General features: G+C 45.5%; 1 protein-coding gene across 2 annotated transcripts; it reads right to left on the bottom strand.

Moving 5' to 3' along the window:
* Positions 1-46,353: 46,353 nt before the first annotated feature.
* Positions 46,354-69,897, bottom strand: DHRS7B (dehydrogenase/reductase 7B). 2 transcript variants are annotated; one of them, XM_040441054.1, is made up of 7 exons: positions 63,395-63,460; positions 57,768-57,949; positions 56,886-57,001; positions 54,685-54,895; positions 52,773-52,865; positions 51,778-51,930; positions 46,354-46,796 (listed from the first exon to the last, which is right to left on the bottom strand). In XM_040441054.1, the coding sequence occupies exons 2-7, from the start codon at positions 57,916-57,918 to the stop codon at positions 46,591-46,593; spliced, it is 930 nt and encodes a 309-aa protein (XP_040296988.1). In that variant the 5' UTR covers positions 57,919-57,949; positions 63,395-63,460; the 3' UTR covers positions 46,354-46,590. The 2 variants fall into 2 exon arrangements, with proteins under 2 accessions (XP_040296988.1, XP_040296987.1); XM_040441053.1 differs by lacking the exon at positions 63,395-63,460 and adding an exon at positions 69,737-69,897 and having other exon boundaries at positions 46,355-46,796.
* Positions 69,898-72,089: the final 2,192 nt, after the last annotated feature.

The raw sequence follows: 72,089 nt of genomic DNA, 5'->3' as shown, positions 1-72,089 counted from the left end.
CGAGTACCGGCCAAACCATTGCCTCCTGCAGCACCTCCGCGGCCGTTATTGCCGCGGCTACTGACGTCTGCAGATCAAGACCTCATACTACAACTGGCTCGTCGCAAGCAGGAGCTTCGCTTTGAGAATGCAAACATCATGCTCTTCCCGAATTTCTCAGCAGAACTTCAGAAACGCACAGCGACATTCACAGTTGTGAAGAGACATCTCCGGGACTAAAACTTCCCATACTCAATGGCCTACCCAGCCAGGCTACGGGTAGTGGACAGAGAGTCCATCAGATTTTTCAACACTCCTGCGGAAGCTGCGGCCTGGCTGGAGGACAAACCGCGTCCAGCGAGATCCCCGAGATAAACACTCGTCATAAATCCTGGATCCCGTCAATTGTCAAGGTTTTCCCCATTGATCTCAGGGATTTTTGAAGATATGCTCTGACATGTGAATGTGTCACGGGTGAAGTTGCAGATAGCTGGAACTTATAAATAAACGACTGCTTAGCTTGATCCCAAACTAAGGAGCATATAGGTGAGCCCTTTAAAACCCTAAGACCTCTCCCTGACTGCTATGCACATACAAGTGTCTCAATGGTAGACGATTGCATGCCCACGTACTTAAGACTGTGTGACACCTGAAAACCCTATAATAGTGAGGGGACATGACCACCGGCTCCCTGCAATTAATACGGACGGAGTCAGGGTCACCTAGAATCAAGCCAGCAAGGAAACACAATAAAGGAAAAGACTAATCTGAGCAAACAGCAGCAGAAGCCTCCAGCAGAGAACACTTCATCCAGGAACTAGTATAAACCGCAAAGTGAGGCAGTATGGGAGGGAATATAAAGGAAGACGATTAGTCTAAATAAGTGACACCTGGCAGAAGGAAAGGAGATGACAAAGTGAAACCAAAACAAAGAACGTTATACAAGAGGTAGAGAATAACGTCTGTCAGACCTTCTCACAGAACTGGCGGTGACAGTACCCCTCCCTCTACGGGTGGACTCCGGACACTCAGAGCCCACCTTCTCAGGATGAGACCTATGGAAAGCCCTGATGAGACGAGTGGCCTTAATGTCTGCCACTGGGACCCACATCCTCTCTTCAGGACCATAACCCTCCCAATGAACGAGGTACTGAAGAGAAGCGCGGATAATGCAAGAATCCACAATCCTAGAGACCTGAAATTCAAGATTACCATCAACAAAAATCTGAGGAGGAGGAAAAGAGGAGGGTACAGTGGGTTGGACATAAGGTTTTAATAGGGACCTGTGAAAAACATTATGGATCTTCCAAGTCTGAGGAAGATCAAGACGGAAGGCAACGGGATTGATAACGGACAAGATCTTGTAAGGCCCAATAAACTTAGGACCCAACTTCCAGAGGGGAACCTTCAGTTTGGTATTCTTTGTAGACAACCACACCAGATCACCCACATTCAGGTCCAGACCAGGCACACGTCTCTTATCCGCCACAAGCTTATATCTCTCACTCATCCTCTTCAGATTACCCTGAATCTTTTGCCAAATAAATGACAAAGACGAGGAAAATCTCTCCTCATCAGGTAAACCAGAAGACCCCTCTCCAGAGAATGTCCCAAACTGCAGATGAAACCCATATGCACCAAAAAATTGTGACTTATCAGAGGACTCCTGGAGACGGTTATTTAAAGCAAACTCAACAAGGGACAAAAAAGAATACCAATCTTCCGGATTCTCCGCCACAAAACAGCGCAGATATGTCTCCAGATTCTGATTGACGCGTTCGGTCTGACCATTCGACTGCGGGTGAAAAGCAGAAGAGAACGACAACCGAACTCCCAAGCAAGAACAGAAGGCCTTCCAGAATCTGGAAACAAATTGCGTGCCCCTATCAGAAACGATGTCTGAAGGAATGCCATGCAATTTAACAATGTGATCAACAAACGCTTGCGCCAGCGTCTTAGCATTGGGTAACCCAGGAAAGGGAATAAAATGCACCATTTTGCTAAAACCACCAGAATCACAGTCTTCCCCGAGGAACAAGGCAGGTCCGTAATGAAGTCCATGGACAGATGCGTCCAAGGATGGGAAGGAATGGGTAACGGGAGGAGAGAACCCGATGGCCGTGAATGAGGGACCTTGGCACGAGTGCAGGTCTAGCAGGCTGCCACAAAACCCTCAACCGTCTTACGAAGAGTCGGACACCAGAATCTCTGAGCAATGAGATCCACTGTGGCTCTACTCCCCGGGTGCCCAGCAAGGACAGTATCATGGTGCTCTTTAAAAACCTTGTGTCGTAAAGCGAGAGGCACAAACAACCTCCCAGGAGGACAAAGATCAGGAGCCTCTGCCTGGGCTGCCTGAACCTCTGCCTCCAAATCAGGATAAAGAGCCGAGACGACCACCCCATCAGCCAAAATGGGACCTGGGTCTTCATAGTTCCCTCCTCCCGGAAAACAACATGACAGGGCATCCGGCTTCACATTTTTAATCCCAGGGCGGAACGTAACAAAATTAAACCTAGAAAAGAACAAAGACCATCTGGCCTGTCTCGGGTTCAGACGCTTGGCCGATTCCAAGTAGGCCAGATTCTTATGTTCGGTAAACACGGTAATAGGGTGTCTGGCTCCCTCTAACCAATGGCGCCATTCCTCAAAAGCTAATTTGATGGCCAACATCTCCCTATCTCCCACATCGTAATTTCTCTCTGCAGAGGAGAGTTTCCTTGAGAAAAAGGCACACGGTCGCCATTTGGCAGGAGAGGGACCCTCAGATAAGACCACACCCACCTCAGAAGCATCCACCTCAACAATAAAAGGTAGAGAGACATCAGGTTGTACCAAAATGGGAGCGGAAGCAAAACACTCTTTAATACTAGAAAAGGCTTTAAGCGCATCTACCGACCACAAGGAAAAATCTACCCCCTTTTTAGTCATATCAGTGAGTGGCTTAACAACAGAGGAATAATTCAAAATGAACTTTCTGTAATAATTGGCAAAACCCAAAAACCGCATCAGCGCCTTCTGATTCTCAGGAAGCTCCCAATCAAGCACAGCGCGGACCTTCTCAGGGTCCATCCGAAAACCAGAAGCGGAGAGAAGAAAACCAAGAAATTGAATCTCCGGAACCGCAAACACACATTTTTCCAGTTTAGCGTACAATTTATTCTCCCACAGAATCAGCAAGACCTGACATAGGTGGTCCCGATGAGTCTTGAAATCAGGAGAAAAAAATCAACATGTCATCTAGATACACCAGTACAAAAATTTCCCCATTAAATGATAAAAAATGCTGTTCACAAAATGTTGGAAGACGGCCGGAGCATTCATCAAACCAAAGGGCATAACCAAATTCTCGAAATGACCCTCAGGGGTATTGAAGGCCATCTTCCATTCGTCCCCTTCCCTGACCCTGACTAGGTTGTAGAAAAAACTTTAGCCCCAACAGGTCCGGGATCAGAGGAAGCGGATATGGGTCACGAATCGTGATACGGTTAAGCTCCCTGAAATCCAGACAAGGTCTTAAAGAAGCATCTTTTTTTTTAACAAAAAAAACCCAGCGGCAACAGGTGACTTCGAGGGTCGGATGTGTCCATTTCTCAGGCTCTCAGAGATATAAGTACGCAAAGCGACTCTTTCAGGTTGGAGGAGAGATTGTATAATCGTGATTTTGGCAGCTTGGCGCCTGGGATAAGATTAATAGGGCAGTCGTACTCCCGGTGAGGGGGCAACTCCTGGACACCACTCTCGGAAAACACATCAGAAAATTCAGAGAGAAAAGATGGCACAGTCTTGGTAGAAACCTCCTGAAAGAGACGCCGTGAGGCAATTCTCTCTGCAAAACTCACTCCAACCATTTATTTGCCTTGCTTGCCAATCAATCAATGGTGGGGCTATGTTTAGTGAGCCAGGGTAGCCCGAACACTAGAGGAGTAGGTAATCCGCTTAAGACGAAACATGACATATCCTCAACATGAGCGTCACCCACAGTCAAACGGATATTGTGAACTATGTCCTTTCACGATCTTTGAGAAAGTGGAGCGGAATCGATAGCAAAAACAGGTATATCCTTTTCCAAAGTGCACACCTGGAAACCATGCGTTGTTGCAAATTGATTATCAATGAGATTGACAGCTGCTCCACTATCGACAAAAATCTCACAATGTTCTTGCTGTCTAGCGCCACCCTGGTAGGTAGGAGAAAACGGGAACTACAAGCAAACGGCAAACCTTCAATTTCCGCATCAACCTTGCCAATAGTAGCAAATGGAAAGTTTTTAGAGGGTTTCTTTTTTTTTTTTTATTACCCTCAGAAAACTCCATGAACCTCCTAGAGCGGCAAACATTAGCTAAATGATTTATACCCCCACAACTGAAACAAACCCTCCTCTGAGAGCTGAATCCTCTACTATCAGAGGCAAGCAAACCCAGCTACATGGCCTCCTCCTCAGAGGGGATTGAGACAGACTGAGACCCCTGTGCACTGAATGAGACAGCCCCACTGTCCTTGGGCTGAATATGACAGGAAAGAGTAGTCTCCTCTCTCTTTCTAAGACGCCTGTCAATACGAACAGCTAGAGACATGGCAGACTCTAAGGACGCTGGTCTCTCATGAAAAGCAAATGCAACTTTCAATCTTTCCGAAAGACCATGGCAAAATTGACTTCGAAGTGCAGCATCATTCCAACCAGTATCAGCTGCCCATCTCCAAAATTCAGAACAATATATCTCTGGGGACTGTTTACCCTGGCATAAAAGACACAGTTTAGATTCAGCCAGAGCAATACGATCCGGGTCATCATATATCTGCCCCAGGGCTACAAAAAATTCATCCACCGATCGGAGGGGCCGTGCCCCCACCGGCAGCGAAAGGGCCCAAGACTGAGCGTTATCCCTGAGCAGCGAGATGATGATCCCCACCCTCTGCTCCTCATCACCAGAGGAATGGGGAAGTAGGCGAAAATGGAGTTTGCAAGCCTCTCTAAAGCGAACAAAATTCTCACTACCCCCGGAGAACGTATCCGGAAGCGAGATCTTAGGCTCGGAACAAACTCCATGAATGCCAGCAGAACTGTTCACCTGAAACTGAGACAGTTTTATGGAGATCTGCTACCTCCAGCGAAAGACCTTGCATGCGGTCAATCAAGGCTGAAATCGGGTCCATGCTTAAGACGGTTTTGGCGGTTTATAATGTCACGGGTGAAGATGCAGAGAGCTGGAACTTATAAACGACTGACTGGCTTGATCCCAAACTAAGGAGCATATAGGTGAGCCCTTTAAAACGCTAAGAGCTCTCCCTGACTGCTATGCACATGCAAGGGTCTCAATGGTAGACGATTGCATGCCCACATACTTAAGACTGTGTGACACCTGAAAACCCTATAATAGTGAGGGGACACGACCACCGACTCCCTGAACTTAATACGGACGGAGTCAGGGTCACCTAGAATCAAGCCAGCAAGGAAACACAATAAAGGAAAACACTTATCTGAGCAAACAGCAGCAGCAGCCTCCAGCAGAGAACACTTCATCCAGGAACTAGTATAAACTGCAAAGTGAGGCAGTATGGGAGGGAATATAAAGGAAGACGATTAGTCTAAATAAGTGACACCTGGCAGAAGGAAAGGAGATGAGAAAGTGAAACCAAAACAAAGAACGTTATACAAGAGGTAGAGAAGAATGTCTGTCAGACCTTCTCACAGAACTGGCAGTGACAGAATGCTTTATTCATCTTATATTTTGGTGCTTCTCATGTTTTGCCCTCCTAATATCCGATATTTAATGTTCACTGCATAGCACCTGCTTTTCAGTATTGCGTTGTTGCACAATGTTGTTGATCTATACTGGCTGCTGTAAAGCAGCACTTATACCAAGCTTATTCTGTGATATGCCGCAGATAAATCGCTATGGGAGGGCAGAGATTTGATCGTTGGTATAGTGAGGGGGGTTCTCCCCCTTAGATAGGTGTGCTCACATAATACGAAGTTGGGGTACAAGTTCTTTAAGTACTTCCTAAGTCCGTTTTAGTGCGAAGGGTTAAGTCAACCAATAGCACACCCCGTTTACTGCTGTGCCACACTGGATCTATCACCTTGTATCCTGCTGCATATACAGTCGGGTCCATAAATATTGGGATATCGACACGATTCTAACACTTTTGGCTCTATACACCATCGCAATGGATTTGAAATGAAATGAACAAGATGTGCTTTAACTGCAGGCTGACAGCTTTAATTTGAGGGTATTTACATCCAAATCAGGTGAACGGTGTAGGAATTACAACAGTTTGCATATGTGCCTCCCACTTGTTAAGGGACCAAAAGTAATGGGACAATTGGCTTCTCAGCTGTTCCATGGCCAGGTGTGTGTTATTCCCTCATTATCCCAATTACAATGAGCAGATAAAATGTCCAGTATTCATTTCAAGTGTGCTATTTGCATTTGGAATCTGTTGCTGTCAACTCTCAAGATGAGAGCCAAAGAGCTGTCACTATCAGTGAAGCAAACCATCATTAGGCTGAAAAAAACAAAAGAAACCCATCAGAGACATAGCAAAAACATTAGGCTTGGCCAAAACAACTGTTTGGAACATTCTTAAAAAGAAGGAACGCGCCGGTGAGCTCAGCAACACCAAAAGACCCGGAAGACCGCGGAAAACAACTGTGGTGGATGACCGAAGAATTCTTTCCCTGGTGAAGAAAACACCCTTCACAACAGTTGGCCAGATCAAGAACACTCTCCAGGAGGTAGGTGTATGTGTGTCAAAGTCAACAATCAAGAGAAGACTTTACCAGAGTTAATACACAAGATGTAAACCATTGGTGAGCCTCAAAAACAGGAAGGCCAGATTAAGGTTTACCAAACGACATCTAAAAAAGCCTTCACAGTTCTGGAACAACAACCTATGGACAGATGAGACCAAGATCAACTTGTACCAGAGTGATGGGAAGAGAAGAGTATGGAGAAGTACAGGAACTGCTCATGATCCTAAGCATACCACCTCATCAGTGAAGCATGGTGGTGGTAGTGTCATGTCGTGGGTATGTATGGCTGTCAATGGAACTAGTTCTCTTGTATTTATTGATGATGTGACTGCCGACAAAAGCAGCAGGATGAATTCTGAAGTGTTTCGGGCAATATTATCTGCTCATATTCAGCCAAATGCTTCAGAACTCATTGGACAGCGCTTCTGTCACGAGGGTGTCAAGAGCCAGGTCTGACTCCGTTATACCCGGGGTCAGGAAGTCGCAGCGGGTGGCTGCACGCTCTATGTCTAAAGATCGCACTGCTTCTTAATGATAGCTTTCTGTGTTTGCCTTGCAATCCTTTTTGTCTCACTCAGGGATCCGTATCTTCTTCTCCTCAGCTGTTTCTTGTCCGTCACTCCCAACCTCCTTATATTCTCCCTCCCACTTCTCTGGTTGCCAGATATACAGTCGTGGCCAAAAGTTTTGAGAATTACATAAATATTGGAAATTGGAAAAGTTGCTGCTTAAGTTTTTATAATAGCAATTTGCATATACTCCAGAATGTTATGAAGAGTGATCAGATGAATTGCACAGTCCTTCTTTGCCATGAAAATTTACTTAATCCCAAAAAAAACTTTCCACTGCATTTCATTGCTGTCATTAAAGGACCTGCTGAGATCATTTCAGTAATCGTCTTGTTAACTCAGGTGAGAATGTTGACGAGCACAAGGCTGGAGATCATTATGTCAGGCTGATTGGGTTAAAATGGCAGACTTGACATGTTAAAAGGAGGGTGATGCTTGAAATCATTGTTCTTCCATTGTTAACCATGGTGACCTGCAAAGAAACGCGTGCAGCCATCATTGCGTTGCATAAAAATGGCTTCACAGGCAAGGATATTGTGGCTACTAAGATTGCACCTCAATCAACAATTTATAGGATCATCAAGAACTTCAAGGAAAGAGGTTCAATTCTTGTTAAGAAGGCTTCAGGGCGTCCAAGAAAGTCCAGCAAGCGCCAGGATCGTCTCCTAAAGAGGATTCAGCTGCGGGATCGGAGGGTCACCAGTGCAGAGCTTGCTCAGGAATAGCAGCAGGCAGGTGTGAGCGCATCTGCACGCACAGTGAGGCGAAGACTTTTGGAAGATGGCCTGGTGTCAAGAAGGGCAGCAAAGAAGCCACTTCTCTCCAAAAAAACATCAGGGACAGATTGATCTTCTGCAGAAAGTATGGTGAATGGACTGCTGAGGACTGGGGCAAAGTCATATTCTCCGATGAAGCCTCTTTCCGATTGTTTGGGGCATCTGGAAAAAGGCTTGTCCGGAGAAGAAAAGGTGAGCGCTACCATCAGTCCTGTGTCATGCCAACAGTAAAGCATCCTGAAACCATTCATGTGTGGGGTTGCTTCTCATCCAAGGGAGTGGGTTCACTAACAATTTTGCCCAAAAACACAGCCATGAATAAAGAATGGTACCAAAACACCCTCCAACAGCAACTTCTTCCAACAATCCAACAACAGTTTGGTGAAGAACAATGCATTTTCCAGCACGATGGAGCACCGTGCCATAAGGCAAAAGTGATAACCAAGTGGCTCGGGGACCAAAACGTTGACATTTTGGGTCCATGGCCTGGAAACTCCCCAGATCTTAATCCCATTGAGAACTTTTGGTCAATCCTCAAGAGGCGGGTGGACAAACAAAAACCCACTAATTCTGACAAACTCCAAGAAGTGATTATGAAAGAATGGGTTGCTATCAGTCAGGAATTGGCCCAGAAGTTGATTGAGAGCATACCCAGTCGAATTGCAGAGGTCCTGAAAAAGAAGGGCCAACACTGCAAATACTGACTCTTTGCATAAATGTCATGTAATTGTCGATAAAAGCCTTTGAAACGTATGAAGTGCGTGTAATTATATTTCACTACATCACAGAAACAACTGAAACAAAGATCTAAAAGCAGTTTAGCAGCAAACTTTGTGAAAACTAATATTTGTGTCATTCTCAAAACTTTTGGCCACGACTGTAGAGCTTCCTGCCTGGACTTCTATACTGACCCACTGGAGCTGTGTAGCTGTGATTCCTGGTTGTTGTTCCAGAGCGTTACCCTCCGGATCCCTGTTGGGCTTTTGTTGTCCGCTGTTGTTGCCCACCTGGGATTATATGTTTTGTCTGTATTGTCTGTCCTCTCCTTGGTGTTTCCCTTTAGTGTTAGTGGTGCGGACTAGTGTTCCCACCGCCCTATTCACTACCTATGGCTCATCTAAGGGAAAGCCAGGGATTAGGCACGCGATCGGCGTACGGGTGAGAAACCCGTCTAGGGACGTCAGGGCAGTCAGGTGCCAGCCTCAAGGTGAGTTAGGGGTCACCACCTTTCCCTCTGCCTTGGACAGGGCCTTCCCTTTTCCCTCCCTTTGCGTCACGTATGTGATCGGCGCGCTGGTCGTGATAGCTCACAGTGCAGATGGACAATGACCCAAAGCATACTGCAAAAGCAACCAAAGAGTTTTTTAAGGGAAAGAAGTGGAATGTTATGCAATGGCAAAGTCAATCACCTGACCTGAATCCGATTGAGCATGCATTTCACTTGTTGAAGACAAAACTGAAGGAAAAATGCCCCAAGAACAAGCAGGAACTGAAGACAGTTGGAGTAGAGGCCTGGCCGAGCATCACCAGGGATGAAACCCAGCGTCTGGTGATGTCTATGCGTTCTAGACTTCAGGCTGTAATTGACTGCAAAGGATTTGCAACCAAGTATTAAAAAGTGAAAGTTTGATTTATGATTATTATTCTGTCCCATTACTTTTGGTCCCTTAACAAATGGGAGGCACATATGCAAACTGTTGTAATTCCTACATCGTTCACCTGATTTGGATGTAAATACCCTGAAATTAAATCTCACAATCTGCAGTTAAAGCACAACTTGTTTGTTTCATTTCAAATTCATTGTGCTGGTGTATAGAGCCAAATTTTTTTGAATTGTGTCGATGTCCCAATATTTATGGACCTGACTGTATGTAATGGTCCGGATACCTGGTGCTAGATCTGTCTTTCAGATGACTCTTAATGAACCAATGTTAAATGTTTGGATTTTCATAGTTTTTAACTACCATTGCATACTTACCTATGTACTATCATATCATGTGAGATATTTGAAGATGTATAACTGGAGGTGGGCGCATGTATTAGAGAGTAAGGAGCGGCATGTCTATTCTAAGATGTTACAATGGCAGATATACGGTTAATGTCTTGGAATGTTAGGGGCCTTGGGAGTGTCAGGAAGCATACCATGGTGTTTTCAGTGATCGGTCAGTTTAACCCTCATATCTTGTGTCTACAGGAGACCCACCTACTTCCTCACAAGACCAGGAGGTTGTGTAAGCCCTGGGTCCAATGGTCTCGCCATTCATGTTACTCTAATCTGGCTAGGGGAGTCTCCCTAATGGTGCATATATCCCTAAGATGGAAGGTGGAGAAACTACAGATAGACAATTCGGGAAGGTACATTTTTGTGGCAGCATATATTAATTGCATATTATATGTTATATTGGGGATTTATATCCCTCCTCCCTCCAAGTAATACATCAAGCAATATGTTTTGCCGCTTCATTTCCCTCAGCAAGGATTATTTGTATGGGAGACCTTAACATGACCCTACATCCTTTGCTAGACAGATTCCATGGTGATGAGCGGCCACGGGGGAGTGCCCAATCAGATTAGTCACTGTCCAAACTGATGACGGAGGTGGGGTGGGAGGACTTATGGCGCCTTAAGCACCCTGATGAACGGGCCTACTCATGCCAGTCAGCTAGTCATAACTCCCTATCACGCATTGACTATGTATTTGGTGACTCCACTAAGTGCTCTCTCCCTTATCAAGTGATGTATGGAGCTAGAGGTGTGTCGGACCATAACCCTATCCTATTGTCCTTGCTGACTAGTGTTAGGGGTCTGGGGCGTTCCATGAGAGTACACCCTTTCTGGCTCACACTGTTCCCGCCTTCGGATCGTATCCCGGACCAGCTGTCTGTGTTCTTGTCCAACCATGCCTCTTATAATGATAAGTCACTAGTGTGGGAGATGCTGAAGTCGTACTTAAGAGGGTGCTTGAGATCTTCTATTTACTTTATAAAACGTAACTCAGCTAAGCAGGAAAAGGACTTGGCTGAGGAATGTGCTGTATGTCGCGGACCCGACGTCTCAGAATAGGTACAATAGGCTACAAATAGGCAGACGGTACCTTACTTTGTTACATGAAAAAGCACATCGCAAAATGTTTTTTACCAAGCAATCTTATTTTGAACTCGGCAACCAGTCTAGCAAGTTGTTGGCACATATTGTTCACCAGAATCAGGCTTCTCCTGCTATTTTACATATTCGAGATGAGGGGGGTATTGTGGTAACTGAACCGGAGGCCATAGCTCACCGTTTCCGGGAGTTTTATCAATACCTATATGAGGCCCGAGTAGACTATACTACAGAGACAGTTAATACCTACTTGCAAGAATTAGAATATCCCAAACTCTCTCATGAGATGGCTCAATCTTTGAAGGGTCCTATATCGGATCAGGAAATATTAGAGGCCATTAAGTCTTTGGCGAATGGGAAATCCCCTGGCCCAGATGGGCTGCCCCTAGAAGTGTACTCTAGGTACATTAACCAATTAACTCCTCCTCTACTACAAATGTATCATGACTCCTTCTCGAAAGGTATCCTGCCGCCTTCACTGTATGAAGCTACCATTGTGATACTCCTTAAACCAGGCAAGGATCCAGTTGATTGTCGATCATACAGGCCCATATCGCTATTAAATTTTGACTATAAAATCTTGGCCAAGATTTTAGCACAGTGATTGAACAGGGTTATTCTAAGCCTTATTCATCCGGATCAGTCTGGATTCTTGCCTGGTAGGTCCACAACGGATAATATCCGTAGAGTACAGGTAGTAACTCAAATGGGGGAGTCGATGGGCCTTGGCGTCTCTGGACACTGCCAAGGCCTTTGACTCGGTGGAATGGCCATACCTACTAGCCGCCCTTGAATGCATGGGATAGGACCCACATTTATTAGGTGGATATTAATATTGTATAAATGGCCTTCAGCTGGTATTCTGGTGAATGGTATGTGTTCTGCGAACTTTGATCTGGGCCGTGGGACTAGGCAAGAGTGCCAGTTGTCGCCACTGCTATTCGCCTTAGCGATCGAGCCTTTAGCCATTCGCATTAGGTCCGATGCTCAATTTAAGGGGATACCTATAGGTGATCAGGAGGACAGAGTGGGACTATACATGGATGACATGGTACTTTTTATGTCAGATGTGGAATCCACGTTGCCTCAAGCTACTGCTCTCATTGAGACATTTAGTAAATTTTTCGGTTTAAGGATAAATTGGTCTAAATCTGTTCTATTTCCGCTGTACTCCTTACCCTCATCCTCTCTCAACACCGAGCTACCTATAGTCTCTGAATTTAAGTACCTAGGGATCCATATCACTAAAGATGCGACCTCTTTTCATAGCCTCAACATACAGACTCTCCTGAACTATAGTGCAGACAAATTTAGGGTATGGGGTGGTCTCCCATTATCCGTGCCGGGACGAATAAACCTGATCAAGTTAATTATACTGCCCAAGTGGTTATACGTGTTGGAGCATGCACCCTTTATTGTTCCCAAAAAAATATTCCAACGCTATAAGTCTCTAATGTCTCTATTTATTTGGGGCAATAATAGCCTAGAGGGAACTGAGGTATGTCCCTCCCTGACTTACATTTATATTATCTAGCGGGACAGTTAAGACAGCTTAGATCATGGGTCTCCCCTGGTGGCGGTCTGGATAGGGCAGAAAGACAGCTTGCTGCGTTTTTGAACCTCTCCTCTTTGTGGCCAGTGCTGGAACAACCACGACTCTTCCACCGAGCACTGCTGCCCATACATAAATTAGCTATTGAGGTTTGGGATACTAGTAAACGGTTACATTCTTATGTAGGAATGGCCTCCAGTATACCCTTAAGGGAAAACCCTATGTTCCCCTCTCTCCAAGCTGGGATGGATAGGCATTTTTGGAAGGATCATGGGATTACCGTTCTGGGTGACCTATTTACTAATAATGTGTTTAATACATTTGAACAACTGAAAGACCACCATGACCTACCTAGAACCACATTTTATAAATACCTCCAACTGCGACATACTATGAACGCACACTTTAGAGGTACTCCAATAGCAATCTCCGATTACCCACTGATTGGTGTTATGCACTCCCAAGGGATTTATCTCTGCTCTTTACACTCACTTACTGAGCACCAAGATGTACAAGGCCCTCCCTCTTAATACTCTCCAAATGGAAAACTAATACCTGGCATTACCGATGAGGAAATTAGTGACGTATTGAAGTCTCTTGTACTGGTTTCCCCGTCCATTAACAATAAATTTATACAGCTATGTATTATCCACCAAAGCTATCTCTCCCCCGTCCAGTTACAAAAGATGGGTAGACTGTCACACTCCAGGTGTCATAGGTGCGACTCAGAAGGGGCAGCTTTATGGCATCTTATTTGGGAGTGTCCATTCATAGAAACCTTCTGGTCTGACATTACAAGCTTTCTCTCTGTACTTATACACCTCCCGGTACCACTAACTCCACAAATATGCCTGTTTGGTATAGTTGATGAAGAGGTATATCCCCACCATGTTAGAGTTTTCTTGAGAGAGGCACTGTTTCTCGCACGGAAAGCAATTGTGATCCGTTGGATGGGTGAGAGACGCCCTTCTCTCAATCAATGGAAAGTACTAGTGAATAATGTTGTATCCTACGAGAATATTGTATTCAAAAACCGAGGTTGCCCCCAGAAATTTGGTAAAGTATGGGGAATCTGGTGCTCGTCTATGCAAACTATGTACTCAGCTCCTAGATTTTCTGATAATCTCAACGCAGTGCTAGAATAATATGGATATGTGCCCACCACTCACATGTGTTATGTCAAATATGATTGATTTGTACATGTTTTACAAACGTGAATTGTCATCTCACCTTTATTGATAATGGTATGTATATGGTACTGTTTATTTTCATGAATGTTTTATCAACCTCCATGTATACTGATGTTCTCAGAACTTTTCAGATAATTCGTTCAATAAAACGAGTTAAAAAAAAACAAAAAAAAAAAAACAGTTTGAAGGTTTTCTAAGAGATGCTACCTTGGAGTACCTCAATGAAAATAAGCAAATAACGCCATATCAGCATGGCTTCATGAGGGATCGGTCATGTCAAACTAATTTAATCAGTTTTGATGAGGAGGTAAGTTCTAGACTTGACCGTGGCGAATCAATGGATGTCGTATATCTGGACTTCTCCAAAGCATTTGACACTATACCACATAAAAGGTTAGTATATGAAATGAGAATGCTCGGACTGGGAGAAAATGTCTGTAATGTGGGTAAGTAACTGTCTCAGTGATAGAAAACAGAGGGTGGGTATTGATGGTACTCACTTAGATTGGGTCACTGTCACTATTGGGGTACCACAAGGGTCAGTATTGGGCCCTATTCTCTTCAATATATTTATTAATGATCTTGTAGAAGGCACAGTAAAATATAAATTTTTGCAGATGACACTAAACTGTGTAAAGTAATTAACACGAAAGAGGACAGCATACTGCAACAGAGGGATCTGTATATATTGGAGGCTTGGGCAGAAAAGTGGCAGATGAGGTTTAACACTGACAAATGTAAGGTTATGCACATGGGAAAGAATAATGCAAGTCACCAGTACATACGGTTGAAAGAAAAAGGAAAAAGTCTGGTACCGTATTAGCCAGTAGAAAACTAGTTTAGTGCTCTCATTAACCACCTCCGGACCGCCTAACGCAGATTCGCGTTCCGGAGGTGGCAGCGCTGCGCAGAGTCACGCATTTACGCGTCATCTTGCGAGACGCGAGATTTCGCTCAAAGCCGGCCCGCGCATGCGCATCGCGGGCCGGCAAAAGTTAGAGGACAAGTTCGTCACCAGCATGCCAGCCACGATCATTGGCTGGCAGGTTGGCGATTTTCAAAAAAACTAATCACAAGCCATATAACAGATCATATTAGTAAATATGATCTGTTATATGGCTTGTCTGCTCCTCTGCTGGTCCTTTTCGTTGGTTGGATCCAGCAGAGGAGCAGGCTTCACAGTGAGTAGCACCAACACCACACTTTAGCCCCAGATCACCCCCTGCACCCCAATTAACCCCTTGATCACCCCTGTCAATCACTAGTAAAAGGAAAAAAGTGATCAGTGTAAACTGTAATTTTTTTTTTTTCCAATAGTATTGGCTGTTAGGTTTTAGGATAGTTTAGGCCCCTTGGTTAGGTAGTTTCGGGATCAGTTAGCGCCCAGCCCACCGCACCGCAGTCCCTTATTCGCTGATTAGCGTATCGCTAATCAGCATTTGTACATTTATAGTATCTGTAAGTGATCAAAACTGATCACGGTCAGATCTATAATTGTATTAGTGTCACCTTAGCTCGCCCTCCACCCAAAATGCAGTGTTTGCCCGATCAGGCCTGATCGGTCGCCCACACGTGCGTTCACCCACGCCCGCCCCACCGCAGTGACAAAAAATATTACACAATCACTTTCCAAGCTCTGCGGCGATAAAAAAATCAGCTTTGATATTTTTTATCAACCGCAGCGGCCTCCGGTACTTCGCTAGCCTCCCCTTTGTAAGACAGGCTTGCTTTTTTTCTTGGGTAGTCTCAGGGAATACCCCTAAATTTAGTAGTCCAAATGTCAAACAGGGGGTATTCTTCTGAAGAGGCCTACAGGCTTCTGACCCAGTCGGATGAGGAATGGGAACCCTCATCTGACGAATCTAGTGGGTCAGAATATGAACCTGTAGAGAGCAGTGGCAGTCTGACCCAAAGTTCGGACGAGGAGGTTGAGGTCCCTGATAGCACCAGGCGTACCAGGCCCCGTGTCGCTAGACCGCAGGTTGTGCAGGATCCGTTTCAAGGGCAGCAGAGTGGGGCTGACGCTGTCGGATCACGTGGTGAGGCATACACCAGCAGCGCAGCCCTCCCTGGACCTAGTACCAGCACTGCCGTACAACATGGTGAACTGGCGAGCACCAGAAGGGCAGTTGAAGCTGGTACGGTGGCACGTGCAATAGTTACCCCGTCGCAGCCACCGCAAAGACAGGCCCGTAGAGCCCCTAGAGTCCCTGAGGTGCTGGCAAACCCCGATTTTATTACAAGACCCGGAGGCTCGTATTGCTATTCTCCTTCTTTACTCTGACCAATAGCAGCAAAGACAAAAATATTGAAACATTTGAACAGCCCCTCCCCATAGTCCTAGTATAACAGGCCACACTTCCTGTAAATCTTCCTCTTTCTTTGCTGCTGACCGCAGAGATAAGTACCTATGATATATGTGGGATTATTACTATTATGTAGTTTTTTTCCCCCCCTTTTTTGGGTTATGGGATATACTGTTGTTTCAAGTTTGATTTACAGGCTCTCCCCTGTTTCTTGTGCCGTTTAACCCCTTGACACAGCTCTGGTGTCCCTGTTATTCAGGAGAACCCCCCTATATACCGATTATTTCCTTATGGGGTTATGTATCCCCTTCTGTCTGTCCTTTCCTAGTCGGTGATTGTCTTTTTTGGCTCTGACTGAGTTTTTCCTCAGTCCCTTCAATCTGCTTACTCCCCCACGGTCCCCCCTCCTCCCTCGGCTGTTTTTCGCGCCGCGGCTCACCTCTTATCTTGCCGCCGGCTCTCCTGCTTGCTGCGCTTCGCCCGAGATCTCGCGAGATCTCGGGCGCTTCCGCTTCCGGTTTCTCAGTGCGGCGCTCCGGAGTCTCGGCGACACTGCCTGCATCTGCTCCGGCTCCTGTGCATCGGCGGCCTCTGCTGCTCTCCGGCTCCTACCTCTTAAGGTTTTTCAATCCCCACTTTAGCTTCTCCCTGGCTGGGGAAAATCCTCACCAGCGGAGCTCATAGGGTAGGATTCTATTTATAAATTAACCCTATCACTACCAATATCGAGGCAGGCTGTGTTATCATGCCTAATACAAGCCACAGTGGGCAAGGCCCTAGTGAGGAGGACATGCCTCAAGTTGATTTAACCCCTTCTGGGGAGGTTTGTGACACAGTGATGTCCCCTGTGGATCAATCCCTGGCTTTTCAAAACACATTATCAAATGTGATTGCTGCGGCTATGGGATCAATGACCTCAGTCATTTCCCAGTCCATTGCCCAGGCCCTTGCTACCCATCCAGCTGCCTCTCCCACCCCACAGCCCGCTACGGTTTCTAAACCAGCCGGGCCAGGGCCATCAGCCTCCAGAAAACGCATGACTGGTGACGATGTTTCCACCAATGTTGGCGCGCTAGGTCCGCGCAAAAGAGCCTGCACGCGTCAGGCAGAACGTACGCGAAACTGGAAATGTGCTAGAGCACAGCAGGATACAGCTTCCGACTCTGAAGTCGGTTCTGATGAGGAGGCTTTAGATGACGCCTATGAGGAGGCAGAGGACGACCCTTCTGGGGTCATAGATTCTAACCCCTTACCTGGGTGTAGCTCCATGGTTTCGGCAGCAGATGTTTTCCCTGCTTCGTTGACAGATCCCTCAGGGGAACCTCTGTTTGACCCGGATTCCCTCCACCACCCTCGGTCGGCGGAGTGGTTGCCAATGGATCACGTATCCAAATATTTGGAGGCCCGCGTGCGTTGCCCCCTCTCCAAAGAGGCGCGCAACAAACTTAGGGCAGAATGCCCCAGGCCCATAGTTCCCAACAGGGTTTGTGAGACTCCAGCGGTAGACCCCAAAATGACCCAATTCCTCACCAAATCTGGGTGGAATCCGAGGAAGGGTTTGGAGTCGGCTCTGCGCGCTTGTCAGGACAAGGTCCTGGACATATTTGGCCCCCTGGCAAAGATCTTCGACTTGGCCGAAGCTGCCAAGGGTGAGCGTAGGCAGGTAGACCCTCTAGAGCTGCGCGAGTGGGTGCAGCGCGCAATTTGCGTAGCAGGAAACGTGAACACGTCCCTGGCTATTGAACGGCGCAAGGCCATCCTTTTTAAAATTGAGCCAAAACTCTCCAACTTGGCGCTTACCGAAGCCGGTAAGGAGGCCCAGGGCTTGCTCTTTGGCGAGTCCTTTATCAAGGACTTAGGACGATTCGTCGGTGCTTTTACTGCACTCGACAAAGCCCAAAGTTCAATGAAACGGGTGTTTCATGGTAGGGTCTCTACCAGGGACGGCAGTTTCAGGGGCCGCCTGTCCGGCCGTGCCCACTTTCAAACCCGTGGTTCGGGCCGAGGCTCCTTCGCCCAGAGACCTGCATTCCAGGACCAAAGGCGAGAGACACCATCCTTTTTCCCTTCCCGGGGAGGATCCTGGAGACCTAGAGGATACAGAGGACACCCTGGTTCCAGACGTCCCTACGGTAAGACCAATGCCTCATGTCAATTCTTTAACTGTTTGCGTAGGGGGCAGACTCCGGCTCTTTTCTCAAGCTTGGTCACGTATCACCTCGGACCAATGGATTCTATCCACGGTCAGGGGTTTCCACATAGAGCTGACATCCTCTCATCTACCCATTACGCCCCCACACCCTGCAGTGCTGTCGGTAGAAAGCCGCTTACTGGTGGACTCAGAGTTATCAGATCTCTTCCGCAAAGGGGCCATAGAGCTGGCACCGGCATCCCCGGGTGCGATAATCAGCAACATCTTCTTGGTGGCGAAAAAAGGGGGCCAGCTGCGGCCCGTCATCAATTTACGCGCCCTCAACGCGTTCGTCAGGTACCGCCATTTCAAGATGGAAGGCATCCATCTACTTCGGGACCTCCTTCAGGTGGGCGATTGGATGGTCAAGTTGGACCTGAAGGACGCTTATCTTACCGTCCCTGTCGAGGACGCGTCCAGGAACCTTCTATGCTTCTCTTGGAAGGACAGGATTTGGCGGTTTACTTGCCTCCCTTTCGGCCTCTCTTCAGCTCCATGGTGCTTCACCAAGCTGATGCGCCCGGCCATGGCCTGGTTACGCAGTCGGGGAGTTCGCCTCATCGTCTATCTGGACGACATCCTGATCATGGCACAGGACCATTCGGTGTTACTGAATCACCTTCGCTGGACAATGGATCTCCTGTCGGATCTGGGTTTCCTCCTCAATCAGGAGAAGTCCTGTCTCACTCCGGCGCGCAAGATGGAGTTCCTGGGGTTTCTGGTGGATTCCACAGCAGGAACTCTCAGCCTACCACCGGCCAAGGTCCGGTCCATACGGAAGGAATTGGGCAGAGCCAAGTCATCTTCCCAGATCCCTTTGCGCCAACTAGCAAGGATCATAGGCCTTCTGGCCTCATCCATTCAGGCGGTCTTCCCGGCCCCACTACATTACCGGGCTCTCCAACGACTGAAGATCTCCCACCTGCGGACGGGGGCTTCCTATGCGGATTGGATTTCCCTGGACGAGGAAACCAAGGAGGAGCTATCCTGGTGGATCCTCAATTTGCAGGCTTGGAATGGCAAGGCCATTTTCGGTCATCGTCCGGACTTCGTGGTAGATTCGGATGCCAGCCTGTCGGGCTGGGGTGCTCATTGCGAGGGGATCTCAACTGGAGGCGGCTGGTCAGCGGACGAAGCGGGATTCCACATCAATGCGCTGGAACTGTTGGCAGGTTCGTTTGCAATCAAGAGTTTCACGAGAGACACGGCCAAAGCCTGCATTCAACTTCGCATGGACAACGTGTCGGCAGTGCGTTACATCAATGGCATGGGCGGAACCCGTTCCACCATTCTATCTCGGTTGGCGAAGGATTTCTGGGACTACTGCCTGGACAAGGAGTTGATTGTCTTGGCAGAATATCTTCCAGGCGTCCAGAACTTTCGGGCGGACTGGAGCTCTCGATATCTCTCCGACTCCAGCGACTGGCAGTTAGATCCAGCGGTGTTCCGTTCCTTAACATCTCTGTGGGGTCCTTGCTGTATCGACCTGTTTGCCTCCCGCCTGAACACGCAGCTGCCACGTTTCTACAGTTGGCGCCCGGACCCGGAGGCCGAAGCGGTAGACGCGTTCCTACAGGATTGGTCCAGGGGCCTGCTGTACGCATTTCCTCCTTTCCAGCTGATTCCCAGGACCCTGATTCAAGTACGCCGTCATGCAGCGGATCTGGTTCTTCTGGTCCCGTTTTGGAATTCCCAGTCGTGGTTTCCTCACCTTCTGGAGATGATGATAGAGACCCCGTGCCTGCTCCTGACATCTCAGACTCTCCTCCGAGGTCCGAATCACCAACCACACCCTCTTCTCCTGGACGGATCCCTGCGCCTGTTGGCATGTCGAATTTCAGGGGACCCTGGGAGGTCCCGGGAGTTTCGGGAACAGCTAGAGTCCTCTTGGAGAACGCTTGGGCCCCAGGAACCAGAAGATCTTACAGATCTGCCTGGGGATCTTGGGATCGCTGGTGCGTGGCTAGGGACTTGGATCCCGTTTCGGCACCTGTGACGGAGATTTTGCATTTCCTGTCTTCTCTTTTCGACCAGGGTAAGGCCTATCGCACGATCAGCCTTTTCAGATCGGCCATTTCTGCGTCCCATCAGGGATTTGATGGTACTCCCGCGGGCCAACATCCTTTGGTATGCCGTCTCTTGCGGGGCTCTCGGATGTCTCGTCCTCCTAGGCCTAGATTTTCTTCTACTTGGGACGTGTCTTGTGTCCTTTCCTTTTTGTCTTCTTGGCCTCAGAATACAGACCTTTCCTTAAGGCAACTGTCGGCGAAGCTTGTCACTCTTTTCTGTCTAATTTCCTGCAAGCGGGTGTCCGACGTCCGGGCTTTGGATTATGATGCCCGCTCGTACACTCCGGAGGGGGTCTCTTTTGACATCTCTAGGAGGACCAAGACTCACATTCGTTCAGTCGCTTATCCTGCCTTCCCGGCCTCGCCTTCTCTTTGTCCGGTGGAATGCCTCAAGGAATATGAAGCTCGCACGTCACTTCATCGTTCGCGAGAATTTTCTCATCTCTTCCTCTCTACCATTCGTCCTTTTGCCCCAGTGACCACTCCCACGCTGGCTAGGTGGATGAAGTGGATCATGGAATTGGCGGGCGTGGACACTTCTATTTTTTCGGCGCATTCCGCTAGGGGGGCATCTGCTACCTCTTTGGCGGTTTCTGGCGCCAGACTGGAGGACATTTTAAAATTGGCGGACTGGTCCAGAGTATCCACGTTCAGGGAATTTTATTTTCGGCCAGGTCCTCACGTTTTTTCATCGATCATTGAGAATTTATCTTAAACTTTGAACTTGCAATACGAGCCTCCGGGTCTTGTAATAAAATCTGGTGATTTTCCTATTTCATGACGTCAAGTCATGATTTTTTTAAAGACACGGAGGCGAGTATTGCCCACCCTATGGTCCCTCCCTATATGTATGTTTATTATTATGAAGGATGTTTTTTCCGAAAGATATTATTGATTTGTGGTCATAATGCATGTTGTTTTAACTCTATGAGTTTTTCCTGAGTAGGTTTGTCGCAACCAGTTGATTTTGGATACCATGTCCCTATTGGTTTCTATCATTCTCTGTTTTTTCACCTTTTCAGGTTGAGACCGGCCTGGTGTGCTGCATCCATTTGTTTACGTCGTCGACAGTTCGGTTCCAGACGATCGTTTGATATGGACAGGACGAGGAGCATCCTGCGGTGTTGTTCCAGTTTCGCTTCCGGACGGAAGGCGGTGGTTGTTCCTTGATGTTCTGGGACTCTTGGTTTTCCGGTTCAGTTGGAATTTCGGTTTCGTGTTACAAAGAAAGAGGAGGATTTACAGGAAGTGTGGCCTGTTATACTAGGACTATGGGGAGGGGCTGTTCAAATGTTTCAATATTTTTGTCTTTGCTGCTATTGGTCAGAGTAAAGAAGAAGAATAGCAATACTCGCCTCCGTGTCTTTAATAAAATCATGACTTTACGTCATGAAATAGGAAAATCACCTGATTGGCAGTCACCAACTTCAGCCGCACCTGTAGTTCCCCCTTTCACCGCCCAGTCTGGAGTTCGGGTTGAGACAGCTCAGATCGGTTCGGCCCTGGGATTTTTTGAGCTGTTATTGACTGCGGAGCTCTTGGACTTAGTCGTGGCAGAGACAAACCGGTATGCCACACAATTTATATCCGCCAACCCGGGAAGCTATTATGCCCAGCCTTTCCGGTGGAAACCAGTCCAAGTTTCCGAACTTAAAATTTTTCTGGGCCTTCTCCTCAACATGGGTCTAACTAAAAAGCATGAATTGCGGTCATATTGGTCCACGAACCCGATTCATCACATGCCCATGTTCTCTGCTGCTATGTCCAGGGCACGTTTTGAGACCATTCTGCGTTTCCTGCACTTTAGCGACAACAGCACCTCTCGTCCCAGATGCCACCCAGCTTTTGACCGGCTCCACAAAATTCGGCCCCTCATAGACCACTTCAACCAGAAATTTGCAGATTTGTATACCCCTGAGTAAAACATCTGCGTAGACGAGTCCCTAATACATTTTACCAGGCGCCTTGGCTTCAAACAATACATCCCAAGCAAGCTTGCCCGGTATGGGGTCAAATTGTATAAGCTCTGTGAAAGGGCCACAGGCTATACCCACAAATTTCGGATCTATGAGGGAAAAGATCAGACCCTGGAGCCGGTCGGTTGCCCTGACTACCTGAGGAGCAGTGGGAAGTCAGTCTGGGACTTGGTGTCACCCTTATTTGGCAAGTGGTACCATCTTTATGTGGACAATTTCTACACAAGTGTGGCCCTCTTTAGGCATTTGTTTCTAGAACAGATTTGCGCCTGTGGCACCGCGCGAACTAGTCACGTGGGCTTCCCCCAACGGCTCGTTACCACCCGTCTTGCAAGGGGGGAGAGGGCTGCCTTGTGTAACCAAGAACTGCTTGCGGTGAAATGGAGAGACAAGCGTGACGTTTACATGCTCTCCTCCATTCACGCAGACACGACCATACAAATTGAAAGGGCAACCCGTGTCATTGAAAAGCCCCTCTCAGTCCACGACTATAATGCGCTCATGGGAGGGGTGGACTTCAATGACCAGATGTTGGCTCCCTATTTAGTTTCCCGACGCACCAGACGCTGGTATAAGAAGGTGTCTGTATATTTGATTCAATTGGCGATGTACAATAGTTTTGTTCTCTACAGTAAGGCTGGGAGAACAGGATCCATCCTCAAATTTCAGGAAGAGATCATCGTGAACCTCCTGTATCCAGGAGGTTCCGTGGCCCCAACCACCAGTGTAGTTAGCCGTCTACACGAGCGACATTTCCCCAGTGTCGTTCCTGGTACCTCAACCCAACCGTCACCCCGAAAAAGATGTTGTGTCTGTAGCAGGAGTGGAATAAGGCGTGACACCCGCTATTTCTGTCCTGACCACCCTGCCCTATGCTTTGGAGAGTGTTTCCGGAAGTACCACACACAGGTACACTTAGCATAGGGATTGCATTTCACAGGACAGGCACACAGGGCTATTAGGGCCCTTTTACTCACAGCTGCTGCAAACCTCTTCTTTCACCTGGGATAAAGTGCATAACGTACTTCGCCACATCTTTGGGCGATTTGCGCTTTGCTCATTGTCCCATGGGGAAGGAGAGGTTTGTTCTATAAAGGTAAAAAAAACTAAACAAAAAAAAAATTACTGGTAAGTAAAAAAGTTAACGTTCAGTTAAAAAAGTTAAAAAAAGTTTCTATGTTCTGTTCAACAGTTAATAAATTTATTGCGTTGCAGCCTGTTTTTTTTTTTTTTTGTTTTGTTTTTTTTACCTTCCAGGTGGACCAACCGATCGACTAGCTGCAGCACTGATGTGCATTCTGACAGAAGCATTGCGCTGCTGTCAGATTACACACAAGTCGGTGTATGCGGCGCTGCAAGACGAGATTTCTCCTCTGCAGTAAAAGATACGTTTGCCGAGGCATATGAGCTGAGGAGGTGGCGGTGTTCATATACTTTGGCAAACACTTTGTATATATATAAAAAAAAAAAAATCCCAGCAATGATTTATTCATTCACATCGATTGATGTGAATGGAGAAATCTGGTTTGCCAGGGCATACGAGCTAAGTGGGTATGGATGTTGGGCGGAGCTCCTATGTCCTGGCAGACGCCTTTCCACTCTTTTTTTTTTTTGGCAGAGATTTTTTCATCCACATTGATCGATGCGAACGAAGAAATCTGTGCCGTTCATTTTTTCTTTCAGCCCAGAGGCTGAACGAAAAAAAAAAATCTCATTACCCGTATGCTCAATATAAGGAGAATAGCAGAAACTCCTAATGCTGGCCATACATGTAATGATTGCGGAGACCCTCAAATGCCAGGGCAGTACAAACACCCCACAAATGACCCCATTTCGGAAAGAAGACACCCCAAGGTATTCACTGAGGGGCATATTGAGTCCATGAAAGATTGAAATTTTTGTCCCAAGTTAGCGGAAAGGGAGACTTGGTGAGAAAAAACCCCAAAAAATCAATTTCCGCTAACTTGTGGCAAAACAAAAAAAATTTCTATGAACTCGCCATGCCCCTCATTGAATACCTTGGGGTGTCTTCTTTCCTAAATGGGGTCACATGTGGGGTATTTATACTGCCCTGGCTTTTTAGGGGCCCTAAAGCGTGAGAAGAAGTCTGGGATCCAAATGTCAAAAAATGCCCCCCTAAAAGGAATGTGGGCCCCTTTGCGCATCTAGGCTGCAAAAAAGTGTCACACATGTGGTATCGCCGTACTCAGGAGAAGTTGGGGAATGTGTTTTGGGGTGTCATTTTACATATACCCATGCTGGGTGAGAGAAATATCTTGGTCAAATGCCAACTTTGTATAAAAAAAATGGGAAAAGTTGTCTTTTGCCAAGATATTTATCTCACCCAGCATGGGTATATGTAAAATGACACCCCAAAACACATTGCCCAACTTCTCCTGAGTACGGAGATACCACATGTGTGACACTTTTTTGCAGCCTAGGTTGGCAAAGGGGGCACCTTTCGGATTTCACTGGCCATTTTTTACAGATTTTGATTTCAAACTCCTTACCACACATTTGGACCCCTAGAATGCCAGGGCAGTATAACTACCCCACAAGTGACCCCATTTTGGAAAGAAGACACCCCAAGGTATTCCGTGAGGGGCATGGCGAGTTCCTAGAATTTATTATTTTTTGTCACAAGTTAGCGGAAAATGATGATTTTTTTTTTTTTTTCTTACAAAGTCTTATATTCCACTAACTTGTGACAAAAAATAAAAACTTCCATGAACTCACTATGCCCATCAGCGAATACCTTGGGGTGTCTTCTTTCCAAAATGGGGTCACTTGTGGGGTAGTTATACTGCCCTGGCATTCTAGGGGCCCAAATGTGTGGTAAGGAGTTTGAAATCAAAATGTGAAAAAAATGACTGGTGAAATCCGAAAGGTGCTCTTTGGAATGTGGGCCCCTTTGCCCACCTAGGCTGCAAAAAAGTGTCACACATCTGGTATCTCCGTACTCAGGAGAAGGTGGGCAATGTCTTTTGGGGTGTCATTTTACATATACCCATGCTGGGTGAGAGAAATATCTTGGCAAAAGACAACTTTTCCTATTTTTTTTATACAAAGTTGGCATTTGACCAAGATATTTATCTCACCCAGCATGGGTATATGTAAAATGACACCCCAAAACACATTGCCCAACTTCTCCTGAGTACGGAGATACCACATGTGTGACACTTTTTTGCAGCCTAGGTGGGCAAAGGGGCCCATACTCCAAAGAGCACCTTTCGGATTTCACTGGCCTTTTTTTACACATTTTGATTTCAATCTCCTTACCACACATTTGGGCCCCTAGAATGCCAGGGCAGTATAACTACCCTAAAAGTGACCCCATTTTGGAAAGAAGACACCCCAAGGTATTCGCTGATGGGCATAGGGAGTTCATAGAAGTTTTTATTTTTTGTCACAAGTTAGTGGAATATGAGACTTTGTAAGAAAAAAAAAGAAAAAAAAATCATCATTTTCCGCTAACTTGTGACAAAAAATAAAAAGTTCTATGAACTCACTATGCCCATCAGCGAATACCTTAGGGTGTCTACTTTCCGAAATGGGGTCATTTGTGGGGTGTTTGTACTGTCTGGGCATTGTAGAACCTCAGGAAACATGACAGGTGCTCAGAAAGTCAGAGCTGCTTCAAAAAGCGGAAATTCACATTTTTGTACCATAGTTTGTAAACACTATAACTTTTACCCAAACCATTATTTTTTTACCCAAACATTTTTTTTTAATCAAAGACATGTAGAACAATAAATTTAGAGAAAAATTTATATATGGATGTCCTTTTTTTTTGCAAAATTTTACAACTGAAAGTGAAAAATGTCATTTTTTTGCAAAAAAAATCGTTAAATTTTGATTAATAACAAAAAAAGTAAAAATGTCAGCAGCAATGAAATACCACCAAATGAAAGCTCTATTAGTGAGAAGAAAAGGAGGTAAAATTCATTTGGGTGGTAAGTTGCATGACCGAGCAATAAACGGTGAAAGTAGGGTAGGTCAGAAGTGTAAAAAGTGGCCTGGTCATTAAGGGTGTTTAAGCTATGGGGGCTGAAGTGGTTAAGAGAAACAAAATAAGAGTATTGCAGGTTTGATACCTTTTAATGGCTAACAAAATAGAAGTAATAATGTTACATAGCAAGCTTTCGAGACATCACCAGTCTCTTCATCAGGCATACTACAAGAATATATGAAGAAACAGCAATATATACAGTTGCAATAAAAAGTATGTGAACCCTTTGGAATGATATGGATTTCTGAACAAATTGTTCATAAAATGTGATCTGATCTTCATCTAAGTCACAACAATAGACAATCACAGTCTGCTTAAACTAATAACTCACAAAGAATTAAATGTTACCATGTTTTTATTGAACACACCATGTAAACATTCACAGTGCAGGTGGAAAAAGTATGTGAACCCTTAGATTTAATAACTGGTTGAACCTCCTTTGGCACCAATAACTTCAACCAAACGTTTCCTGTAGATGCAGATCAGACGTGCACAACAGTCAGGAGTAATTCTTGACCATTCCTCTTTACAGAATTGTTTCAGTTCTGCAATATTCTTGGGATGTCTGGTGTGAATCGCTTTCTTGAGGTCATGCCACAGCATCTCAATCAGGTTGAGGTCAGGACTCTGACTGGGCCACTCCAGAAGGCGTATTTTCTTCTGTTTAAGCCATTCTGTTGTTGATTTACTTCTATGCTTTGGGTCGTTGTCCTGTTGCAACACCCATCTTCTGTTGAGCTTCAGCTGGTGGACAGATGGCCTCAAGTTCTCCTGCAAAATGTATTGATAAACTTGGGAATTCATTTTTCCTTCGATGATAGCAATCCGTCCAGGCCCTGACGCAGCAAAGCAGCCCCAAACCATGATGCCCCCACCACCATACTTCACAGTTGGGATGAGGTTTTGATGTTGGTGTGCTGTGCGTCTTTTTCTCCACACATAGTGTTGTGTGTTTCTTCCAAACAACTCAACTTTGGTTTCATCTGTCCACAAAATATTTTGCCAATACTGCTGTGGAACATCCAGGTGCTCTTGTGCAAACTGTAAACATGCAGTAATGTTTTTTTGAACAGCAGTGGCTTACTCTGTGGTATCCTCCTATGAAATCCATTCTTATTTAGTGTTTTATGTATCGTAGATTCTCTAACAGGGATGTTAGCATATGCCAGAGACTTTTGTAAGTCTTTAGCTGACACTCTAGGATTCTTCTTCACCTCATTGAGCAGTCTGCGCTGTGCTCTTGCAGTCATCATTACAGGATGGCCACTCCTTGGGAGAGTAGCAGCAGTGCGTAACTTTCTCCATTTATAGACAATTTGTCTTACCGTGGACTGATGAACAGCAAGGCTTTTGGAGATACTTTTTTTTAACCCATTCCAGCTTTATGCAAGTCAACAATTCTTAATTATAGGTCTTCTGAGAGCTCTTTTGTGCGAGGCATCATTCACATCAGGCAATGCTTCTTGTGAAAAGCAAACCCAGAACTGGTGTGTGTTTTTTATAGGGCAGGGCAGCTGTAACCAACACCTCCAATCTCATCTCATTGATTGGACATCTCCAATAGCTAATTGGACACCTCACTCCAATTAGCTATTGGAGATGTCATAAGTCTAGGGGTTCACATACTTTTTCCACATGCACTGTGAATGTTTACATGGTGTGTTCAATAAAAACATGGTAACATTTAATTATTTGTGTGTTATTAGTTTAAGCAGACTTTGATTGTCTATTGTTGTGACTTAGATGAAGATCAGATCACATTTTATGACCAATTTGTGCAGAAATCCATATCGGGGTTCACATACTTTTTCTTGCAACTGTATACAATAAGAACAGAGGCATGGGGGAATGAATGCACATTTAAAAAAAAACAGAACATCATATTAAAAATCTTGAGAATGAGTCCTTAATTATCTTACAGATAAGGGGTGTGAAAGTTTTATGGTCTCTAAATTGATGTTATCTCAGAGACCTGGTGCCCCGACTAGGTCTATAGAAGACTCTTTAGATCTTGTAGTGTGTTATAAATCCCGGGGACAAATTCAGTCCAGTATTCAAAGTGTCAAGCAGTGTTATAAATTTGTATTCCCAAATTCTTCTAGCTTTTTGGGATTTGAAGTTACCTTTTAATATGATAACTTTCATGTGTTCTACATGGTGTCCTGGGCTACAGAAATGCTTAGCCACAGGAAAGTGTAGCTTCTTCTCTTTAATTGTGTGGCAGTGGGACCTCATCCTTGCATTGAGTCTCTGTTCTGTTTCTCCAACGTAGAGGCCTCCAACAGGACATTTAGTGCAGAGAATCAGATAAACAACATTAGATGTAGAACATGTGAATGTCCCAGGGGTCCTATAGTCCTGCTATGTGTTGGGGATCCCGATCTTATCTGTTGTCATTATATGGGAACAGGTTTTGCATCTTCTTATATTACAGGGATGGGTTCCTTTTTCTGTGGTACATGGCCTTGAACTTGATCTGATCAGAATGTTCCTTAGATTTGGAGGTTGTCGGTAAGCTAGTAAGGAGGGATCTGGGAAGATTGTTTTTAGTCGTTCATCCTTACGTAGGACATGATGTAATTTTTTGGCAGTTTTCCTTTGCAGCGTTTTGGTGTCCGTCTGACGAAACTGAGCCAAACTGATCCGTCCTGACACACAATGTAAGTCAACAAGGACGGATCAGTTTTCACTGACACAATAGAAAACGGATCTGTCCCCCCAGAACGGATGCATGCAGTTGTATTATCTGAACGGATCAGTCTGTGGAGATCCATGACAGAACCGCACCAAACGGGAGTGTGAAAGTAGTCTTACACTTATCAAGCTTAACAGGCTGGACATCAGTGCTGTGAAAGGTTTGGCCTTTGGCAAAAGAGTATTTGAGAAAACTGGTTCCAGTATTTCTTTCTCTTAATATTGGTTTTCAAATTCCTTTGTGTGCTGTCAGAAGGATGGCCAAGATTAAGTTTGCTTACCTAAAAATTTTCTTTTCCTGCAGCCCAAAATCAATACAATATCCAATGCCCTCCTTCCCTAATATTGTTTTTCTGCATAAAGCATTGTGTCTTTGTCCTTCTTTGTATAGTGGTAGGATTATGCGAGATTTGAATGGAATGTGTCAAATGACCTGCTGTTTAAATCACTTTTTATATTTAAACTAAAACCAAAAATCTTACAGTTTTTTGCATTGGCCACTATGTCTAATTATTGGCGCCACTTCGTGGTTTGTACAGATTACTTTACTGCAGTTAACTAATTCTAATCCTGCCTGCAATGATATCACCATTGTGTATAGATAAGACAGGATCCTCCATTCACAATAGGTGATTGTCAAATCTATTCTTTCCTTGTACAATGACCTCTGCACAGGTCACAGAACATGCCTTGAAAACTCTCCCATAGAGGTCAATCAGGTCCCCTCCTGACCATTGTGTCTATGGACCATGTGGATGCTGTAAAGCAATTTTTTAATGCTTTCTAAATGCTGTTAAGAACAGCTCAGGCACAATGGCCGCCCCCATAATAATGTTCAGAAAATAGATTTAAAAAAATTGCGCTACTATCTGGTTTTAACTGGCAGATAAAATTTTTGGTGCCGCATTTCCTTTAACCACTTGCCATCACGGTAACGCCGATAGGCGTCCGGACGGCAGCACTCAGGTCTCAGTAACGCCTATTGGCGTCATCTCGTGAGACCTGAGATTTCCTGTGAACATGCGCTTACAGGAGCGCACCTTAACAGGATTGCGCAGTATTCAAGTTTTACAGCCTGCCAGCGCTGCTCATTGGCTGCCAGGCTGTAGATTTTTAAAAGAACCAATCAAATAGGTATATCAGACGCTATTTTGTAAATAGCGTGTGATATACCTGCTCCTCTGGTGGTCCCTTTTGCTTGGATCGACCACCAGAGAACACAGGCAGCTCTATAAGTGTCACGGCTGTAAGTGAGCAACTAGAGCATACACAGAAAATAGAGCCACTGACCGGACCCAAACTAGGGAGGATAAAGGGTGACCCCTGTCAGACCCTCAAAGCTTTCCCTATGCTGCTAAGCACATACCCGGATCCTAATGGTGGAACGAGGCATGCCCGCGTACCTAAGACTGATGACCACTGTAACCCCTACAATAGTGGAAGGGGCACGGCCACCGGTGCCCTGCTCAGCATATGGAGGGAACCGTGGTCGCCTCGGATCCGGTCAGAAAACAAACAGATACACTACAATGTCTGCACACTTAGCTGAAGGTGCTGCGGCAGCAGAGAAGACGGATCCAAAGACAGGTGGTAATATCCGGAGTACTTGCTGCAGCAGAACAAAGGTCCAGTGAAAAGATAGCATACAAGTGAAGATACTCAAGCAAGAGCTACAACTCAAATGAGAAATATAATCCACACTCTACAAAAGGAGGAGGGGTGATTTAAAGACAGAGAAATCAAACATAGGAGGAACAGCTGGAAGGAAGGAACAGAAAGTAATGACCTCATCCCAGGGGCGGAGAAACAGAGCAGTGAGAACTCCTCCAAGCTCTGGTAGTGACATCATCACAGGGGTGGAGAAACAGAGCTGTGAGAACGTCTCAAAGCTCTGGTAGTGACAGTACCCCCCCTCTACGGGTGGACTCCGGACACCCAGGACCCACCTTCTCAGGATGAGCCCTATGAAATGCCCTGATGAGGCGAGTGGCTTTAATGTCCGACACCGGAACCCACATCCTCTCCTCAGGACCATAACCCCTCCAATGAACGAGGTACTGAAGAGAACCGCGGACAATGCGAGAGTCCACAATTCTGGAAACCTCAAACTCCAGATTGCCATCAACCAAAATCGGAGGAGGAGGCAAAGAGGAGGGTACCGTGGGCTGGACATATGGTTTTAAGAGAGATCTGTGAAATACATTATGTATCTTCCAAACCCGTGGAAGATCAAGACGGAAGGCAACAGGATTGATGACTGACAAGATTTTATAAGGCCCAATAAACTTGGGACCCAATTTCCAGGAGGGAACCTTCAGTTTAATATTTCTTGTAGACAACCACACCAGATCACCCACATTCAGGTCCGGACCAGGCACACGTCTCTCATCAGCCACACACTTATACTTCTCACTCATCTTTCTAAGATTACTCTGAATCTTTTGCCAAATGGTAGACAAAGACGAGGAAAATCTCTCCTCCTCAGGTAAACCAGAAGGAGCCCCTCCCGAGAATGTCCCAAACTGCGGATGGAACCCATATGCACCAAAGAATGGTGACTTATCAGAAGATTCCTGATGACGGTTGTTCAGAGCAAACTCAGCAAGAGGGAGAAATGAACACCAATCCTCCTGATTCTCTGCCACAAAACAGCGCAAATATGTCTCCAGATTCTGATTGAGGCGCTCAGTCTGACCATTCGACTGCGGGTGAAAAGCAGAAGAGAAGGACAGCCGAACCCCCAGGCGAGAACAGAAAGCCTTCCAGAATCTGGACACAAACTGCGTGCCTCTATCGGAAACAATATCAGAGGGAATGCCATGCAACTTAACAATATGGTCGACAAAAGCTTGCGCCAACGTTTTAGCATTGGGTAAACCAGGGAAAGGTACGAAATGAGCCATCTTGCTAAAACGGTCCACCACCACCAGGATCACCGACTTCCCCGAGGAACGAGGAAGATCCGTGATAAAGTCCATGGACAGGTGTGTCCAAGGACGGGAAGGTATGGGTAACGGGAGAAGGGAACCTGAAGGCCGTGAACGAGGGACCTTAGCGCGAGCGCACGTCTCACAAGCAGCCACAAAACCCTCCACCGACTTACGAATAGCCGGCCACCAAAATCTCCGAGCAATGAGATCTACCGTGGCTCTACTCCCGGGGTGACCAGCAAGAATAGTATCATGATGCTCCTTGAAGAGTTTGTGACGTAGCTCAGGAGGCACAAACAACTTCCCAGAAGGACAACGGGCAGGTGCCTCAGTCTGGGCAGCCTGGACCTCGGCCTCCAAATCAGAATATAGAGCAGAAACAACTACCCCCTCCGCCAAAATGGGACCCGGGTCCGCGGAGTTTCCTCCTCCCGGAAAACAGCGAGAGAGAGCATCAGCCTGCACATTTTTGATCCCAGGGCGGAATGTAACGACAAAATTAAATCTGGAGAAGAACAGAGACCATCTGGCCTGTCTCGGATTCATACGCCTGGCCGACTCCAAGTATGCCAGATTCTTATGGTCGGTAAAAACGGTGATAGGGTGCCTGGCCCCCTCCAACCAATGGCGCCATTCCTCGAAAGCCAACTTGATGGCCAACAACTCCCTATCTCCCACATCATAGTTTTTCTCTGCCGGGGAGAGTTTTTTAGAGAAAAAGGCACAGGGTCGCCATTTGGCAGGAGAAGGGCCCTGGGACAAAACCGCACCCACACCCACCTCGGAAGCATCCACCTCAACAATAAAAGGTAAGGAAACATCGGGATGCACCAAGACGGGAGCAGACGCAAAACTCTCTTTAATCTTAGAAAAAGCTGCAAGCGCCTCCTCCGACGAAGAGGAAAAATCCGCCCCCTTTTTTGTCATGTCAGTGAGGGGTTTGACAACAGAGGAATAATTCAAAATGAACTTTCTGTAATAGTTCGCAAAACCCAGAAAGCGCATCAATGCCTTCTGATTCTCGGGAAGCTCCTACTCAAGTACAGCACGGACCTTCTCCGGATCCATGCGAAAACCAGAAGCAGAGAGGAGAAAACCCAGAAATTGAATCTCTGATACCATAAAAACACATTTCTCCAGCTTGGCGTACAATTTATTTTCCCGCAGAATCTGCAGAACCTGAAAAAGATGATCCTGATGGGTCTGAACATCAGGGGAAAAAAATCAAAATATCATCAAGATACACCAATACAAATTTCCCCATTAAATGGTAGAAAATACTGTTAACAAAATGCTGAAAGACGGCCGGAGCATTCATCAGGCCGAAAGGCATAACGAGATTCTCGAAATGCCCGTTAGGGGTATTAAAGGCCGTTTTCCATTCATCCCCCTCTCTGACCCTGACCAGGTTGTACGCGCCTCTCAAATCGCTGAAGAGGTTGAAGAGGTCCGGGATCAGAGGAAGGGGATAGGGATCGCGAATCGTGATACGGTTCAGCTCCCTAAAATCTAGGCAAGGTCTCAGAGAGCCATCTTTTTTTTTAACAAAAAAAAAACCAGCGGCAACAGGCGATTTTGAGGGAGGAATATGCCCCTTATCGAGACTCTCGGAGATATAGGTTCGCATTGCGATTCTTTCCGGTTGTGAGAGATTGTAGAGGCGTGCTTTTGGCAGCTTGGCGCCGGGAATGAGGTTAATGAGACCTTTGGCTCGCAACAGACTCCATGGGCCGGAGCAGAGCCCAATGCTTGAAGCTGAGTCATAGATTGACGGAGATCCGCTACCTCCAAAGAAAGACCCTGCATGCGGTCAACCAGGCCAGAAAGCGGATCCATGTCAAAAGAGACGGTTTTGGTGGATTATAATGTCACGGCTGTAAGTGAGCAACTAGAGCATACACAGAAAATAGAGCCACTGACCGGACCCAAACTAGGGAGGATAAAGGGTGACCCCTGTCAGACCCTCAAAGCTTTCCCTATGCTGCTAAGCACATACCCGGATCCTAATGGTGGAACGAGGCATGCCCGCGTACCTAAGACTGATGACCACTGTAACCCCTACAATAGTGGAAGGGGCACGGCCACCGATGCCCTGCTCAGTATATGGAGGGAACCGTGGTCGCCTCGGATCCGGTCAGAAAACAAACAGATACACTACAATGTCTGCACACTTAGCTGAAGGTGCTGCGGCAGCAGAGAAGACGGATCCAAAGACAGGTGGCAATATCCGGAGTACTTGCTGCAGCAGAACAAAGGTCCAGTGAAAAGATAGCATACAAGTGAAGATACTCAAGCAAGAGCTACAACTCAAATGAGAAATATAATCCACACTCTACAAAAGGAGGAGGGGTGATTTAAAGACAGAGAAATCAAACATAGGAGGAACAGCTGGAAGGAAGGAACAGAAAGTAATGACCTCATCCCAGGGGCGGAGAAACAGAGCAGTGAGAACTCCTCCAAGCTCTGGTAGTGACATCATCACAGGGGTGGAGAAACAGAGCTGTGAGAACGTCTCAAAGCTCTGGTAGTGACAATAAGTAGTACCAAGCACCCCACACACACATATTACCACCCCCCCTGTCACTTATTAACCCCTGATCACCCCCATGTCATTGATCACCCCCCTGTAAGGGTCCCTTATCACGGCCAGTTAGTTAGCGCCCAGCCCACTGCACTGCAGTCACTGATTAGTCGCTGATTAGCATCATCGCTGTCGCTAATCAGCACTAGTACTATATAGTACCTGTAAGTGATCAAGACAGATCGCAATCAGATCTATATCAGTACATTAGGGTCACCTTAGGCTCTACAAAAAACGCAGTGTTCGCCTGATCTTGTGCCCACACTTGCGTTCAGTCCGCCCCACCACCGTGACAGAATTATTATTTTTTCTGATCACTGCAAAAACACAGTAAAATCGCTGCGGCGCTATAAAGATCACTTTTGAGATCTTTATTAGCGATCGCAGCTTTACTTTGCAAGCACTCCTTTTTACTAGGCAGGTGTGTTCTTTTTCCTGGGTAGTCTCAGAGGAATGCCCCCTAAATTTAGTTAGCCCAAAATGTAAAAAAGGGGCATTTTTACACATTTGAATTCCAAACTACTTCTCACGCTTTAGTGCCCCTAAAATGCCAGGGCAGTATAAATACCCCACAAGTGACCCCATTTTGGAAAGAAGACACCCCAAGGTATTCCGTGAGGGGCATGGCGAGTTCATATAAGATTTTTTTTTTGGCACAAGTTAGCGGAAATTCTTTTATTTTTTTTTTCTTACAAAGTCTCATATTCCACTAACTTGTGACAAAAAATAAAATCTTACATGAACTCACCATACCCCTCACGGAATACCTTGGGGTGTCTTCTTTCCAAAATGGGGTCACTTGTGGGGTATTTATACTGCCCTGGCATTTTAGGGGCCCTAAAGCATGAGAAGTAGTTTGGAATCCAAATGCGTAAAAATGCCCTGTGAAATCCTAAAGATACTCATTGGAATTTAGGCCCCTTTGTGCACCTAGGCTGCAAAAAAGTGTCACACATGTGGTATCGCCGTACTCAGAAGAAGTAGGGCAATGTGTTTTGGGGTGTTTTTATACATATACCCATACTGTGTGTGAGAAATATCTCTGTAAATGACAACTTTTTAAATTCAGTTATACAAAGTTGTCAATTTACAGAGATATTTCTCTCACCCAGCATGGGTATATGTAAAAATACACCCCAAAACACATTGCCCTACTTCTTCTGAGTACGGCGATACCACATGTGTGACACTTTTTTGCAGCCTAGGTGCGTAAAGGGGCCAAAAGTCCAACGAGTACCTTTAGGCTTTACAGGGTTGCTCACAATTTAGACCCCATTTCGGAAAAGTAGACACCCCAAGATATTCACTGAGGGGCATAGTGAGTCCGTGGGAGATTTTTTATTTTTTTTGCCAGAAGTTAGCAGAAATGGAAACTTTATTATAATTTTTTTTCCTCAAAGTGTCATTTTCCACTAACTTGTGAAAAAAAATTAAATCATACAGGAACTCACCATGCCCCTCCGCGAATACTTTGGTGTGTCTTCTTTCTAAAATGGGGTCATTTGGGGGGTATTAATACTATCCTGGCATTCTAGCACCTCAAGAAATATGACAGTTGCTCAGAAAGTCAGAGCTGCTTCAAAATGCGGAAATTCACATTTTTGTACCATAGTTTCTAAACGCTATAACAACTTTTGCGCAAACCAATAAATATACACTTATTGGATTTTTTTTTTATCAAAGACATGTAGCACAATAAATTCTGACAAAAACTTGTATAGAAATGTAATTAATTATATTTGAACAATTTTACCAGAGAAAGTTAAAAATACACTTTTTTTGAGAAAATTGCGGTCTTTTTTGATTAATATCAGAAAAACGAAAAATCTCAGCAGCAATCAAATACCACCAAAAGAAAGCTGTATTTGTGAGAAGAAAAGGAGGTAAAATTCATTTGGGTGCCAAGTTGCATGACCGAGCAATAAACCGTTAAAGTTGTGAAGTGCAGATTTGTAAAAAAAAGGGCCTGGTCACTGGAGGGGTATAAACCTGTGGTCCTTAAGTGGTTAAAGGGGTTTTGTCACTTCGGCAAATAGCATTTATTATGTAGAGAAAGTTAATACAAGGCACTTACTAATGTATTGTTATTATCCATATTGCCTCCTTTGCTGGCTGGATTAATTTTCCCATCACATTATACACCGCTCGTTTCCATGGTTACAACCACCCTGCAATCCATCAGCCGTGGCTGTGCTTGCACACTAAATGGGAGCCATTATATGAACTAATAATACAGAGGGGGCACTATACAGGTCCTTCTCAAAAAATTAGCATATTGTGATAAAGTTCATTATTTTCTGTAATGTACTGATAAACATTAGACTTTAATATATTTTAGATTCATTACACACAACTGAAGTAGTTCAAGCCTTTTCTTGTTTTAATATTTATGATTTTGGCATACAGCTCATGAAAACCCAAAATTCCTATCTCAAGAAATTAGCATATTTCATCCGACCAATAAAAGAAAAGTGCTTTTAATACAAAAAAAGTCAACCTTCAAATAATTAAGTTCAGTTATGCACTTAATACTTGGTCAGGAATCCTTTTGCAGAAATGACTGCTTCAATGCGGCGTGGCATGGAGGCAATCAGCCTGTGGCACTGCTGAGGTGTTATGGAGGCCCAGGATGCTTCGATAGCGGCCTTAAACTCATCCAGAGTGTTGGGTCTTGCGTCTCTCAACTTTCTCTTCCCAATATCCCACAGATTCTCTATGGGGTTCAGGTCAGGAGAGTTGGCAGGCCAATTGAGCACAGTAATACCATGGTCAGTAAACCATTTACCAGTGGTTTTGGCACTGTGAGCAGGTGCCAGGTCGTGCTGAAAAATGAAATCTTCATCTCCATAAAGCTTTTCAGCAGATGGAAGCATGAAGTGCTCCAAAATCTCCTGATAGCTAGCTGCATTGACCCTGCCCTTGATAAAACACAGTGGACCAACACCAGCAGCTGACATGGCACCCCAGACCATCACTGACTGTGGGTACTTGACACTGGACTTCAGGCATTTTGGCATTTCCCTTTCCCCAGTCTTCCTCCAGACTCTGGCACCTTGATTTCCGAATGACATGCAAAATTTGCTTTCATCCGAAAAAAGTACTTCGGACCACTGAGCAACAGTCCAGTGCTGCTTCTCTGTAGCCCAGGTCAGTCGCTTCTGCCGCTGTTTCTGGTTCAAAAGTGACTTGAGCTGGGGAATGCGGCACCTGTAGCCCATTTCCTGCACACGCCTGTACACGGTGGCTCTGGATGTTTCTACTCCAGACTCAGTCCACTGCTTCCGCAGGTCCCCCAAGGTCTGGAATCGGTCCTTCTCCACAATCTTCCTCAGGGTCCGGTCACCTCTTCTCGTTGTGCAGCGTTTTCTGCCACACTTTTTCCTTCCCACAGACTTCCCACTGAGGTGCCTTGATACAGCACTCTTGGAACAGCCTATTTGTTCAGAAATTTCTTTCTGTGTCTTACCCTCTTGCTTGAGGGTGTCAATGATGGCCTTCTGGACAGCAGTCAGGTCGGCAGTCTTACCCATGATTGCGGTTTTGAGTAATGAACCAGGCTGGGAGTTTTTAAAAGCCTCAGGAATCTTTTGCAGGTGTTTAGAGTTAATTAGTTGATTCAGATGATTAGGTTAATAGCTCGTTTAGAGAACCTTTTCATGATATGCAAATTTTTTGAGATAGGAATTTTGGGTTTTCATGAGCTGCATGCCAAAATCATCAATATTAAAACAAGAAAAGGCTTGAACTACTTCAGTTGTGTGTAATGAATCTAAAATATATGAAAGTCTAATGTTTATCAGTACATTACAGAAAATAATGAACTTTATCACAATATGCAATTTTTTTTAGAAGGACCTGTATATACACTATCAATACGAAGGGCATTATACTTATGGGCACTACAGGGGGCATTTTAACTACATTGGGCACTGCAGTGGGTCTCTATAAATACTAGGGCTACTACAGAGAGCATTATACTTGGGCCACTATAGGAGGCTTTATAACTACTGGAGACACTATGGGGGACTTTATTACTACTGTAGGCTGTATAGGGGTGCCTTTTAGATCAGCCTTATTACTACTGGGGGATATGATCCCTAGGGGGGCCTCGTTACTGCTGGGGGCACTATAGCGTGCCTTATTTGTAATAGGGGCCCTACGGGGGCATTATTAATATTGAGGAACTGTGGGGGCATTATTATTGAGCACAATTTGGGGGGCATTACTTTTAACAGGGTTGCTATTGGGAGTACTGTACGGAACACTTAGCATTGAGGGCAGTTTGGGAGCATATTATTATGGGGGTACTTTTTGTATGGCACTATTATTTCTGCAGTGTAGGGTTTGTGGGCACTGGGGAGAACAGCAGCAGGATGATAACATTGGGGCTCCTCCTGGAGGGGAGGATGATCGTAAAATTAAGAATCCAAGATGTTTGTGTTATAAACTCTGCAGAGACAAGACATGGCTAAAAGAAGGCATTATGGTGGTTTTATCTCTGAATGGATAAGATAGGGAAAGAGTCTACACCAGAGAAGACTGGATTCAAGAGGTATGGTGATGTATTCTCCTGTATATTTTGTAGCAATGTAAATAATGTCCACCCTCTTTAACCCCTTAAGGACCTGGCCATTTTTTGCAAATCTGACCAGTGTCACTTTGTGTGAATAACTTTAAAACACTTTTACTTATCCAGGCCATTCTGAGATTGTTTTTTCATCACATATTGTACTTCATGACACTGGTAAAATGGAGTAAAAAAAATGTACAGTATTAGGTTTTTGAGGAGGAAAATAAGAAAACAATATTTTAAACCAAAAGGTGTGCTTTTGGTGGGTTTGAACTAATGGCGGTCTGTGCATGACACTTATGGGGGATCTGTGGATGATGCACTGTTATGGGGTGGGGGGATTTGTGGATGGCACTGTTATGTGGGGGATCTGTGGATGGCATTATGATGGTGGGGGGGATCTGTGGATGGCATTATGATGGTGGGGGGGGGGGATCTGTGGATGGCATTATGATGGTGGGGGGGGGAATCTGTGGATGGCACTGTTATGGGGTAGTGGATCTGTGGATGACACTGCTATGTGTCATCCACAGATCCCCCCCATCATAATCCCATCCACAGACTCCCCCCCCCCCTCCATCATTATCCCATCCATAGATCCCTAAGGAGGTGCTGTAGTAGGCGGGGAGAGCGGCGGGCAGTGCAGGCACTGTACTCTGGCCCGCCGCTCAGTATGTACTGTATTATACCTAGTGTTAATGATAATATCTAAACTGCGCTCCCCCTGCTCCCCATCTGTACCGTACTTACTGGTACATGTCACACTCCGTCTCCTGTAGTAAGCGCTAGCAGGCAGACCGGGCTGCAGGCGGACGTAACTCACTGAGGTCATGTGCCTGCTCCGCCTACTTTATGAATGAAGCAGGCGGAGCAGGCACGTGACCTCAGTGAGTTACGTCCGCCTGCAGCCCGGTCTGCCTGCTAGCGCTTACTACAGGAGACGGAGTGTGACATGTACCGGTAAGTACGGTAAAGATGGAGAGCAGGGGGAGCGCAGTTTAGATATTATGATTAACACTAGGTATAATACAGTACATGCTGAGCGGCGGGCCAGAGTACAGTGCCTGCACTGCCCGCCGCTCTCCCCACCTACTACAGATCCTCCTCACTAATACATCGCAGTCTGTGATGCTGCAGCATCGCAGACTGCGATGTAAATTGCCAGCATTCGCCCCATAAGACGCAGGGGCACTTTCCCCCCCACTTTTGGGGGGGGGGGAAAGTGCATCTTATGGGGCGAAAAATACGGTATTTTTATTTATAATAAAATAAACAAAATATTGAAAACTTTGCAAATTTCCAAGTTTCAATTTCTCTACTTCTATAATACATAGTAACACCTCCAAAAATAGTTATTAATTTACATTCCCCATATGTCTACTTCATGTTTGGATCATTTTGGGAATTCCATTTTATTTTTTGGGGATGTTACAAGGCTTAGAAGTTTAGAAACAAATCTTGAAGTTTTTCAGAAATTTTCCCAAACCCACTTTTTAAGGACCAGTTCAGGTCTGAAGTCACTTTGTGAGGCTTACATAATACAAACCACCCAAAAATTACCCAATTTTAGAAACTACACCCCTCAAGGTATTCAAAACTGATTTTACAAACTTTTTCAAATTTAAATTTTTTGGTAAAGTTTGGTGAGTTAACAGCCAAACAAAACTCTATATTTATTGCCCCGATTCTGTAGTTTATAGAAACACCCCATAAGTGATCATAAACTACTGTATGTACGGGCACACAAGGAAAGGAACACCATATGGTTTCTGGAAGGCAGATTTTGCTGGACTGGTTTATTTACACCATGTCCCATTTGAAGTCCCCCTGATGCACCCCTAGAGTAGAAACTCAAAATAAGTGACCCCATTTTGGAAACTACAGGATAAGGTGGCAGTTTTTTTGGGGACTATTTTTAGGGTACATATGATTTTTGGTTGCTCTATATTAAATTTTTGTGAGGAAAGGTTAAAAAAAAAAATATAGAAATTCTGAAATTTCATCTCCATTTGCCAATAACTTTTGTGGAACACCTAAAGGGTTAACAAAGTTAGTAAAATCAGTTTTGAATACCTTGGAGGGGTGTAGTTTCTTAGATGGGGTCACTTTTATGGAGTTTCTACTCTAGGGGTGCATCAGGGGGGCTTCAAATGGGACATGGTGTTAAAAAACCAGTCCAGCAAAATCTGCCTTCCAAAAAACATATGGAGCTCCTTTCCTTGTGCGCCCTGCCGTTTGGCCATACAGCATTTTACGACCACATATGGGGTGTTTCTGTAAACTACAGAATCAGGGCAATAAATAGAGTTTTGTTTGACTGTTAACCCTTGCTTTGTTACTGGAAAAAATGGATTAAAATGGAAAGTTTGGCCAAAAATTGCTGTTTTGGCACCGTTTTATAAAAAAAAAATTTTTGTATGTTCATATGAGGGATTAGGTCATGTGTTATTTGTATAGAGCAGATTTCATACGGACGCGGCAATACCTAATATGTCTACTTTTTAAAATTTATTTAGGTTTTACACTATAATAGCCTTTTTTAAACAAAAAAACAAACAAAACATTTTAGTATCTCCATAGTCTGAGAGTCAGTGTTTTTTTTAAGTTTTTAGCCGATTGTCTTAAGTAGGGGCTCATTTTTTGTGGGATGAGAGGACTGTTTTATTAGCACTATTTTTGGGTGCATATGACTTTTTTGATCGCTTGCTATTACACTTTTTGTTATGTAAGGTGACAAAAACAAGGGGATACTAGTATAAAAGTTATCCACGTACAGGTGGTAACCCTTATCTAGCAGTGGGTGCATAAGGTCCCACACAAGTTTCCCGCTTGAAACTAGTAAGTGTACCCTGAGGTACTCACAAAGTTTGTACAGCTGCACGCCATACCTCGCCCGCTTAGAGGGAACATACTGGCAGAAAATGAGTCTCCCCTTGAAAGCAATGAGAGACTCATCAACAGCGACCTCCCTTCCAGGTACATAGGCCTCCAAAAATTTGGCCCTGAAGTGATCGATGACCGGCCTGATTTTGTACAGGCGGTCATAGGTAGGATCACCTCGGGGGACGACGACGACGACACATGCTGCATTATCTGCATAATGCAGGCATTTCCGAATGGCCTCAAAACGGGAACGTGTCATGGCCATACAGTAGAGTGGGGTCTGGTAGAGGACGTCCCCACTCCAGTACTGCCTGACACAGTTTTTTTTGACTAGGCCCATGTGCAGCACAAGGCCCCAAAACGTCCTCATCTCGGCTGCACTGACCTGAGTCCAGCCACCGGACCTAGCCAAAAAGGAGCCCGGGTGTTCAGCAAACAAACTGTTAGGCGAACAAGTTAGTTTGCTCCACCATCAGATTCTCAAAGTGGTCACTGAAAAAAAAACTAAAAAAAGTCATATTCAGTGAAGCTCACTGGGAATCTGGATTTCTGGTTGGCCAACAAAGTCAGGAATCACGGGCTCAAAATCCTCTGGGGTACACCAGACAAGTTCACCAGTAGGGGGCTCAGGTGGACTTTTCTGGTGGGCCGGAAAACTAGTACGAGCCCCAGGGCTGCTCATACTAATGTGGCCACAGGCACTGGCATGGGGGTCCCCTGGCTCTGCCGCCTTGGGGGCTCATCATCACTAGATAAGGAGGATGCGGATGACAAGAAGAAAGTGGGGTCACCCTCGTCCTCACTGGGGCTCTCTGAGAACGTCCGGTGGGCCATAGGGGAGTGTGTGTGCTTGTGTGTGGGGGGACGGGTGTTCACGTTCACTTATACCCTACCCTAACCCACCCTAAACCTAACAGAAAAAAATAAATCAAAATAAATTAAAGCCCCCAAAATTTGAAATAAAAATAGGCGCTTGTGCCCCAATAAGTGTGTGTGTGTGTGTGTGGGGGGGGGGGAAAGGGCAAGCTGCAGCACCCCTAGGGGGTCTAGGGTCACTTTTTTCTCCTTTAAAACTATCCCTCAGTCTCCCTGCCTAATCTAACCTTTCCCTGCGAACTTTTGAAGGCCAGATGGCACTATGGTGGTGCTGGGCTCAGAGGTGGACGGACGGGCTCCTCTCTCCTGGCTCCACGGAAGCAGTGTGGAGGAGGAGAGCAGAGCTGGGGGAAGTTAACCGCCACCTCTCAGGATCTAAGGATGTTGATTGGTGGTGTATTATCACACCACCGATCACCATCCTATTCCGGGTTATCGGGTCACCGGAGACCCGGAAACCTGCGGTTTGCTGCGTTCGCCGATACGAAGGGGGGGGTGTTACAGGACCCCCCTTGGCATTTTCACAGAGTTCCTGCTGAATGATTACAATAACAGTGATGGCCAGTTCGCCCGCGAACACATGCGGGCTGCCATCTTAACTCACAAGTCCGGCGTTGCACAGGCAAGTCCTTACCTGTGCGCGAGCCGGTCTGAAACAAATGCGGTCACTGGGAGCAGGCAATTCCGAGAACAGCCCGATGAAGGCCCCCGGCGGCTGTTCTCAGAACTGCCTGCTCCCAGTGACCGCATTTGTTTCAGACCGGCTCGCGCACAGGCACAGTTAAGGACTTACCTGTGCAACGCCGGACTTGTGAGTTAAGATGGCAGCCCGCATGTGTTTGCAGGCGAACTGGCCATCACTGATGAGGAATGCATGAAGCTATTAAAACAAGAATGTCAGGAGTGGTGACAGGTCCTCTTTAAGGGTAGGGTTGGAGGGGGGGAGGGGGGGTTGGATTGAGAATTTGGCACACTGCTGCAGCCCGGCCCCAGCCTCCCACCCATCTACTACATTATCTGTTCTCAGAGCCATCACTGTTATCTGTGGTGTTACATAGGACTGCGGGTGACATGTACTACATTATCTATAAAAAGGGGCATGTCCATGGGTTGTGCGGCTTAATACTTGGCTTGCCCCGGGCGCTGGCTACCCATGCTACGCCTCTGATAGGGAGATATTTATCATCCCTTGTACACCAGAATACTTATGTCAAAAAGGCGCACATCCTAGCTGCTCAAAATTCTACAACTTTCCGGGTTTCTAGTCCCACTCAACACTTTTCTTTGGTGGGCAAAGAGTGGCACAAGCACATTTTTCTACTCCAGGAAATTTAAGTTGTAGTAGGTAATCTCTTACCAGTGCTTTCTCTATTTGTTCCTATGAGACGGACATCGAGGATCTGATAGGATCGAATAGAGAAGCTGACTTCTTGTCCACACAAGACGCTGCATCAGTTGGAGAGTCAGAATGTCAGTGACATGACACATCGAGGCCAAGATTGGGCTGGATAACTCACAACCAAACAGGCCAGAAAATACATTTTTTATGGGAGTGCTGCTCTAACTGTATATTTTTACCAGCAGTCCCACTACAGAGGTAACAAAACTGAGCCTGCGTTGAAATCATATACATACTGACTGCATCGTACTCTGCACTCTTGAATAATTTTTTAATTAACCATTTTTTTTTAATGAGAAAAAAAAAATACCAAAAATATTTTCTTTTGTTGGTAAAACCATAAAAAAAGTGCATCTTTAGAGAAATTCTGTATGGGGCTCCGCGGCTACTTAGTATACTGAGAGTTGAGCTAGAAATGATGGCATCACAACAACTGATTATTAGATCAGATCTTCAGATTTTTATTGGATGTCAGGTTGCAAATAAATACTGACAGGCTGACATTATGCATGTGAAAATGTCACCTGACTAACTCTACATTTCTTTTATTTAAGTATGCCCCTGTTTTCGTGTAATTTTAACTTTTATTATATGCAAATTTGCCTCTAGGAGCAGGGGGAAAGGGGGGGGGGGGGCGTTGCCCCACCTCTGGCCACGCCCTGCTACACTAGATTGACAGGCCCAGGCCAGCGTTGGTCTCCTACTGCCGGCCCTGTATGCCATGTGAATCTTGCGCCTGCTCTGTCCCGTTCAGTATATGGCGCAGCGAGCTCGCCGGCATCCTCACTGCGCCAAATACTTAACGGGATGGCGCAGGCGCGAGATTTATATGGGAGATGGGGCCAGCAGGAGGACCAACGCTGGCCCTGCCAATCAATGGAAATGAGGTGGGCGAACGTAGCCTCTAGGAGCAGGTGCAATGCCCCCCCCTGCTCCTAGAGGCTAATTTGCATATAATAAAAGTTAAAATTGCACGAAAACGGGGCCATACTTAAATAAAAGAAATGCAGAGTTAAATTCAGGTGACATTTTCACATGCATAATGTCAGCCTGTTTAATAGCGAAAATTGGGGTGACAGAAACCCATTAATACCATGAGGCGCTGTCTTTTTCAGTGACAATGAGTCACTGTACTTGAGTTCGCGAATAACGACTGAATTAAAAAAAAAACTATCAGAATATCACTTTATATTGATGCAAAAGATAACAGGGTGTACAGACTTCAAATAGAAGTAACCACCATTTACTAAAAACATTCATTAATTAGCCATATCTTTTTTTCAACCCTCCTTCCTGACCAGACCTGCAAAAGAAAAGCATACTTCGCTGCTCCCTGCTGCCAAGCCCGAGCTCCTTTGCTTCCCTGCCTCACTCAGGTTTCTCACTGTTAACATCTAGTTTGACGCCGCTGAAGCCAATTAATGGCCTCAGTGGTGACCTGCTCTCCTTGTGTTACGTCAATTGGACAAGTGACGTGATGTTGACAGTGGGAGACCCAAGCAAGGCAGCCGTGGCCAAGGAGCCGGTACCCAGCAGAGGGGAGCAGGTAAGTATGCTTCCCTTTTGCAGGTCTGGTCAGGTGTGGAGTTTGCCAAAAAAAAAAATTACACAAAAAGATGGCCAACAACTTTAATGCTTAAGGGCATACATATGAAACTGGCTGACTTGTTGCATGTGCGCTTAGCAGCTGAAGGCATCTGTGTTGGTCCCATGTTCGTATGTGCCCACATAGCACAGAGAAATTATGTTTTAATATATGCAAATGAGCCTCTAGGAGAAACAGGGAAGTTGCTATTACATCTAGAGGCTCAGCTCTCTCTGCACCTGCTGCACCCTCTGTAGTTTGACAAACCGGAAGCAAAAATGTCATCACACCTGCAGCAGTTGCAGAGAAAGTGGAGCCTCTAGATGTAAGGACAATGCTGTTGTTGCTCCTAGAGGCTCATTTGCATATAGTAATACATCATTTTTCCCAGCAATGCGGCACATATGAACATGGGACCAACACGGATGCCTTTAGCTGCATGTTAAAGGTCAGCCAGTTTCATAGGGACAAAACTGCTGACAGATGCCCTTTAACCAAGTCACCAGGGATAGTTACTTGTGTAGCCACAGTTAATTTATCATGTATTGTAGTGGCATAGACATTTGGTCTTCTGGAGAACACAATAAACTGCCATATTATGCATCCTTAAACTTTCTTTCCTTTTTAGCTCTTGCTGCCATGACAGAAAAAAATATTTTTGGAGCAAGAGCCCTCAGGTATACAGCTATTGTTGGCACCAGACCGGCTACAAGGACATCTTTTCTCTTTTCTCCAACAGCTCTAAAGACGATTTGTGCTACCTCCTCAGGGGTTCTTCCTTCAGCCGTTGTCTTGTCCATTACTACAGAAAAATAAATAAAATTATATGAGAGAGATAGAAATAGAAATAGAGATAGAGATAGCGCAAGAGATCCACTTCCACACTAGTTACAAAACACTCATGCTTAAACTTTTTTTTATCGTAGCTGCATTGGTCGGGCAAATTCATTTAAAATGCCCAAAATGAAAGCAGACAGGAAGATGAAGAAATCTAACCTGCAGCATTAGATAGCAGGAATTTCAATCCAGAACGCAGTCTAAAAATGTAGAATATTTTGAGACTTAGAGTTTGTCCAGTTTCCCATATTGATGACCCATCCTCAGAATAGGTCATTAATATCAGATCGGCGGGGTCTGACACCCAGCAACCGGGCAAACCAGCTGTTTGAAGAGACCGCAGCTCTCGTGCAGCTGATTGGCGGGGGTGCCGGGAGTCAGACAACCTGATCTCATTGATGGCCTTACCAGAAAACCCCTTTAAGGTGCCCATACATTTCCATAAGCTGTAGGCCTACAACTGTCTCTCAGGCCACAGTGTAAGTGTCTTTCAATGGGAAAAAGAGGAGAAAGCCGCTGCCAGACACCTCTCCAAAGAGAACAAAAGTATCAGGTATTGAAATTCAAGGCATCCAATCCCTCTCACCCCCAACATCTTTTGTTGGGGGGGGGAGTTGGGAGCTTGCCATACATATTAAATTGTTAACCAGTCCTGCTGAAAGTGGCCAACACAATAATGTCTATGGGGGTCGTTACTCAGAATAATATGGTACCCAAACCTTTGATGAAACCATGAACGTGGAGCAGCGCTCAGCACTTTCAGGTTTCATTGGCTCTGCTTGGCTTTCCCAGAAGGTGGGGGTACAAATCCATACCCTTTAAATGGGATCTGTACTAGGGGTGGGCGATATAGGAGATATAAATTTGTGCCATGATATGGATTTTGTGCATATCGCCTATATCGCCGGACCGCGATATGACCACGGAGCGGTAGTGAATGATCGCGCTCTCAGCACGCACCATGTTCTCCTGAGCCGGCATAGTGGAGAAGGAGGGAGTCCCTCCCCACTGTGCGTGGCTGCCGCTGGCCACCAATACGAACAGAGTAGGAGGAGAAGGGGAGGGACTGTGGCCACTGCGCCAATGAATGCCCGAATACCAACGTAGTGTTCATGTGCTGGCCATATCCCGGCCCCCATGACTGCACGCTGCGATCCGCTGCAATTAACCCCTCAGTTGAGGGGTTAATCGCGCGGATCACAGCGTCCTGTCAGAGATCGGGTGCCGGGAATGTTCTTCAGTCTCTGCATTGGTGGCAGTGGGCAGTTCCGATCGGAGTCCCAGCAGTGTAATGCTGGGGCTCCGATCGGTTACCATGGCAGCCAGGAGTCACGCTACTGAAATCCTGGCTGCCATGGTATGTTAGTGAGCAGCATTATACTCACGTGCGCCGTGGCCGCCGGTCGCTTCTTCTTCTGTCTGTGCGGCGCATTGCTAATGCTTATAGCATTAGCAATGCGCCGCACAGACCTATGAGAAGAAGGAGCGCCCGGCGGCCACGGCGCACGTGAGTATAATGCTGCTCACTAACATACCATGGCAGCCAGGACTTCAGTAGCGTGACTCCTGGCTGCCAAGGTAACCGATCGGAGCCCCAGCATTACACTGCTGGGACTCCGATCGGAACTGCCCACTGCCACCAATGATGGGGGAGGGGGGACCCTGTGGCCACTGCCACCAATGATTAATACTGGGGAGGGAGGGGGGTGGGTTTGAGTTACCAGAGGGGGCACATGAGTGGCTGGGGGGGGGGGGGGGGGGGGGGCACATGAGTGGCTGGGGGGGGGGGGGCACATGAGTGGCTGGGGGAGGGGGCACATCAGAGGCTGGCTGCCATGGTCAGCTCCCTGCTGTTGTGTGCACAAAGCACAGGGCAGCAGGGAGAGTGTAAAGTCCTATTCACCCTAATAGAGCTCTATTAGGGTGAATATGACAAGGGTTCTAGCCCTTAAGGAGGCTTAAGTGATACTGTCCTAACCTCAGTATCTGAGGAAAGGGATTTAGGGGTCATTATTTCAGAAGACTTAAAGGTAGGCAGACAATGTCATAGAGCAGCAGGAAATGCTAGCAGAATGCTTGGTGTATAGGAAGAGGCATTACTAGTAGAAAGAGGGAGGTGATCATGCCGCTCTACAGAGCACTAGTGAGACCTCATTTGGAGTATTGTGCTCAGTACTGGAGACCATATCTCCAGAAGGATATTGATACTTTGTAGAGAGTTCAGAGAAGAGCTACTAAACTGGTACATGGATTGCAGGATAAAACTTACCAGGAAAAATTAAAGGACCTTAACATGTATAGCTTGGAAGAAAGACGAGACAGAGGGGAGATGATAGAAACTTTTAAATACATAAAGGGAATCAACAAGGTAAAAGAGGAGAGAATATTTAAAAGAAGAAAAACTGCTACAAGAGGACATAGTTTTAAATTACAGGGGCAAAGGTCTAAAAGTAATATCAGGAAGTATTACTATACTGAGAGAGTAGTGGATGCATGGAATAGCCTTCCTGCAGAAGTGGTAGCTGCAAATACAGTGAAGGAGTTTAAGCATGCATGGGATAGGCATAAGGCCATCCTTCATCTAAGATAGGGCCAGGGGCTATCCATAGTATTTAGTATATTGGGCAGACTAGATGGGCCAAAAGGCTCTTATCTGCAGACACATTCTATGTTTCTACAATAGTTATTAAATAAAAAGTAAAAAAATAAAGAAAAGTTTAAACACCCCCCCAAATATAGAAAACAATATATTGCGATATATATCGCACATGCTTAAAATTATATCGCAATATAGATTTTAGGCCATATCGCCCACCCCTAATCTGTACTCTGCACACTGGAAAAGGCGAGACGAGCACTCTGTGAAGCGCTGCTGCACCTTTGTGCAAAGGTGCAGGTACCCTTTAAATGGCACATAAAGGGGTTATGCCATGACTATGTTAAAAATTAAAGGAGTTCTTTGGGATTCTCATACTGATGGCCTACCATCAGGATAGGTCATCAATATAAGATCGGCGGGGGGCCAATTTCCAGCATCTCACTGATCAGCTGTTTGTAGAAGCTGCGGCACTCACTGGACCTCTGCTGAGCATGGCCTCCTCACATTTTAACAAGCTCAGCGCAGTCCATCATATAGCAGCTATGCTCGGTATTGTGGGCAGCCCCACTCACTTGAATGGGACAGATTTGTGCCTAAGCCATGTAACCAATGAACATGACATCACATGGCCTAGGAAGAGGCCTACACACTCACGGTGTGCCGCGGCTTATTAATGTAGCTGATCGTCAGGGGTGCCAGGAGTCACACCCCCGCTGATCTGATTTTGATGACCTATCCTATATCAAAATCTTAGAGAACCTCTAAATTCAGCCATCATATAGAAAATGACAAACAAAGCTAGAACCAGCCATGTACCTCACATGGATCCAGATCTCTTCCTATTGATTGATCCAATTGCTCAGCTAGACTTATTTCAAGCTGGCAGGCCAGGGGTGTGTCCTTTCTTCTCCAGCAATCTCGCCCTGTCATAGCTCAGGATGTGTGTACTTTCTGCTGCAACACTCTCCCTCTCACAGCAGAGGTGTGTCCTTATTGCTGCAGCTCTCTCCCTGTCACAGCTCAGGGGTGTGTCCTTTTTGCTGCAGCTCTCCCTGTAACTAACACAGCCTCTAATAGTAGATACAGCCATTGACAGTTAAATGATGGAACCAAGCATGTGCGAAAAAGTTCATCCAGCTCTGTAGGTGGAAGTAGGGTTGTTGCGACACCAAAATTTTGATTCGGTTTCGATACTATAAAAAAGTATTGCGATACTCGATACCATGCGAAAAACAAAAAAAGCAGAGTGCATTTCGCATTTTATGGACCGCCCGGCCCATAATAGAACAGTCCGATCCTATTTTTTGGGGGGACAAGGTGACTTAAAAAAGATGGCGAATTGCGCAGTAGTTTGGACTTTTCAGACGGGGCGATATGTAATAGGTTTATTTTTATATATAAAAATATTATTATTATATATATATATATATATATAAATAAATCACCCTGCCCTTTCCGTAGAATTAAAAATGAATACATAAAATAACAAAAAATATAAACATCATGGGTATCACCACGACCAAAAAAGCCTGTGCTATTAAAATATAAAAATATTTTTCAAATACGGAAAATGGCATAATGAAAAAAAGGGTCAAAATAGGCAATTTGCCATTTTTTTTTCTCATCGCTTTTTACCCCCCCAAAAAAATGTAATAATAGAAAAAAAAAAAGTCACACACACTCCAAAATGGTATCAATAAAAACTACAGATTGTCCTGCAAAAAATGAGCCCCATACAAGTCAGAAGATATAACTACAAAAAAGTTATGGGGGTCCGAATATAGTGATGTAAAAAAAAAGATGGTTATCCAAATTAAAATGTTTACACTATGTCAGGGCTGGCCAGCCTACAGCAGGGCATGGTGGGAGTTGTAGTTTTACAACAGCTGGAGGGCCGCAGGTTGGCCATCCCTGCCATAGTTAAAACATAAAAACCTATATATTTGGTATCATTGTAATCGTACTGACTCACAGAATTAGGAGCACAGGTCAGTTTTGCTGCAAACGGAATGCCGTGGGAACAAAACCCGTAAAACGGTTGAAGAATTTTTTTCCCAATTCCGTCCCATTTGAAATTTTTTTCCTGCTTCCCACTGCATTGTATGCCATATTAAATTGTGGCATTAGAAAGTACGACTTGTCCCACAAAAATAAGCCCTCATACAGCTATGTGAACTTAAAAATAAAAAAAAGGTATGGCTCAAGGGAGATAGGGAAGAAAAATGAAAACATAAAAACGAAAAAAAACTCTGGTATCCTAAGGGTTGAAACAACATTTAATTTTGGCACAACCCGTCCAGAAGCCAATTTACTAAGAAAACTGATCTTGCTCATAAGAAATGTCTACCTCCATATTTGGACCCATCTTCAGTCACAGCATTAAGTGACAAGTTGGTTTGAATGTATCCCGGACTTATAACAGTGACAGCAATGTCGTGGGGCACCATCTCAGCTCTCAGGCAATCAAAGAAAGCTTGTGTAGCATGTTTAGAGGCCGAATCTGGAGAAAAACAGACATGTAATGAGAAATACAGTAGTACATAGGCTGCAGTAACACCAAGGCCCTGGGGCCTGATGGGGATACAAAGGCCATTTTGTCATATAAAAAAATAAAAAAAAGACACTAGCCAGTTCTCCAGAACCTTTGGGGGGACATAATAGACCCTGTTTCTTTCCTGCTCCCCAGCACAACCCATTTACCATTAGCAAGTGGATAATGAAACCCATTGAAGCTAGGTTTCTTACACCAGTGACAGGGTTAGTATGAGCCCCTAGCCCAGTCCGGTTTCTGCCCAAATTATTTTTTTTTTATTAATTGGAGGAATTTATAATTAAATTTTAAAAAAGCAGTGCTCTGCCTCACCCACTTTACCTGGATTCTATGTTGGAATACGTGGACCAGGTGCTTTACAAATAATGCCCTCATTCTGAACAACATATTTTTCTATGTATTTAAGTGAGACAACTGGTGTAATGCATTGATAAATCTCCATACTGTTTTTTATATACTGCTTCATATATTATAAAACTCGCTGCCTGCAGCCACCACTGGAGGTAGCGCTGTGCATCAGAATTATACACTTACCATTGAACTCAAAAAAAGATGCAAGACTGCACAGAGCTCCTCCTAGTGGTGGCCACAGGAAAATGTTGTGGTTTCATGTCAGAAAGCAAGAGAAGAAGTTCAGCACCGGACCCCTCACCAGGGGCAGCAGTGGTGGGGCGTGCAGCCATGGTATGTATACCACTGACCAGATTCAGCCCTTCAGCCGTTTCATACTTTCTCATAAGGAACATATCCATTTTCTGTGGTTAGCATACACATTTTTCCTGCATACTTACATGCAGATCGGAAAGGGATGCTTATTTTTCCTTGAACACTACTGATTGCAACAATATGTCCTCTCTTATTCTTGATCATTGATGGTAGAAGAGCTTAAAATAAAATATCCAAAATCATAAAAAAGACAAGATAAACATTTACATCTTAAAACAACTTTGGTAGACATCAAGAAATATGTTGACACTATAAGCACACAGACTGTACATTTCCTGTAAGGGTACTTTCACACTAGCGTTTTTCTTTTCCGGCGCTGAGTTCCGTCCTAGGGACTCAAATCCGGAAAAGAACTGATCAGTTTTATCCCCATGCATTATGAATGGAGAGTCAGTCCTTCAGGATGCATCAGGATGTCTTCAGTTCAGTCTTTTTGACTGATCAGGCTTTTCAGAAAAACGTAGCATGTTGTATTTTTACCTCCGGCCAAAAAGCCTGAACACTTTGACTGAACGCCGGATCAGGCCTTTTTCCCATTGACTTGCATTAACGCCGGATCTGGCACTGTGTGTTCAGTCAAAACGGATCCGGCTTTTGCATGTTAAACCCGAAAAATGTGAAAAAAAAGTTAAAGTCCCTAAATGGCGGATCCGTTTTTTCCAATGCATTTTTTCATTGTGTTCAAAATCCTGATCAGGATTCAAATGTAATCCGTTTTCACACGTTTTTCCGGATCCGGCAGGCAGTTCCGGTGTCGGAATTGAACGCCGGATTAAAACAACGCTAGTGTGAAAGTAGCCTTACCTGGGGGTTCTAAAGTATAAAGAAAATAAGGTACTACACCATTGTTAACTCATTTTTCTTTCCAGATATAGCTAGTCCTACTACATGATGGCACATACCTTTGTAAGCAAGTATCAGGGTCACATCCACACGTTACTGAAAACCACAGCAAAAAAAACCAAAAAAAAACACTAAGGGTACTTTCACACTAGCGTTGTTAGAATCCAACAGGCAGTTCCGGTAGGCAAACTGATATTTTTCCCGGATCAGTTAGACTTCATTCATTGAAATACCGGATCAGTCTTTCCAGTAGCATCCGTAATAACGGATCCAGTATTACATTTTTTTTGCAGACCGGAAGACCAGATTTGGGGATGCGGCAATTTCTCGAACACTTGGTACCGGATCAGGCATTAATACATTTCAATGAAACTTAATGCTGGATCCGGCAAGTGCGGTAGTGTTCCGGAATTTTGGCCGGAAAAAATACTGCAGCAAGCTGCGGTATTTTGTCCGGCCACATACCATACAAAGGAAGGGATAGAATACATCCTGATGCATACTGAACGGATTGCTTTCCATTTAGAATGCACTGGGGCAAAACGGAAGCGTTTTTTTTCCGGTATTGAGACCCTTTACCGGATTTCAATACCGGAAGAGAATAACGCTAGTGTGAAAGTACCCCAAATGGTGCATTTGTCGGAGGCAATTTTTCAATTTGCCTTTATTAAATATAGTGAGCTGTTCTGTCACAAAGGGTTAACTGTGTTTTAAACGGTGTGACTGATATTTTGATCTAAAAATCATTTTAAGTGAAAGTAAGTACAATGCAATGAAATATTGCCCCAAAAGGTGTACATAGCCTTTAACACTCTGCATTGCAAAGGGTGAAATCCACAATGAAAATCCGCAGCATAAATGGACATGTTTTTACTACAGGTCAATTTCTGCAGCAGTTTTTTTTCCACAGCGGGTGGAGGAGAATTGCTAAAAACGCATTATTTTTCTTTGTACCGTACAATGCTGCAAGTACAGCATTTCAGTCACGTGTGGACGTGCCCTGAATGTCCTAAAACCTGTGACAATTCTTAACATGGAAATGTATGCTTATTGATGAACGTGGACATAACGCCAGAAAAACAATTGCAAACATGAAGACTAATTAGAATGTGTGGTCCAAATTGGTTTACTCACCTTTAGTCAATGCGACTGGTCCAAAATAGTTTGTGTCCATGATCATTCTGTCCACACTAACCTTGGTGTGGAGAATAGTGCCACGATAACTGATTCCTGCATTGTTAATGAGAATGTCCACCTTCCCAACAAGGCAAAGAATCTCCTGTGCTGCACTTGCTACAGCTTCCACGTCTGAGAGGTCAAATATTATCATATGTGGCTTATGAAACTGTAGGACAAAGCAACATCATTTACAGCTGTTAGATGGGCTGCACCTTGGTGTCCGCTGTAATACTAGCTTTGGTGAGACTAGTAGACGTCTAGAACACACACTCCCACAGATAAAACCATAAAGCCGCTGGGAGTAAGGAAAAAAAAACAGGGAAGACTTGTATATAACATGTCGATCTCATAGCACACAGACAGCTTATAAGCATTTTTACATTTGAAATAAAAAAGCTAAAACAATGTAAAAAAGCATTACCCGTTTACTCCCCTGCCGTTTCAGCATTGCTGCTCTGGTCCTCCCTGCCAATTGCCGTTTACTTCCCTTCAGTGGTGGCTTGACCATATAGCCATGTGCTGCTGTAGCCAATCACTAGCCTCATCGTTCTCGTATACTGCTGAGGCCAGTGATTGGCTGCAGTGGTCATATGGCATTACCAGCAGTTCACTGCTGCAGTAAACAGAAACTTGTGGAGAGGACCAGAGCGGTGGTGCTGAAACACTGCTGGAATAAAAGTGGAAGTATTGCTTCTGTTATTTTAGCAAAATCCCACCTTGGGCATTTTTTTGACTAATACAGACAAACTCTCAGAACTCAATCTCCTAAAACTTTCAGTATGGAGCTAAAAATTCTGAAAAGGTTTATAGAGGATATAGGAATTACACAACTTGTGGCGTCTAGTCTATCTTGATTGCCAGACTACAGGATCTGATCACTTTTTGCAGCAGTTTCCATGATGTGGTAACAAACAGGACTGTGGCCATGTGTATAAGCACACTCCACCTCCCATTTGATTGACAGGTCAAGACATCTCGTCTTTCCCTGTCTTCTGGTGCCTGTGCTGTGGCTCATAAGCACAGCACCTGCGGTCTAGATCTGCTGCTTGCAGAGAAGTGCAGATTCACATTGTGCAGGCGCCGATAACGCCATTCCACCTGGAAGCATTTATCCTCTGTTTCTGAAGCCGCCGATGCACCCACTTCAGGGTCCTTGGCAGCAGCAGATCTAGAGCGAAGGCGTCGAGTTTGTGAGCCACAGTTGTAGCGAGAAGACAAGGCAAGATGAGCCCTGTCGATCAAATGGGAGAGAAAGTGTACTGAGCACTGGGGAAAAGCTGTAGCGGTGCTCCTAGCACTACAGCCAGCCCCTTGATACTTCAACTAACTACTTTTCATAAATATAAAACTAATGATCTCAGCAGCGGTACAAGGTAGAAACAAAAGAAATATAAATCAGCACGATCAACCCTACTGGGCAGTATGCCTGGTTTAATAGGGTTGATCTGAGAGGTGCTCTTTAAATGTTTTGGATTCTGTTATCACCTATGCATACTGTCGAGTAAATGTGGAAATAGGGCTGCAGTTATCAGTTATTTTAGTAATCAAGTATTGTATCGATTAATCAAACGATTAATTGAGTACTCTAATAAGAAAAAAATAATTAAAAGAACATTTTCCTTTATAAGAACTCATCAGCCCTTGTGCAGTCAGTCCTCAGCGCCATCATGTCCCCCCTCCACAGTGCCATCGGCCCCTGCGCGCCATGTCCCCCCCCCAGTGCCATCGGCCCCTGCGCATCATGTCCCCCCCCCCAGTGCCATCGACCCCTGCATGCCATCATGGCCCCCCCATCCCCCAGTGCCATCATGGCCATCGCAACCCCCCCCCCCACCACCCCATGATACGTAACTTTCCTGGCAGGGTGCGCGGCTGGCCGATATGGAGTCCGCAGGAGGATTTTCTTCCTCCCAACATGCACTGGGAACTGACGTCAAACAGTGTCAGGCAGCGCATGCCGACGATGTGTGCACGCCAGGTCCAGGACAGTGCAGCTCCGTGCCGACGGGAGACCATGAAGCGGTGAGTGATGGGCTTCACTTCACTCACGCTCCGTGGTCACATGATCAAAACAAATCCTCGATGCAGGAAAACTAATCGTTGTAGCCCTATGTGGAAGCAAGAGAATATCGGGTTATTTGCTTAGCCACACAGACCTGAATGGATCCTTTTCGTATTCGGCATAGCTCGTTTATCAGATCCTTCAGCCCTTCTTCATTGCGCCCACAGAGAACAAGCTGAGCACCAGCTTTATAAAACACTTTTGTGCATTCTGAAAAATGAACAGGAAATATGTCAAAACTCAAACAAAAGATTAACTTGGGACAACCCTGTTAAAAGAATGCAGACTGAATGGAAATGCAAGTCCATGCTGTGTCATGTGATCTAACAGGTTCCATTCAGCTCACCTGGGCTGCTTGTCACGAGGCCCCCAGATGACCATCCATGGCTAGGTAAACATCCCACTGCTGGGCGTCCATCCCATCCCACTGCCATGGTGGGGGAATGTTTACAAAGCCGGGAAACCTGCAGCCAGGTGAGCTGAAAGATACATGTAAGGCTGGGTTCACATCACGTTTCTGTCATACGTTTAACGTAAGAAACATCCACTAACACACACATTTTTTACTGGACTTTGCAGGATAGAAAAGCGTGGTACACTACACTTTTCCATCCTGTGAGTCCTGCAGAAAAACGTATATGTACACTTTTTTTTTTTTTACGATTGAACTCTATAGTGACTGAATGACATCTGTTTGAGGCATCCGTTAATGTGTACCCAGCCTTAGAATACTGTGGCAGAGCATGGACTGCCCGTGTGGCCATATATTCAGCCACTGGTATGTCAACACATTGTGTCATGGCCTTTGTATCAGTATTTGCAGCACACTATACTGTCACAGGCGCAGCCGTGTAGTGTCTACAAGTCATACTGTCAGACATTGCCTACAAAGCTGATCACAGCAAGACCACACGTATACAAGTGACTGGGAAAAGGGGTCTCTAATAGCCGTATAATTCAGATACCAAAATCTTACCTTTGCCCAGTCCAGATGTAGCGCCAGTAATGACAACAACAGCATCTTGGATGTAAGCACTACTGCGTAGCCTCTGCAAGAATCTGAACAGGGCGTAGATCCCAATGCTGCCAAACAGGAATGGAATGATGACCCATGATGTCAAGTCCATCAGTTTACGCCTTGAGCCAGAATTGCCCGTCCTAATGGAGACAAAAAAATAAATAATGTGATTTACTCAGCGATTTGACAGATACCTCTTTTCGGACATCTGCTGGGTTAAACACCAACTTGATGTTTCCAATATTTTACGAGTTAGTAATTTTATTAAAGGGTAACTATCTTTTTTTTTTTAATTACTAGTTTATTAGAGCTAGGCATGTATACCTGAGTTAGTCTGTTAATGATTGTCAAAAGATCAGTAATCACCTTATAATAACAGCTTTCATTAATGTCCTGTCCCTTTCCACTGTTCCCTTAAAAGACCGTTGCTAGGGCGTGTCGGTCTTCCCTTTAGTATAAACAGAAGACAGAGGGGCGGTCCTTCACACTGCATGCCTGCATTAGGATTCAGAGTGAGGAGGCGTGTCTCAGTAACCCAATCTGATTGGCTGGCAGGGAGCTGTTGGCTACAGCAAGTGTGTATGGGAAGTGAGGGAAAGCAGTTTTGGCCTCAGGGAACTGGCAGAGGAGCCATCTTGAGAAGATCGTCATATTGTAGATGTTTAAACAGCTGTAACTAAGGGAAAAACTCAAGGAAAACAGTGGTATGTGAAGAAACTAAAGATTGCTTTATGCATAATGCTGCAGCAGTAACGTATGCTAAAATAGATTTTTTGATGAAAACATGACACTTAGGCCCCTTGCAGACGAGCGCGTCCGGATGCGTCCCGGGTGCATTGCGGCAAACCCGCGTGAGTAGGTATGCAATTGCAGTCAGTTTTTATCACGCTGGTGCAATGCGTTTTGCACGCGCGTGATAAATAACTGAATGTGGTACCCAGACCCGAACTTCTTCACTGAAGTTCAGGTTTGGGTTCAAGGTTGTGTAGATGTAATTATTTTCCCTTATAACATGGTTATAAGGGAGAATAATAGCATTCTTTAATACAGAATGCTTAGTACAAGGTCAATTGAGGGTTCAATTTTATTTTATTTTTTAAACCCTCAATTGACCTTCTACTAAGCATTCTGTATTAAAGAATGCTATTATTTTCCCTTCTAACCATGTTATAAGGGAAAATAATACAGTGAATAGACTGTCATCTTAGCAACCATGTGTGAAAATCGCACCGCATCCACACTTGCTTGCGGATGCTTGTGATTTTCACGCAGCCCCATTCACTTCTATGGGCCTGCGTTGCGTGAAAAACGCAGAATATAGAGCATGCTGCGATTTTCACGCAAGGCATAAGTGATGCGTGAAAATCACCGCTCATGTGCACAACCCCATAGAAATGAATGGGTCGGTATTCAGTGCGGGTGCAATGTGTTCACCTCACGCATTGCACCCGCGCGGAAAATCTTGCCCGTGTAAAAAAGGCCTTACCCTTTAAGAACTGAACAGTGTCAATGTTTCAGCACAAGAGAAAATCAAAATCTTCACTGTTTTGCCAAAAATAAAGGCAATGTTCATGGGTGGGTGGCAGTTATGGGGAAACTGCAACAGTTACCAATATACTCATAGAAACCAATCAGGTTTCAATTAAGGGTAACTTTCACACTAGCGTTTTAGTTTTCCGGTATTGAGTTGAGTCACAGGGGCTCAATACCAGAAACAAACTGATCAGTTTTATCCTAATGCATTCTGAATGGAGAGCATTCCGTTCAGGATGCATCAGGTCAGTCCCTCTTAAGTTTTTTGGACGGAGAAAATACTGCTGCATGCTGCTGTTCTCTCTCCGGCCAAAAATACAGATCACTTACTGGAATGCCGGATTCGGCATTAATTTACATCGAAGTGCCGGATCTGGCAAAACGGATGCGGCTTTCCGGTCAGCGCATGCACAAACCTTTAAAAATGCAAAAAAAATTAATACCGGATCCGTTTTTCCAGATGACACCAGAGAGACGGATCTGGTATTTCAATGCATTTGTCAGACGGATCCGCATCCGGATCGGTCTGACAAATGCCATCAGTTTGCGTCCGGATTGCCAGATCCGACAGGCAGTTCCGGCGACGGAACTGCCTGCTGGAATCCTCTGCCGCAAGTTTGAAAGTACCCTAATGGGACACTTTCATTGGAAAGTTTGTCTCTAACTCAATAGAAAACACATTTTTTAGAATTTGTGACTGCTTTTCTTTTTCATTTTGGCAGCACTACACCACTGAAGAGATAACACTCCTATATACATATGCAATTCATTGTCAGCTTACTGCTGATGTGAGATAAATGCTATCTGTTAGTATAATAGTAGATGTAGAATTGAGGTAACATCATGATGGCTCTATTGTTCCTAGATATAGATGCCCACAGAAAAGCATTGCACTTGTAATGTGTGATGCTCTAATAGATTCACTTATCCGCTTCCCTCTCTGGATGAATGGTCTGACTGAGACATGATCTCTTTTTTTGCGGGGCCGCGAAATGGAACTACGGATGCGGTCCCAGATCTACGGACGTGTAAATGCACCGTTAGTCCCACAAAGAGACTTTGACATGCTTACGTAATACACTGTACAACTTATGCAGCGCAGTGTATTATGCTGTCTGTAGGACAGTACTTTCATCACTGAACACTTTAGTTTGCTGTTGATGACCACATCAGAGTTCACAGGAGGCCTGGCGTCTATTGCCATCATGCATAGTGCAGACATATACAGGACCAACACCAGACATCACGGTGTGGGCCACCATTAGCTAGCATGGCCGTTCCCATCTGCTAGTCATGGAGGGAATACTTACCAGCCTTTGGTATGTCTAGGACATGGTAGAACCAGTACTACTGCTTTTTCTTTTTTACTCAGAAGACATGGCATTTCAACAAGATAACACCTGGCCACACTACACAGCTCTCCTGGCCAGCTCAATTGTCAAATCTCTTCCCCAAAATGGCAACCTGTATCACAGCAAGGGAGTAGCAACCCAGTATTAATCTGATCCTGCCTCAACATATACCCTGCTGCACCACCTTGGTTGTGTGGTCATTGGCCAAGCACCAATAGCAGTTTATACTCAATAGTCAATACTTAGTCAATTTCAGCTCAATCGAGTTGATTGATTGAGTTTTCCAGTAGTGTATTTCTATGAACCTAGAAAGGAAGGAATGAATAAAAAGGTGTCTAGATCTGCTACATCATGAGATCACTACACCAGCACTGAGGGGAGGGGAACACAGCAGGGAGGATACTGCTCATGTTAGTCCATCTCTGAATGAAGAAGGTGGACCAAAAAGACAGACAGCAGGGGGTGCTACCAAAGAGGAAAATGCACAAACCTCCCAAATATATACTGTATAGCATGTATATATATGAAATTGCAAAGTAATACCTTTCATGGGAAACCCCCTTTAAGCAGGTTATTCCATTATTAATGTAAAAAATGAAAATCAGACATCATAGAGAACATGACAATCTCTTTCTAACAAAGCTTGAGCCGGCCCTGTACCTCACATGGATCCAGAGCTCTCCATTCATTGTTCTGCTAGATTTATTTCAAGTTGGCAGCTCAGGGGGTGTGTCCTTTCACAGGGCACGTTCTTTCTGCTGCAGCTCTCTCCCTGTCATAGCCCAGGGGGCGTGTCCTTTCACAGGGCACGTTCTTTCTGCTGCAGCTCTCTCCCTGTCACAGCCCAGGGGGCGTGTCCTTTCACAGGGCACGTTCTTTCTGCTGCAGCTCTCTCCCGGTCACAGCCCAGGGGGCATGTCCTTTCACAGGGCACGTTCTTTCTGCTGCAGCTCTCTCCCGGTCACAGCTCAGGGGGTGTGTCCTTTCACAGGGCACGTTCTTTCTGCTGCAGCTCTCTCCCTGTCACAGCCCAGGGGGTGTGTCCTTTCACAGGGCACGTTCTTTCTGCTGCAGCTCTCTCCCTGTCACAGCCCAGGGGGTGTGTCCTTTCACAGGGCACGTTCTTTCTGCTGCAGCTCTCTCCCCGTCACAGCCCAGGGGGTGTGTCATTTGACATAGCAATTATTGAGGATGAGTATTTGTAGAAACGCTTGTTGTCCATAATTGGACTGTGTATTGGACAGGTCATCCTGTCTTTCAGGTGGCAACTAAAATCATTGTCTCTGTGCAGCAGATTGGGCTGTGTAAACGGGGATCTTCTGCCCAGAAACCATAATTTTCTACGGAAACATGTAAATGCAGCCTTCATCTCCGCTGACGATCAGGCGATTATGGGGAACATTTGGTTGATCCTTATAATTGCCTGACACAAGTAAAAGGACCTTAAATGAATTTGGCCAATTACAGGGACCCCACAGAATCATAAGACGTAAAAAAAAAAAAAAAAAAAAAAAAAAAGACCCCCTGCTTCACTACTTTAGTCTCCAGTCACTTCCAGAGAAGAATTCATCGTTCTCTATGAACAGAAAATAATACATCAGTAAATGACTGGCACCAACCTAGAACAGGGAATTACTGCACTGGTGAGGTCTATTTTTACCCATATTCCACTACCTCATCCAGCCTCATTTCTTTAATCCAGGCACAGCTCTTCAAAGTCAAGTCTTGGAAGCAGAGAGAAGGGCATTTCATGTTCCTGACTGAGGCCTGACATTCACACTGCACTGACCTGATGTACAGAATATAGCAGCTTTATATAGTGGTTTAGGTGTCCATACACTTCAGATGGCAGTCCTCTGCCAAGAACGCACATTTATTCAATGGGGAAGAGTAGAGTAATAAGGTGATACTAGACACCTCTTCTATAGGATCAAACAAACAGGCATTCTGAAAACCAACATATTAAATCCTCCCCCCCCCCTCCCCCCCGACATCTGTCATCGGGGGAGAGTTGGAAGACCCCCATAAATTAGTTGGCCGATTCCAGCAACATTACTGGATTCAGCCAACATTTATCTGTGATTTTATAAGGGAACCTGGCAGTGCCTGCATTGTATGAACAGACAGGACTCCTGCCTCACATCGTCGGTATCATCCTGCAAGGAATCACCTGGAAGATCTGAAAAACTATCTACCCAGAATGTTCTTCATGCTTCAAGCCCTGCAAATTCACTTCTGGTGACAAGTGTTTTTGGGTGTGCTCCATTGCCAGAAAACCACAAAAGTAACAGAAGGGGCTCTAATTTGTTTCTCCAGAATTTTGTCCACCTCCCTCCCCCAAAATAAACTAATGTAGATCAGTGATGTTGAAGTATTGAACATGTTCCATCATGCTGGGGGAATATATCCTGGACCAAAAGCAACCAGTAACAAACAGCAGAGTAGATTACATCTCCACAATGTGAAAATCTGTTGTATTGGAGAATATATATATGGGCACAGAAACGCGACAACTTGTTCTTCAATGTCCTACGAATCCCTAGGAGGTCACAAAGTCCACATCTTGTCAAGAAGACAGCAGACACTTGTACAGTGCTAGACAGGCACTCTTACAGCACACGGTCATAAGACTGGCTAATAAAGTAAAAGACACTGAAAAGAAGATACATGAAATAAGTAAATGTGACATGACTGACTCACTGGCTCTCTCCTCCACCGCTCAGCCCAGCACTCCTGGAGGTTGTGTTCGCATAATGTCACAGACATAGAAGGTTCATGTGATATTACAAGAATAGAAGCTGCGGAAGCCAAGTCTCTGAAGTCAGGATACTATGCTGGACTGCTCGGTAACATCAGAGCGCCTGCAGCAACTTATCAAAAGCAAGCTGGTTTACTGCACAAGCTAGAGGAGAAAGTTCTCCTACTACAAGTCCTCATTTGATATAAGGAGAAGTATTAAAGGGGTTCTCTAGGATTCTGATGGGCTATCCTCATGGTAGGTCATCGATATTAGACGAGTGTGGGTTCAACTCTCAGCACCCCCACCAATCAGCTGTATGTATAGAAGATCATCAGACGTGGACACGTATACACCGACCCATTTTTAGACATCTCTTGGTGCAAACAAAACCATAAGAAGGTATAAGGATGACCTCTTTATTATAAACTGTGTGTGAAGAGATGTCTGAATATGGGTGAGTGTATATGCATCTACGCCTGATGATCTGCTATATGCACATCTCCTCATGAAGGTTAACATCACAGTTTGAGGACACAGATGACATTGGTTTCACCAATCAAGTGAATGGGGTTGAGCTTCAATACCAGGCACAGCCACTATTCAATGGACAGCGCTGTGATTGGTGAGCAGTCAGACATCCGTGAGGAGCTCTGTGGCCTCCTCAAACAGCTGAACATTGGGGATACCGGGAGTTTGACCCCTGCTGATCTCATATTGATGACTTATCCTAAGGGTAGGCCATCAATATGATAATCTCAGAGAATCCCTATAAAAAGGGTTTTCCCAAATGAGTTTTTATATCTGAAATCACATACATAAAACCCATAAGGCTATTGCTGAGAACAGGACAGTATCAGTTCCCGCCAGAAAAGTGGACAATCATGTCCATCTCCATTGTAATAAGTAGTCGTTTCTGAGGGTTTGTCTGTCTAAAAGCGGTTCTTTGGGAATTTTATATTGATGGCCTATCCTCAAGATAGGTCATCAACATGAGATCAGCTGTATGAAGAGGCCAGAGAGCTCCGCCAAGTGCTGTGGTCTCTCCACAGCGCCATCCACTGGATAGTGGCTGTGGTTTGTATTGCAGTTCTTCCCCATGAGAATGAGCTGCGCCTAGGCCATGTGACCAATGAACGTAATATCACCAGCCTAGGAAGAGGCTAAGTGCTCACTGAGCATTGCAGCCTCTTCATACAGCCGATCACCAAGGGTGCTGCAAATCAGACCCCGGCCGATCTGATATTGTTGGTCTATCCTGAGGACAGGCCATGAATATCAAAATCCTGCAGAACCATTTTAAATCATTTTTTTCTCAATATAATTATATTGTTTACAAAAGGCAAAACAAAAAAAAAAAAACCGTAGTGGACTGGAGATGCCATAGAACAGATTACAAGCCAAACAACCATGTTCTATAAAAGCTGACAGGCATAAATGACTAAAATAGTCAGAAAGGATTAGATATCATCCTTATAAGTCACTCATGCACACGACGGTATGTATTTTGCGGTCCACAAAACCACAAAGCAGATCTGCAAAATACGGTTAGCGTCCATGCTGCATCTGCATTTTTTGCAGACCCATTAACCTCAATGGTTCCATGGTCTGCATTCTGCCTCCTAGTATAGGGCATGTTCTATCTTTTTGCAGAACGGACATACAGATGTGGTTTACACACGGATCATCCGTATGTCCATCCTGCAAAAAGATGGAATATGTCTGCAAAATGCAGACCACAGAACCAATGAAGTCAATAAGGCTACATTCCCACGACCATATGAATGAGTCCACATCCGTACTGCAATTTTGCGGAACGGGTGGGGACCCATTCATTTCTACGGCCCCGCAAAAAAAATGAAAAAATAAAATAAAACAGAACATGTCCTATTCTTGTCCGCAATTGCGGGCAAGAATAGGCATTTTCTAGGACTTCCGCGGCATGTGCGGTCCGCAAATTATGGAACGCACATGGGCTGGTGTCTGTATTTTGCGGATCCGCAATTTGTGAAATTCGCAAAACACCATGTTCGTGTGAATGTAGCCTACATCTGCAAGAAAAACTGAAGCGGCACATGGACTGCATCCGTATTATGGTCATGTGCATGAGGCCTAAGACCTGCAAATTACAGCCAAAACAAAAAGGTGGATCCAGCTGACAACGAGTTTCTAAATGTCCTCTACAGGACTGCCTGTTTACATGAAAGGATCCTGATGATTATATTCCTAAAAAGCAGTCTTTCTGTTATATCACAGATCTCCTAGGAATCGGCTTTATATATTCAATGGGCATTAATTCTGGATCCGGCCTTGCGGCAAGTGTTCAGGATTTTTGGCCGGAGCAAAAAGCGCAGCATGCTGCGGTATTTTCTCCGGCCAAAAAACGTTCCGTTCCGGAAATGAAGGCATCCTGATGCATCCTGAACGGATTTCACTCCATTCAGAATGCATTGGGATAATCCTGATCAGGATTCTTCCGGCATAGAGCCCCGACGACGGAACTCTATGCCGGAACTCAACAACGCAAGTGTGAAAGAGCCCTAAGAGAAGTACTTATCTTGACAAGGAAAGACCAACTGAAGAGGATTGCTGAACACCGATTCCTTTGGTGCAGAATATATTGCGAGACAGATGCTTTGATCCAAGATCCACTGGAGGCCTTGTGTTACATCTACCAGAAGAACTTTAGACGTCAAATCTCCTTCCTCGCAATCTGGTATCCATGATGGAAAACTACCGTAGCCTCCATCCCCCGGGGGAGCTCACAGGTCTGCCGCCAAAGGTCCAAAGAGCACACTGGACCCTTCAGTTTTGGAATTCTAGATCCACAGCAAGTATTTATAGAGTTTGCTGGTGCGCCATACCTCCTGTAGGCCATCCAGACTAAATGTTCCTGTCCATCTTATTACTCCCCACCTGGAGCCATATAGGGCTCTGTTGATACGCCATACATACTGTAGGCCATTCAAGCAATATGGTCCAGCCCATTTTCTCACTCCTCATTAGGAGTATTATAGGGCTTTGTTGGAGTGCTATGCCTATTGTAGACTATTGTACAATTTGACAACCAACATAGGCACAGAACTAGTTCACCCTGCATGCATATGCATAGCCACCAAGATAGACTGCCACAAAGACTTGGTGGCACCCCAGGCACCGCTGGACACAGATACTCACTCAGAGCCAGGTTCATTAATCCAGACACTGCTGCCTGAGTGGTCCACTTATTAAGACATGGCAACAGAAGACACCAGCCATGCAGACACGGCCACCAGTAGCCGTCCCTCATGCCGACGATTGTCTTAGATATGGTCTCATTTTTCGCGGGATAAGATGACAAATGAGGTGAACGCATTGCACCCAAACTGAATCCGGACCCATTCATTTCTATGGGGCTGTGCACATGAGCGGTGATTTTCACGCATCACTTGTGCAATGCGTGAAAATCACAGCATGCTCCTCTTTGTGAGTTTTCCACGCAACGCAGGCCCCATAGAAGTGAATGGGGTTGCATGAAAAACACAAGCATCCGCGAGCAAGTGCGGATGCTGTGCGATTTTCACGCACGGTTGCTAGGAGACGATCGGGATGGAGACCCGATCATTATTATTTTCCCTTATAACATGGTTATAAGGGAAAATAATAGCATTCTTAGTACAATAGGGCTGGAGGGGTTAATAAAAAATAATTTAACTTACCTTAATCCACTTGTTCGCGCAGCCCGGCTTCTCTTCTGTCTTCATTTTTGCTGTGCACAGGAAAAGGACCTGTGGTGACGTCACTGCGCTCATCACATGGTTCGTCACACGATCCATCCCCGTGGTAAAAGATCATGTGATGGACCATGTGATGAGTGCAGTGACGTCATCAAAAGGTCCTATTTCTCAAAGAAGAAGACAGAAGAGAAGCCGGGCTGCGCGAACAAGTGGATTAAGGTGAGTTAAATCATTATTATTATTTTTAACCCCTCCAGTCCTATTGTACTATGCATTCTGTATTAAGAATGTATTATTTTCCCTTATAACAAGGTGTAAGAGCGGTGACATCCCTGACTCCATAGAAAGGTGTAAGAGCGGTGGGTACAACTCCTTCAAAACCCTTCCGTGCGCTACCTCACAACAGGAAGTGACAAGGATAGCAATTTTACAGTTAGCATAAAATAACGGAACAGGTAGCAACAAATTACGGAAAACACTGCGCACTGACCTGTAAAAATTTGCTACCCTACCCTAGGCGCGCATGCGCCGTAGCCCTTTATTGTTAACTGGACTCGGCGCGATTTCCTACTGCGCCTGCGCCAGGCCGTCTTTTTTCATGCATGCGCAGTGGGCCGGAATCTTCTGCTACCTTCGGCCCTTTTTCGCGCATACTTTTAAACAGTTTATGTCTATATTGTGGAAGATAGTTTTAAGGAAATGAAATAAAGATTTAAAATTTTATTAGTCAGCACTTCAAGCTAGACGTAATGTGGTCTGAGTGACCGATTAATAAAAATAATGTCAAGTAAACGTCACAGAGGTGCTGAAGAGGTCTAGATATTTGCATTTTGTTAAACTTTATTGTTAACTGGACTCGGCGCTACTGCGCCAGCGCCAAGCCGTCTTTTTCCGCGCATGCGAAGTGGGCCGGAATCTTCTGCTACCTTGGGCTCGCTAAAAAAGACGGCTCGGCGCAGGCGCAGTAGGAGCCGAAGGTAGCATAAAATTCCGGCCCACTACGCATGCGCGAAGCCGAAATTTTCTGCTACCTTCGGTCGTCTTCTTCGCGCCTGCGAAGAAGACGACCGAAGGTAGCAGAAAATTCCGGCTTCGCGCATGCGCAGTGCGCCGGAATTTTATGCTACCTTCGGCGCGTTCACAGTATTTTTATTAATTGGTCACTCAGACCACATTACGTCTAGCTTGAAGTGCTGACTAATATAATATTTTAAATTTTTATTTCATTTCCTTAAAACTATCTTCCACAATATAGACATAATACTGTCAAGTAAACGTCACAGAGGTGCTGAAGAGGTCTAGATATTTGCATTTGGTTAAACTTTACTGTTAACGGACTCGGCGCTACTGCGCCTGCGCTAAACAGTCCTTTTTGCGCATGCGCAGTGGACCGGAATGTTCTGCTACCTTCGGCTCGCTATACAAGACGGCTCGGCACAGGCGGAGCCGGAGGTAGCAGAAAATTCCGGCCTACTGCTCATGCGCGAAGCCGGAATTTTCTGCTACCTTCTGTCGATCTTCTTCGCGCATGCGCAGTGGGCCGGAATTTTCTGCTACCTTCGGCCGTGTCTTTCACGCATGCGCAGTGGTCCGGAATTTTCTGCTACCCTCGGCGCCTTCACGCTATGGGTGAATCCTCCGCGCCTGCGCCGACAAACCCCCGGCAGAGCCAATGAGAAGCCGAGGTGAGAGACACACCTCCCACGTCACTACCGGAAGTGACGCGAGTAGCAAAATATTCCGGGTAGCAGAAAATTCCGGAACACCAGTGTTCTGCCAGATCTCTATAGCTTGCCGAAAGTCTATATCGGAAGTGACGTGGTGCGCTGCGCAAGTGCACAAGCGCAATTCCACAAATCATCCGAATCATCGTCTTAAAGTGACAGTCACCTCCAGTAAAATACAGCATCTACATTAATTTGTACCCTTGCGGGCTCGCTTTGCTCGCCACGCATCGGGCTCGGCATTTAGTAAAACTGACTCTATGCCGCCATTGATAGTAAAGAAGGAAATGGATAGTAAAGAAAGAGACTATCCATCCCTTTCTTTACTATCCATTTCCTTCTTTACTATCAATGGCGGCATAGAGCTAGTTTTACTAAATGCCGAGCGCAGCGAGGCAGAGCCCGATACGTGGCGAGTGTACAAATTAATGTAGATTAATGGAGCTGTATTTTAATGGAGATGACTGTCACTTTAAGAAATCTATACCCTTAAGTGTGCGCACGCACGGTGCTGCAGGAATGCTTCGCTGAAGTACGCTTGTGCGCTTGCGCAGCGCGCCACGTGACTTCCGCTATAGACTTTCGGCAGAACACCGGTGTCCAGCTAACTGCTGTGAAATCTCCCTCCCCCGGCGTTGTGCGCCTGCGCGGAACGAAACACACCTCCTCACATCATATCCGGTGCGGCCGCGGCACAGCAGGAAGTGACGAGGATATGGAAATCTCACGGGTAGGGAAATCTAACGGAACACCGGTCCCCTGCAGCTAATTGGGCGGGCGCAGCTCCTGCACCCGCCCGATCAGTGGGCCGTAGTACTACGGCGCCGGTCGGGAAGGGGTTACGGAGAAACAAATATTTCATTACCTCATTGGTGGCAGCAAGGTAGAAGCGATCCTGAATACATTGCTCGTTTGTCAAGGGGATGATTTAAATGGCCGCGCACTAACGGCTGTGGGGGGGTGACGTAATGATAGGTGATGTCATCACGCCGAGGAGGAGTGAGCGTGCGCCTGCGTTTTGCTACCGAGCTCTCGGTATTGGGTGTTCGTGGTGCGCGCATGTCAAGTAGGAAGGGACAGGCTAGTGGAAGCCTGGCAAAGAGGGCAGGGGGAACGGACTGGGTGTATATGAATGGATGAAAATGGAGTCAGAGCGGTATATAGGGAATAAATAAGAAATGAAAGGTGGACTCAGGGCCGGCCTTTGGGGTGTGCGGTCGCACAGGGCGCCATAGTAAGGCTGCGTTCACACGGGCGAGATTATTGCACCCGCACTGAATCTGGACCCATTCATTTCAATGGGGCTGTTCAGATGAGCGATGATTTTCACGCATCACTTATGCGTTGCGTGAAAATCGCAGCATGCTCTATATTCTGCGTTTTTCACGCAACACAGGCCCCATAGAAGTGAATGGGGTTGCGTGAAAATCGCATGCATCCACAAGCAAGTGCGGATGCGGTGCGATTTTCACGCACGGTTGCTAGATGACTGTCTATACACTGTATTATTTTCCCTTATAACATGGTTATAAGGGAAAATAATAGCATTCTGAATACAGAATGCTTAGTAGGTGATCAATTGAGGGTTAAAAAGTAAAAAAAATTAACTCACCTTCTCCTATGGCTCGCGTAGTTCTCCCGGTCTTTAGTTCTTTAAAAAGATGAACTATGGGCTAAAGGACCTTTGGTGACGTCAGATCACATGCTCCAATCACAGGGTCCATCACCGCGGTGATGGACCCTGTGATTGGAGCATGTGATCTGACGTCACCAAAGGTCCTTTAGCCCATAGGTCATCTTTTTAAAGAACTAAAGACCGGGAGAACTACGCGAGCCATAGGAGAAGGTGAGTTAATTTTTTTATTTTTTTTTTAACCCTCAATTGATCACCTACTAAGCATTCTGTATTCAGAATGCTATTATTTTCCCTTATAACCATGTTATAAGGGAAAATAATAACATCTACACAACACCGAACCCAAACCTGAACTTCTGTGAAGAAGTTCGGGTCTGGGTACCACAGTGGTTTTTTTATCACGCGCGTGCAAAACACATTGCACCCGCGCGATAAAAACTGAACATCGGAACGCAATCAAAACTGACTGCAATTGCGTACCTACTCGCGCGGGTTTGCCGCAACACACCGGGACGCATCCGGAACTAATCCGGACACGCTCGTATGAACGCAGCCTAACAGGGGCGCTGGGCGGCCGACAGCTCGCAATGTAATCTGCGGCAGGCGAGGCTGTACTTGTGTTCTCCCTCGGGGCGCCCCCTCCATCTCCCCCTCCCCTGTCTGACCTGCCTGCTGCCCCCGCCGCTGCCAATAAGAAGAGAGACAGGAGGAGGAGGGGAGGGGCTGTGGCCACTGCGCCACCAATGAAGAAAACTGACCTGGCTGAATACAAATACAGGAGGCGGGTGCCGGAATCAAATAGCCGGCACCCGACCTCTGTGACAGGGAGCTGCGATCAGCTGCAGTTGAGTTAACCAGGGGTTAACTGCCGCTGATCGCAGCTCCCTGTCACAGAGGTCGGGTGCCGGCTATTTGATTCCGGCACCCGCCTCCTGTATTTGTATAAGAAACGTTGGTGGCACAGTGCGCCCCCCCCCCCCAAACACCCCAGTATAAGAATCATAATTGGTGGCTCAGTGCGCCCCCCCCCTAGTATAAGAAACGTTGGTGGCACAGTGCGCCCCCCCCCCCCCCCGCTATAAGAAACATTGGTGGCTCAGTGGGAAGTGCCAATGAGGGTTAAAAAATAATTTTAAAAAATTAACTCACCTCCTCCAGTTGATCGCGTAGCTGCCGGTCTTTCTTCAGGACCTGTGGTGACGTCACTGAGCTCATCACATGACCCATTACCATGGTGATGGATCATGTGATGAGCACAGTGATGTCACCACAGGTCCTTTGACAGGTCATGAAGAAAGAACAGAAGACGATCAATTGGAGGAGGTGAGTTAATTATTTTTTTATTTTTTAACCCTCATTGGCACTGCCCACTGCGCCACCAATGTTTATTATATTGAGGGGGGGGGGCGCACTGCGCCAATGTTTATTATACTGGGGTGTTGGGGGGGCGCACTGCGCCACCAATGTTTATTATATTGAGGGGGTGGCACTGCGCCACCAATGTTTATTATATTGAGGGGGGGCGCACTGCGCCAATGTTTATTATACTGGGGTGTTGGGGGGGGGGCGCACTGCGCCACCA

Source organism: Bufo bufo, chromosome 7 (assembly GCF_905171765.1).
Source record: "Bufo bufo chromosome 7, aBufBuf1.1, whole genome shotgun sequence".
Taxonomy (NCBI): domain Eukaryota; kingdom Metazoa; phylum Chordata; class Amphibia; order Anura; family Bufonidae; genus Bufo; species Bufo bufo.
This window is presented reverse-complemented; position numbering and strand designations above follow the sequence as displayed.

What these genes read in the sequence shown, in the direction of transcription:
- DHRS7B (XM_040441053.1), bottom strand. An exon ending in TACATCTGGACTGGGCAAAG is followed by an intron (nt 57,002 to 57,767) that starts GTAAGATTTTGG and finishes TTCATTTTTCAG; the next exon opens with AATGCACAAAAGTGTTTTAT. An exon ending in TACGAAAAGGATCCATTCAG is followed by an intron (nt 54,896 to 56,885) that starts GTCTGTGTGGCT and finishes TTTGTCCTACAG; the next exon opens with TTTCATAAGCCACATATGAT.